The sequence below is a fragment of the Diaphorina citri genome, unplaced genomic scaffold (assembly GCF_000475195.1).
Source record: "Diaphorina citri unplaced genomic scaffold, Diaci psyllid genome assembly version 1.1 scaffold1020, whole genome shotgun sequence".
Lineage (NCBI taxonomy): Eukaryota > Metazoa > Arthropoda > Insecta > Hemiptera > Psyllidae > Diaphorina > Diaphorina citri.
This window is the reverse complement of record NW_007378450.1, coordinates 30132-102220: the sequence shown is the minus strand read 5'-3', so window position 1 is coordinate 102220 and position 72089 is coordinate 30132. Positions and strand designations below refer to the sequence as shown.

The following is a 72089-nucleotide window of genomic DNA, read 5'->3' as shown; positions in this document are numbered from 1 at the left end:
TGATATTTGTTAGCCCTCAGAGCAATTTATGGTTATGTACTCGTACATAAAACATTTTCATCCTCTCTTCCACTCCTCTGTGTCCATTTCGCTATTTTATTAACAAATGCCAGATGAAATACATATTTCAAATGGAGAATATTAATTTCATTATTGTTGTTAGTACTACCCTCCATTTCCATTTACCCTTCACCTCTCCTCAGCTTTTCCTATGTTTCAAATGGAGAATATTAATTTCATTATTGTTGTTAGTACTACCCTCCATTTCCATTTACCCTTCACCTCTCCTCAGCTTTTCCTATATTTTTACAATTCAGTGTCCAATGCTGGGAATGTCATGCTAACAGGCAAAATTAAAATGGTAATAAAATTACATAGGCGCGGAGGGACACAATTTCAATAAGCTCGTCCTGTGTCCTATAGACAGGAGGAAAGGTACCAGTCGACACCATCAAATTAGGTACCTGTCATAAATGATGGCGAAACTAGCCGGAAGGTACGCAAATGTTACACTCATGTTTATCTAAGTATAGGTACCTACCTACCTACCTATTACATACCTATAAATTATATATATACCTAATATGTATTAGGTAGAAATGATACTGATATACCTATGTAATATACCTACTGATATACCTATGTCATTTCAAACTACCTAGTCAAGATGGACCTTCACAAAGTTACAGAATCTTCAATCTATCATAACCTTTGTAATAGGGACCTATATAGGCATGTAACATGAGACTTGCTTGGTCCTAGTATAGGTTCGAGAGATCCTGAAGCAATTTTTGACCATTGAGAACTCGGGGTTTTGGGAGGAGTTAGCATGGAGCCCTTAATATCTATTACCTACGCGTTATGTCCTTTAATCCTTTGTGTTTAACTCTCCTTGAATGTTATCCTAACCCTAAACATGAAAGCATCAATACTGCTCAAAAGGAGGCTGAGAGGGAGAGAGAGAGAGAGAGAGAGAGATAGGGGTGAGATAGATAGATAAGAGATAAATATTCATAGATTCATACCTATCTTAATTCCTTGGCAAAGATAATTTGTCAACAAATAATCAAAACTATGATTTGAAGATCTGCTCCCAAGAGGGATTCAATCACATCACATCACACCCCTCTCTCTCTCTCTCTCTCTCTCTCTCTCTCTCTCTCTCTCTCTCTCTCTCTCTCTCTCTCTCTCTCTCAATGAAATTCCTCTGGAGATATAAAGCTCAAGACTTTCCATGATTGTCTCGGAATAATTTCAAGAAGAGAACAAATCTATTTACCATGACAATTCTGTTGAAGTACTCGTATATTATTTATTCTAATTCTATTGTTATTACGTTGCACAGAGTTGCTATTGACTCGTAAAATATACAGGGTGACCCAGCGTTACCTGACGAATTTGATTTGCCCATAACTTTGTTATAACTTGTCGTAGCTTGTTGAAATGAACATCACTGAGTTCAGAACAAAATAAGGTTTTGTTACAATGTGGTCGTGGATCCCGCAATATCGAGCTTTCGCTGTGGTGGCATTTCTTAAAAGTAGTGAATTTTTCAGTGTGATTTCTCAATTATTTAGTCTTAAGATACCATGTTTTTTACTTACAATTACACGATGCGCATTTCGATCATTGGATCATCATCAGGTGGATATGTCAATATTTTACGAAACACTAACGAAAAAGCACGTATATCGGTAACATTTAACACTAAAACACGGGAAATAAAATAAAAAGCTGGTGATTTGAACCATTGTCAAAGTCGACTCGACTTTGACAATGGTTCGTGTAATTGTAAGTAAAAAACATGGTATCTTAAGGCTAAATAATTGAGAAATCACACTGATTGATCTCAGGTACCATAAGCGTTGTACAAAACAATACAGTGAATTTTTGACTAATGCGCTCAGAGGAAGTTTCGCACCCATTTTGATTTTCCTCCCTCCTCAACCGATCTTAGCTCGTGCGACCTTTTTTATGGAAATACATTAAAAACAAGGTCTATATTTATAAAACAATTCTGGATGAGTTAACGGGTGCTTTTCATCGAGAAATTCGCGCTAAAGTCCAGGAAATGCTAGAGACTATCTACTCTGATCTATACGAGTACAGGTACATTGCAGACTCATGATGATATTTGTTAGCCCTCAGAGCAATTTATGGTTATGTACTCGTACATAAAACATTTTCATCCTCTCTTCCACTCCTCTGTGTCCATTTCGCTATTTTATTAACAAATGCCAGATGAAATACATATTTCAAATGGAGAATATTAATTTCATTATTGTTGTTAGTACTACCCTCCATTTCCATTTACCCTTCACCTCTCCTCAGCTTTTCCTATATTTTTACAATTCAGTGTCCAATGCTGGGAATGTCATGCTAACAGGCAAAATTAAAATGGTAATAAAATTACATAGGCGCGGAGGGACACAATTTCAATAAGCTCGTCCTGTGTCCTATAGACAGGAGGAAAGGTACCAGTCGACACCATCAAATTAGGTACCTGTCATAAATGATGGCGAAACTAGCCGGAAGGTACGCAAATGTTACACTCATGTTTATCTAAGTATAGGTACCTACCTACCTACCTATTACATACCTATAAATTATATATATACCTAATATGTATTAGGTAGAAATGATACTGATATACCTATGTAATATACCTACTGATATACCTATGTCATTTCAAACTACCTAGTCAAGATGGACCTTCACAAAGTTACAGAATCTTCAATCTATCATAACCTTTGTAATAGGGACCTATATAGGCATGTAACATGAGACTTGCTTGGTCCTAGTATAGGTTCGAGAGATCCTGAAGCAATTTTTGACCATTGAGAACTCGGGGTTTTGGGAGGAGTTAGCATGGAGCCCTTAATATCTATTACCTACGCGTTATGTCCTTTAATCCTTTGTGTTTAACTCTCCTTGAATGTTATCCTAACCCTAAACATAAAGGCATCAATACTGCTCAAAAGGAGGCTGAGAGGGAGAGAGAGAGAGAGAGATAGGGGTGAGATAGATAAGAGATAAATATTCATAGATTCATACCTATCTTAATTCCTTGACAAAGATAATTTGTCAACAAATAATCAAAACTATGATTTGAAGATCTGCTCCCAAGGGATTCAATCACATCTCTCTCTCCCTCCCTCCCTCCCTCCCTCCCTCTCTCTCTCTCTCTCTCTCTCTCTCTCTCTCTCTCTCTCAATCAAATTCCTCTGGAGATATAAAGCTCAAGACTTTCTATGATTGTCTCGGAATAATTTCACGAAGAGAACAAATCTATTTACCATGACAATTTTATACTCTGTTGAAGTACTCGTATATTATTTATTCTAATTCTATTGTTATTACGTCGCACAGAGTTGCTATTGACTCGTAAAATATACAGGGTGACCCAGCGTTACCTGACGAATTTGATTTGCCCATAACTTTGTTATAACGTGTCGTAGCTTGTTGAAATGAACATCACTGAGTTCAGAACAAAATAAGGTTTTGTTACAATGTAGTCGTGGATCCCGCAACATCGAGCTTTCGCTGTGGTGGCATTTCTTAAAAGTAGTGATTTTTTTTTTTTTTTCCTTTAGGCGCTTTAACACTGATAAATGACAGGTCGTTCGCGCCGATTGTAGTGAATTTTTGACTAATGCGCTCAGAGGAAGTTTCGCACCCATTTTGATTTTCCTCCCTCCTCAACCGATCTTAGCTAGTGCGACCTTTTTTTATGGAAATACGTTAAAAACAAGGTCTATATTTATAAAACAAGAATTCTGGATGAGTTAACGGGTGCTTTTCATCGAGAAATTCGCGCTAAAGTCCAGAAAATGCTAGAAACAGTATGTCGAATTTTGCACCAGATTGAACGTTTTCAAAATGAGGGCGAATTTTTGGCTAGCGTTGTCTTCCACACCTGATCACCATCACAAACAAAATGCCCAAAAAAGTAAACCTTATTTTGTTATCTTTCAATTAAAATAAATATCACTCTTTTATCTTGAAAGTTGAACGTGTAGCATCATTTTAAAAACCGTCAGGTAACGCTGGGTCATTCTAAAGAAAATATTGGACTGGAAACGATACTTTCCTACCTTGATTTTATCAAATCTGTTGTAACATTGATCCTAGACTAGACGTGGCCAAATCTTGAACAAATCACAATTGGCTACGCATCGATGGATCCAATTTCTCGCATTGTTTGAAATTCTCTCTCCTCTGTGGTCTGATTTGATGTAATTTAATAGAAATGTTTCAATTTAATAGAAATGTAATGGGCTGTCATCATTCAAAAGATTGTCCTGAAAATAAATTCCACAGCATAATTCTCAATAGAACAGTGAACCTTGCCGAATGTCCTTTGACTTCAATTACACCTGACAAGCTGACCTCTCTTGTTCTGCTATCCTCTCTAAAGTCAGATGTTCTTACCTGAGCTTTCTCCTTCTGATGTTCATATGTTGAAAGTTATTTCCCATATGTAATATTATGTACCTTAATAAAGTGATTACGCAATAATAATAATAATAATAATAATAATACGATTTAAATATTAATGGGGGAAAATAGCCATATGATTAATACGGGGAAACAATAGGAATGAATAAATAATTCAATGAAGCTGTTTAAATAGTTTTACCACATTCAATTTTCAACCGAGGTATAAGTATAATACATCCCCAATAAGGGGAAACAATACCTCAGTATAACTTTTTTTTTTTTTTTTTTCCTTTCTCATTGTATAATATATGTCTGTATCATAAATAATAAAGTATGAAGGTATATTAAAAAAAAAAATCCTTTTTAGAAATATCTAGTCTTCTTCAGATTAAATTGTTTGATTTCTCTTTGCTCTCTCGGACCCTTATATCTTATCTTCGTTTATTTTATCCACTTTAAGTTTTTTTTTTTTTTTTTTTTTCTTTTTTTTTTTCCTTTCTCATTGTATAATATGTATAATGTATATGTACTCGTATGTCTGTATCATAAATAAAGTATGAAGGTATATTAAAAAAAATCCTTTTTAGAAATATCTAGTCCTCTTCAGATTAAATTGTTTGATTTCTCTTTGCTCTCTCGGTACCCTTATACCTTCCTTATCTTCTTTTATTTTATTCACTTTAAGTTTTTGTCTGCTCTTTGCTCTTTTTACCTCGACCTATCTTTCTCCGTTCATTTTCTACGTCCTTTTCCCGTCTTCCTCCAGTTTCGTTCCTATACCTACACTGTTGCAAAGTATTGCATCGAATTATCCTGACCTTCTTCCCCTGAAACAACTCAAACAATACACAAATACATATTATGTATACTGAACCTTGTTTTTTACGTTTTCTTTTCCAATCCTCAGATGTTTTTTCCTTTGCTTCAGCAATCAGCAAACATTTCTTTCAAGTCAGCAATTTCTTCTGAAAAACAGTATGTAAATTTTACCCCTGAAATCACATTCCTGCATCGATGGATCCAATTTCTCGCATTGTTTGAAATTCTCTCTCCTCTGTGGTCTGATTTGATGTAATTTAATAGAAATGTTTCAATTCCCACTGCACGTGAATGAGGGATGTTTTAGTGTGGCAAAGAACCACACGATGAAAATTCCCATGGTAATTCCTCATGAAAATTTCAGGTTAACTTTCATTTTTAAGGTACCCATTTAAACGAAATAAGACCTATACAGACGGGGTCGGCGTTTTTCGTCAGCCTCTAACTAGGGTGGTTGCTTTGGGTGACATATGAAACTTTGAAACACACACGATGAAAATTCCCATGGTAATTCCTCATGAAAATTTCAGGTTAACTTTCATTTTTAAGGTACCCATTTAAACGAAATAAGACCGTATACAGACGGGGTCGGCGTTTTTCGTCAGCCTCTAACTAGGGTGGTTGCTTTGGTGAAATATGAAACTTTGAAACTTAAATAATTTCGACTCAGCCATGCACGAGCTTTATGTACACGTTTCTCAGAAGAAAATGGTTTGTGGCTCCGTGAAAAATTAACATATTTGGACAAAATGGGTATTGTTGGAAAGCTGAGACTTCACGGATATTTTTCCTGTTGCATGCCATCAGATTTGACCTTTTTTTCTTGGTCAAATTTCCTCTTGAAAATTTAAAAGAAAATGCTGATCTGGGAAACTTCTAAATTAAAACTTATTAAAAGGTACCAAAAAGATAACTTTACTGTTGTAAGTTTCATTTATTTTTATGGAAATTTTAAGCAGATTTCAGTTATGAAAATGCTCTTTGCTCTTTTTACCTCGACCTATCTTTCTCCGTTCATTTTCTACGTCCTTTTCCCGTCTTCCTCCAGTTTCGTTCCTATACCGACACTGTTGCAAAGTATTGCATCGAATTATTTTCCTTTCATCCTGGAATGTTCTTTATTGGAAATAACCTCAGGAATCTACCCTAGGCACGTTTTTCGTGTTCACCCTGTGTATATTCCGGAGTTTCTAGAAACTAAATTAGGTAGGTACATAGGTATTCTTTAACCACGATCGAATAAACTACGGGCTAAAAAAATCCCGGAGGGACGGACCCAGCTTGAAAAAGTTCTGACCGGTTTATTAAGGGAAGGTCGTGTATTTTAAAGAAAAAACAAAATGGCGGATATCTCGGAAACTAAGCGAGATACGAAAAAAAGTTAAAGAATGTTCTTTATTGGAAATAACCTCAGGAATCTACCCTAGGCACGTTTTTCGTGTTCACCCTGTGTATATTCCGGAGTTTCTAGAAACGTTTGTATACTTCGTATAGGCGAAAATGTTAATGGCAAGGAAGGGATATAATTATCATAGTCAATGACTTCACGAAATGTAGAAACATTGCTATCTTGCCACACCAGTCATCCAGGCCCCAGAATATAGGTGGTAACTTAATGTGTCTTCCTTTCTTCCTTAATAGAATGTTTTCACCGTATAATTTGATAAGAAGTACTTTTTTCGACTGTCATCCTGTGACTAGCTTTTGCAGTCTTTATACCCAATATTTTGTTTGATTGCCCCAATTTTCGACTGTGGGGTAATAAATTATGCCCGATAGACGTAATATCTAAAATTGTCATTTTTATAATGAAACAGGAAAAGGCATTAACAGTTATTTAGTTGCCTACTAACCTGGGAATAGTGCAGATATTGTGTTTCCATTTAGTTTGACATTCAGTGCAATGGAACATGTTCTCTGGAAGATAGTGTGTCTGAGTCATTCAAAGATATTATACGTATAGGTATTTGTTTTATTTAAAAGCTAATAATAATAATATTCTCTGGAAGATAGTGTGTCTGAGTCATTCAAAGATATTATACGTATAGGTATTTGTTTTATTTAAAAGCTAATAATAATAATAAATAATTTTGAAAGCTTTTTATTATTTTTGTTTAATACTTCACGTGCAATGGTGTCTTTGAGTTTCCTTTGTACTTTACTGGAAAAGCTTGGTTACATAAGATTACACCCAGTTGAAGAGATGTCTATTGCGAGACGTATTTTTATGTTTGTGCAGACCAGTTGCATTGCTTTCTACATCTGCGTTCATTTCTTCAGTACCATCACAAGATCCACAAGATATTTACCCGAGTTTTTCCAAATGATCCTGGAGGATGTGATGATGATAACTGTATTCCTTGCTATATTGTACTTCCAGGCGAAGTCTGAGAGGATCAACTACTTCATAAAATACATAGATAATGACTTCAACAAGTCTGACAAAGATATTATTGACAGAAGTAATTTCCTAGCGAGTCTGATATTTTATATGATACTTTTCGCTGTAGCTTGTGCTGGATTAGGAAGCATTTTCGAATCATTGTTACCGATGTCAGAAATGGATCTAGAAATTCAACGCCTGGTCTACAGAACCAAACACCCAGAACGTCGTCAACAATATAATATTCGCATTCCATTCATTGACGAAACAGAATCCTGGGCTTATGAGATCATCTACTTGTTTGAAACCTATTTGAATGTAATGTTTATCTGTTTATATAGCGTCTATGTCACATTATTTCCGGTAATTATCACACATTTTTGCGCTCAATATGAAATTCTCTGTAAATATCTAGTCATGCTGGGAGAAGAACATAGAGATTCTGATGGGAATGTAATCTTCTATTCGAATATTGAAAGGAATGAATTCAGCATCAAAATGTACAAATCACTCAAACAGAATAGGACTGCACTCAAGAAAGAATTAGTGAAACAAGAAGATTATGAGATAAATTATCTCCGCCAAATTATAAATTTCCATCAGAAGCTATTGGGATTCCAAGATGAGGTTTGTACAATGTATTCATTTTCCCCTTCTAATTTTCATGGAAGAATAATGAAGTCTTCTCATTGATGAGTCATACAAATGCATAACGGGTTATACAAATACGAATGGGCTGTCATCATTCAAAAGATTGTCCTGAAAATAAATTCCACAGCATAATTCTCAATAGAACAGTGAACCTTGCCGAATGTCCTAATGAAATAAGCAATTTGACTTCAATTGTAGGTAACTTCTTTCTCATTCCAGTTGATCAATCTAGTGAGTCCGTTGGCCCTTGGGATTCTCATCGCCAACAATATCTTGTTCTCCCTCTGTTTATATCAAATGGTAGTCAATCCGACAAAACTTTCCCAATACAGATTGTTTAAATTCATCGCTGAGTTTATAGCTGTGACCATAGAACACTTTCTTATTTTGAATACCTCAGAACAAGTGGATGATTGTAATGTTTTGATGCGTCAAGCCATCACAAACAGTGGATGGCATAAGTGTACAAATAGAACAAGGAGAGACATCTGTATGCTTCTCAGACGTGTTCAAATCCCGAATTATTTGAAATGTACAGGCGGTGCTATTGTTGCGAGCAGGATATTTTTCCTGAAACTTGTTAAATTGTCATATTCTTTCGTGAACTTTATGCGTCTGAAAAGTATTGAACAATGATCATCATAGTACCTACCTAAATAATTTTCTAAGTAGTGAAATTTATGTGATTAAATAAAGAAACCAGACGCTAGGCTTGGTCAAAATAGGTTACAGATGGTCATTGTCATATTCTTTCGTGAACTTTATGCGTCTGAAAAGTATTGAACAATGATCATCATAGTACCTACCTAAATAATTTTCTAAGTAGCGAAATTTATGTGATTAAATAAAGAAACCAGACGCTAGGTTTGGTCAAAATAGGTCACAGATGGTTGGAATAGGTAAGTTTTTCAACTAGTGGAAGGAAGGTAATAAATTTCAAGTAGAAAATAAATAATGGAAAAGATTGCAAATATCGCATTTTGTGTCATTAAGAAAATGGAAAGCAAGGAGATTGTTCACTTGGGACTAGGGAACATGATAGAGGAGTAGGAGAAGACAAAGGTGGAAGGTTAAAGGTCAACATCAAAATTTAAAACTAAAAGTCAGGGGCAAAGTTCAGATTTCCGACAGGGTTTAGAAGACTTTATCTGAACGGGCAATAATGTACATACATAGGTACATTTATTTTATTGGATTTCCGACAGGGTTTAGAAGACTTTATCTGAACGGGCAATAATGTACATACATAGGTACATTTATTTTATTGATTGCAAGTCCTACCTACTTATGTATTGCAAGTCCTACTTATGTAGGACTTGCAATAGGAATTATCTAAAAACATTGTTGGTTATAATTCTACAATAAGATATTTCAAAAGCTCCAACATAGTCGGACATCCTGAGGTTCTTAACTAACCGTGTTGGGCGGACAGACTTTCGTTACATTGTCACGCCCCTGTTATTGAAAAGGGAAAATGAATTTCAAAATTGAAGTTGCTAGATGGCGTAGAGGAAAGGAGGGGGTTATCAAATATTTCAAATACACCTGACAAGCTGACCTCTCTTGTTCTGCTATCCTCTCTAAAGTCAGATGTTCTTACCTGAGCTTTCTCCTTCTGATGTTTTATTTCAAACTGAACAGCATTCCTGAGACTCCTAGACAAAGGGACTCTCTTGGGATTTATTTAATTTAATTTTTTGATATTTACTTTTCATTTATTTATCATTCCCGTTTTACATGATTTCTCATTAGCGAGAATTGTGATGTTCTGAGGCGGCAACATGAAAAGTTTTTCTTCCTCTCCCCTATTTATTGGAAGTACTGCACTTGAATTTTCTGATGACACAGAAGCTGCTAATAACAACACTAGCTTTAATAATGACAACCCTCACTTGACACAGTTTAAACATGCTTCTGATGTTTTATTTCAAACTGGACTTACTAACAGAATGTTACACTATGAGAAAGGGGATTAAATGTGTAGGTATGTGAAAATTAGTTGACTTTGTCCATGACTTCCTGTTTAGGGATATAAAATTATTAACACGTAGGTACATAAATTTATGTGGTGTCAGTTTTTAAGGAAAAGCTCAAGTGGGCTGTCTTCCCTTGCTTTAGGATTTTTCCGTTAGAAAGGTACGAGATACCTACTATCATCTAGCTGAAGGCTTTCAGATCCATAAATAGTAACACGAGTAACAGGAATGCAAGATTTTGTGTCGTACCTGTGGCCCTGAATGGGCTAAGCTTTCCCTAAACCCAAGTATAAAGTACCAAGCACAAGTCCTCACGATGGTTGACTGCGGTTCAGGACGAGTCAGCCAACTTAAAATGGCTAGAGCTAGAGATCATCACCCCGGTGTATAGCAGATACAAAAAGACATCTTTTCTTTATTCTGCTATCGCCATTCGGCGAAAGCTAAAGCCGCTACAACAACAACAACAACAACCAAGTATAAACTAGAGCTTAGAAAAATAGAAAGTAAAAAAATACTCGTAGATTGAAAAACTGAAACCTTTGAACAGAAAATATGCAAAGGATTTTCTTGTGGAAATGATTACTTTCATTATTTTACTTTTTGTGATTTCTTCTATACTCTTTCCCAGTTTTTTCCCCCTCAAAGCTCCGTCATTTGGCGTAAACTCAATTCTGAAGGAACTCAATTTCAATCAAGGAACTATCAACTTCAGCATTTTTTACTTTCGTTTCCTTCGGGTTATTTTTATTTTTTTGACCTAAATTTTAAGACATTCGGATTTTCACACCCTTCCTGTATAAGGATATGCCATGTCATACTCGTACCTATAATATAGGTACGAGTATGACATACATCGTACCTATAATATACTCGTACCTATATTATGTAGGTAAGTATAAAGTGTACACCTGTAGGTACTATATCTTCTAGAAATCTAGAATATCTTTCTAAAGAAACATACTGTCCACTAAATAAAGATATACCAAGGAGACAACGGAAACGTGAGATTAATAAGTATACAGTGTACACCTGTAGGTACTATATCTTCTAGAAATCTAGAATATCTTTCTAAAGAAACATACTGTCCACTAAATAAAGATTAAACCAAGGAGACAACGGAAACGTGAGATTAACGGGTTATTTTTATTTTTTTGACCTAAATTTTAAGACATTCGGATTTTCACACCCTTCCTGTATAAGGATATGCCATGTCATACTCGTATATGTAGGTAAGTATACAGTGTACACCTGTAGGTACTATATCTTCTAGAAATCTAGAATATCTTTCTAAAGAAACATCCACTAAATAAAGATATACCAAGGAGACAACGGAAACGTGAGATTAACATTAGGAAGGTAACTAATGAATTGGACTTACCTTTGTGTCATTGGTGTGTAACTCCAGCTGATAGTCGTACAACATATTGGCTTTGTTGACATGTTCCACCGCTAGCTTGGCAGCTTCCAGCTCACTTAATCCTTCTAATCTCAGCTCATTATTACTTTCCGTAAGCTCAAATAATCCCAGTATTGAGATGGTATGTTTTCTTTTATTTCCTCTTGCATTCTTGAACGCCAGGTATGTTTTGTTTTTACTGCTAAGAGAAACTCCAGGTCTAGATTTTGTTTTGGGTCTTCCTTTGGTAATGCGTTGGAGTCCACTAGTAGCTGTGTTATTTGTTTGTGCGCTAGTGTCAGTTCTTGTAATTGTACTAGGTGCATTGTAGTCAATGGTGTGGTTAACTGTATTGTTTGTTGCAGGGGTTTTATGCTCTGTACTGTTTTGTCTTGTAAACTTGATTCTTTTACTTTTTATGTGGCGTGTGATTGTTTTATTTGTAACTTTCGCATCGATGACACTGTGAGTGTTTGTTCCCAAATGTCTTTCTACATTTGAAGATTTATTCAAATCCGATATTGTATGCGCTATGTTTATTTGTTGGTTTGATAAGAGTGGAATTGTTTTATTCTCCAAAGAGTTGTCGATATATTCTTCCAAACTGTCACTTGCTTTGTGAGATGTCTCTTGATATTTTCCCTGAGGTGGTGTTACGTTTTTTGGAGACAGCAGAGCAGAATCAACTTGACTCGAGTGTGAAATTGAAAGGAATTGTATGACGATGTAAAATCTAAGTAAGGCGAAGACAAGGTAAGAGAGAGGAATATGAAATTGTTTGCCAAACAAACAGATCATAACCTCCAATAAATCAATGGTAATGATGAAAGATTTCCACTTCTTTTCTGATGCATAATACAGTGGAGATTCAGAACTGAAAATGGTGAAATTTACAAGCAATGTAATCAAGGTAGTGAAAGTTTTTTTTGTCAATTTGTTGTTGAAATTGAACACGTGTGCTCTGTCTGACAATGGTTTTAGTGGTGTTTGAATTTAAATTAAATTATAACACAAGTCAATCAGGAAACTACATGAATGTCATCATTAGGATTGTTGTTATACTGTTACACTCTGTATTTATAACCAAGCTTCATCGGGTTTTGAAAGCAATCCACATCAGTATGTCGCACTCACTTTATTTATTTATCGGAAAGAATGTTTACTTGTTTGAAAAGTTCGTTAATTTGCTTTCTCTCATGAGTTGGATTCAGGGTTTTTACAGAATATTGACTTTCTTCAGTTCTTCTTCAAACGAACGTGTGTCTCTGTATTTGTTATTTAACATAGGTACGATTCCGTTTTCATATTACACAAACACACAGTTTATTATAGGTAGATAACGTCATGTTTTGAAGACTAGAAAAATAAAATTGAGCATTTAATGATGTACGCGTACCATTCCCTAGATATTAATAATTATTATTAGATATTGAATTAGTTTCAAAATTTACTTTTAAGTAACTCATTCAAGCATTGATTAAATAAATAGTTAATAAAATATCGGCATTAAGATAAATGGAACTTCTTATGGCGTAAGGTAAACAGGTGTTATTCTTAGAGAGAAAGAAGTTTAGGAAAAAATTTTTTTTTTTTTTTTTTTTTTTTTTTTTTTCCGGTAAGGCGCTTTAACACTAGCTACGGGGATTTTGGCGAGATCACTAATGCTGTTTTCTTTTCTGCCTAATAATAAGATGGATTTTTAGCTGTGAGCTTTTAATTATTATTATTATTATTATTATTATAATTTTATTTTTAATTTTTCTCTTGGTACTAGTGCTATCTATACTTTTACCTATCTACACATAGCAGTATCTAATTTGACTTGTTCTTCTTCTGGCACCAAATACCAATTCTTTTTCTTCTTTTCTACTAAAATATTCCGGAAGAAACTTTTCAACGCCACCTCTCTCATTACGATCGTGGTGCATAATGTCGGTGGTTCTACCACTGACGTGCAGTTTTTGTTTCATGAAAATTTTAAATTAATTACTTTCGTTTCAGAAGTAAGTGCTTTAGTTTTCGTCTGACGTACTATAAGGTACTACTAAGTAGCTGATCTGGGTGTATCTTTATCAAGTTTATAAACATAGCGCACATTAAGTAAGACAAAGTTTGTGAAAGCTAGAAAAGAAAGATAATGAATAAACTTTGGAGTACTGCACTTCACTTTTAGAGTGAAAATCAAGTGTGGTGAGTGGTGAGAACTAGTCAAGGGAGAAAGAACTAAAGATCTTTTGCGTTAACTATCCGGAGGAATCATTAAGTAAGACAAAGTTTGTGAAAGCTAGAAAAGAAAGATAATGAATAAACTTTGGAGTACTGCACTTCACTTTCAGAGTGAAACTTAAGTGTGGTGAGAACTAGTCAAGGGAGAAAGAACTAAAGATCTTTTGCGTTAACTATCCGGAGGAATGTACAGCTAGGTTTTGTGAATATGTAGAAGGAGAAGGTGGTATCAATACTATCAACTGACCATTATGACTTTGAAAATGAATCACTTTTACACACAGCCCCTCGAATTTAATCTACTTCCCTGTTTTTTCCTCGCTAGCGAAAAAAAAGCTTCTGAATAATTTAAACCAATTTCTAAACAATGCCATTTCTTTCTAGATATTACATTAAGTAAGACAAAGTTTGTGAAAGCTAGAAAAGAAAGATAATGAATAAACTTTGGAGTACTGCACTTCACTTTCAGAGTGAAACTCAAGTGTGGTGAGTGGTGAGAACTAGTCAAGGGAGAAAGAACTAAAGATCTTTTGCGTTAACTATCCGGAGGAAAGTACAGCTAGGTTTTGTGAATATGTAGAAGGAGAAGGTGGTATCAATACTATCAACTGACCATTATGACTTTGAAAATGAATCACTTTTACACTCAGCCCCTCGAATTTAATCTACTTCCCTGTTTTTTCCTCGCTAGCGAAAAAAAAAAAGCTTCTGAATAATTTAAACCAATTTCTAAACAATGCCATTTCTTTCTAGGTACTCATTTCCAGTTCAAACTCGCTAGGTTTTGTGAATATGTAGAAGGAGAAGGTGGTATCAATACTATCAACTGACCATTATGACTTTGAAAATGAATCACTTTTACACACAGCCCCTCGAATTTAATCTACTTCCCTGTTTTTTCCTCGCTAGCGAAAAAAAGCTTCTGTATAATTTAAACCAATTTCTAAACAATGCCATTTCTTTCTAGGTACTCATTTCCAGTTCAAACTTAACAGCATTCCTGAGACTCCTAGACAAAGGGACTCTCTTGGGATTTATTTAATTTAATTTTTTGATATTTACTTTTCATTTATTTATCATTCCCGTTTTACATGATTTCTCATTAGCGAGAATTGTGATGTTCTGAGGCGGCAACATGAAAAGTTTTTCTTCCTCTCCCCTATTTATTGGAAGTACTGCACTTGAATTTTCTGATGACACAGAAGCTGCTAATAACAACACTAGCTTTAATAATGACAACCCTCACTTGACACAGTTTAAACATGTGAGTAGTAAGGCTACAAGCGTAGATTTTTGATTATGAGAAATGAGTTGAGGAATGAGTTGAGGAATGAGGTGAGCCGTGAGCCAATTTTTTTTTGATTATGAGAAATGAGTTGAGGAATGAGGTGAGGAATGAGGTGAGCCGTGAACCAATTTTTTTTTTTTTGATTTTTGATTATGAGAAATGAGTTGAGGAATGAGGTGAGCCGTGAAAAATTGGCTCACGGCTCACCTCATTCCTCAACTCATTCCTCAACTCATTTCTCATAATCAAAAATCTACGCTTGTAGCCTTACTACTCATGTGGTTTCCTTATTTACGTACACAGCATAATGTAAGGTGTCTTAGCTTTCAGGTGTCACATAATTATGAAATTAATAGAGAAGGTGTTACTTTTCATTTATTTATCATTCCCGTTTTACATGATTTCTCATTAGCGAGAATTGTGATGTTCTGAGGCGGCAACATGAAAAGTTTTCTTCCTCTCCCCTATTTATTGGAAGTACTGCACTTGAATTTTCTGATGACACAGAAGCTGCTAATAACAACACCAGCTTTAATAATGACAACCCTCACTTGACACAGTTTAAACAAGACTTGGTAGTGGTTTCCTTATTTATGTACTCAGCATAATGTAAGGTGTCTTAGCTTTCAGGTGTCACATAATTATGAAATTAATAGAAAAGGTGCACCATACATCTCGGAGATTTTTTGGAGCGAAGTAAAGACTGGAATAGCATTTCAGAAATATTGCACCCATGGAAACATACATTGAACAAGGAACCACTTCTTGATATAAAAATTTCCATTCCTGGTTCCTATTTGTTAGATATGTTAAGTACCCAGGTAGGTACCAACACTACTGATTACTGACAACCTTCCTGCAAATGAAGAATGAACAAACAATGGAAATGGAAATAGGATTATTTCAACGTATTTGGAAATGGGATTATTTCAACGTATTTTGAGTTGGATTCAGGGTTTTTACAGAATATTGACTTTCTTCAGTTCTTCTTCAAACGAACGTGTGTCTCTGTATTTGTTATTTAACATACCTAGGTACGATTCCGTTTTCATATTACACAAACACACAGTTTATTATAGGTAGATAACGTCATGTTTTGATTTGAAGACTAGAAAAATAAAATTGAACATTTTAATGATGTACGCGTACCATTCCCTAGAGCCTAGATATTAATAATTATTATTAGATATTGAATTAGTTTGAAAATTTACTTTTAAGTAACTCATTCAAGCATTGATTAAATGAATAGTTAATAAAATATCGGCATTAAGATAAATGGAACTTCTTATGGCGCCTTTTCTGATGCATAATACAGTGGAGATTCAGAACTGAAAATGGTGAAATTTACAAGCAATGTAATCAAGGTAGTGAAAGTTTTTTTTGTCAATTTGTTGTTGAAATTGAACACGTGTGCTCTGTCTGACAATGGTTTTAGTGGTGTTTGAATTTAAATTAAATTATAACACAAGTCAATCAGGAAACTACATGAATGTCATCATTAGGATTGTTGTTATACTGTTACACTCTGTATTTATAACCAAGCTTCATCGGGTTTTGAAAGCAATCCACATCAGTATGTCGCACTCACTTTATTTATTTATCGGAAAGAATGTTTACTTGTTTGAAAAGTTCGTTAATTTGCTTTCTCTCATGAGTTGGATTTCATGCCGTCCGTTGTTATTAAATAAATATAATTTCACGAAGCGCTAGAGAGAACTCGAACAATAGGGAGCAGAGTTCTGATTGTTATGAAATATACATTTTTATTCCTACGGGGTACGAAAGCATGGTGAGACCGGGGGAAAAAAAATATTCCTGTTCATTAAAACTGCTTTTATTTTCCGCGATGAATTGTAAATGCAGTTCATTTGTCATGAGATTCGTTTATAAACGTACCTATGTACATTTATAAACATTTATTTACCCAACGTACATTTATAAACCTAATGTACTAGATTTTTGTTTATAAATGTACCTAGAGGTATTCGTTTATAAATGCTGGAGTTCACCTTAGGTAGGTCCCCCATAATCAAGCTCATAGTACACCATTGTCAGTTTTGAGTTAATTTGGTCTTCAACCACCAGAGGTAGTTACCATACCATACGTATGAAAAGCAAAGAGTCTTTGTCGGAACTCAATGTTCTGATTAGTGGATTAGCCTTGATTGAGAAGTTGCGGGTTCGATACTTCCCTGTGTCGACAAATTTCCCTTTTATTCGTGAACCGTTACTAAATGAGCACGTGAATAGTCAGCCCATGTGATTTTTCACGCGGAATCGAATGGTGCTACTTTTAGCACTCTCTGACTTACAGTTGAGAAGTTGCGGGTTCGATACTTCCCTGTGTCGACAAATTTCCCTTTTATTCGTGAACCGTTACCAAATAAGCAAGTGAATAGTTAATCCCATGTCTGTCAACAAATTTCTCTTTTATTTGTGAACCGTTACCAAATAAGCAAGTGAATAGTTGATCCCATGTGATTTTTCACGTCGAATCGAATGGTGAAACTTTTAGAACTTCCGACTTACAGTTGAGAAGTTGCGGGTTCGATACTCCCCTGTGTCAACAAATTTCCCTTTTATTACATTTATTTTATTTTCTATTTCTTTTCAAATACCTACGTATTCTGCAAATGTAATAGAAAGTCGTGTGATGTTCACACCAGATTTTTTTATTTGTATTTATTAAAGTGTTCTAACATTGTTTTCGATAATTAAAAATTCCGAAAAATATACCTACCAATTTACCTATTCATCTACCTAGGTATCACAATATAGTCAGATAAGGTGATCGGGAGTAGGGGGAAAATTCACGGAGAAAAACAAATTGTATACAGGGTGATACCATTTGTCAGAATTGCAACATTTTAAAATCAAGTACAGTTTTGAAGGTGGGTTATCGCATGGTTAATTTTGGGGGGCCCCCCCTAAATTAAGGAATGTTTATGGTTCATATCTTCTTGAAAATACCTAAAGCAAAAGCTATCCCAGGAGAAAGAAGTGTGTTTTTACTTTTTTTTCTTCTTATAAAGAAAGATCACAAAAACTGACGAGACAAAGACTGCAGGCTAAATAAAAAGCCGCGGAAAAATTGGAGTCTTCAAGAACCTATATGGCGTCAGCCATAACAACCTGAATCCTCCTGAATTAAGGAATGTTTATGGTTCATATCTTCTTGAAAATACCTAAAGCAAAAGCTATCCCAGGGGAAAGAAGTGTGTTTTTACTTTTTTTTCTTCTTATAAAGAAAGATCGCAAAAACTGACGAGACAAAGACTGCAGGCTAAATAAAAAACCGCGGAAAAATTGGAGTCTTCAAGAACCTATATGGCGTCAGCCATAACAACCTGAATCCCCCTGTAGGTAGCCCAGAATTTATTCTTTCTTCATCTTTCACCATTTTCTTTTCCTCATAATTTCTCTTCTTCATGCCGTCCGTTGTTATTAAATAAATATAATTTCACGAAGCGCTAGAGAGAACTCGAACAATAGGGAGCAGAGTTCTGATTGTTATAAAATATACATTTTTATTCCTACGGGGTACGAAAGCATGGTGAGACCGGGGGAAAAAATATTCCTGTTCATTAAAACTGCTTTTATTTTCCGCGATGAATTGTAAATGGTAATGCAGTTCATTTGTCATGAGATTCGTTCATAAACGTACCTATGTACATTTATAAACATTTATTTACCAAATTTCATTTCTCTACGACAAACCGTTCTTGAGATATTTTGTTCACAACTTTCTACTTTTTCCCATTTAAACCGTACGTTACGTACAGACCAGAAAAAATATTCCTGTTCATTAAAACTGCTTTTATTTTCCGCGATGAATTGTAAATGGTAATGCAGTTCATTTGTCATGAGATTCGTTTATAAACGTACCTATGTACATTTATTTACCCAACGTACATTTATAAACCTAATGTACTAGATTTTCGTTTATAAATGTATCCAGATACACATTTACAAATGTACCTAAATAACTAGATATACGTTTATAAATGTACCTAGAGGTATTCGTTTATAAATGCTGGAGTTCACCTTAGGTAGGTCCCCCACAATCAAGCTCATAGTACACCATTGTCAGTTTTGAGTTAATTTGGTATTCAACCACCAGAGGTAGGTCCTTAGTTACTTACCATACCATACGTATGAAAAGCATAGAGTCTTTGTCGGAACTCAATGTTCTGATTAGTGGACTAGCCTTGAGACCAATGTGTTAACAATGAAAAGGACCAGGTAAACACAGGATAAAGCAGTGAAAGGGTTAATGATTGGAGAAAACGTGGATATTATAGAGAGAAAATGAGAAAAAAGGAGCGAGATAGGAGGAGGAGGAAGAGAGGACTAGTGAAAGAGGACCAGGGGAAAGAGAGATGAAGAGAGGAGGATAATGAGCGGAGAGAGAGAGAGAGAGAGAAAGCTCTAAAAAAGGACCAGGTGAATACAGGATAAAGCAGTGAAAGGGTTAATGATTGGAGAAAACGTGGATATAATAGAGAGAAAATGAGAAAAAAGGAGCGAGATAGAAGGAGGAGGAAGAGAGGACTAGTGAAAGAGGACCAGGGGAAAGAGAGATGAGGAAGAGAGGGGGATAATGAGCGGAGAGAGAGAGAGAGAGAGAGAGAGAGAGAGAAAGCTCTTATTTGTTTTAGGAATTCATATTTTATTCTATTGGGTTCTAAATGTTCTAATCAAATCTGTTGAATATTCTAACGGCCTCTGCAAATTGCTACCTTTTTTCACCCCCCCCATTATTTTTCTCAGACTACCTCGCATCCACTCCATCATTTGCCTGTAGTCCTCTCTCTCTCCCTCTCTCCTCTCTACTTCTCTCTCCCCAGCTTTCTCTTTTTCTCTCCCTTCCTCACACACATAGTTTCTCTCACTCTCTCTCTTTCGCTCTCTCTGTCTCTCTCTCTCTGTCTCCCTGTTCACACACATCAGTTTTCATAGATTGGACCCCGCCTATCCTTCTTGTGGTCAGTAGATCCTTGACTTTCTCAAACGCTATCTTCCCCATTCCTATTCTGCTTCTGATTTCTTCAGTGCAGCTTCCGTTTGATTTTTGATTCCGTTTGATTCCGTTTTATGTATATGTATTGCCCACAAAAAATAAACAAAAATCCATCCCACCCCAAAAAAGATTAGAAATCAATTTTGTACCCCGCCTTTTATTCACTTCATAATTTGTGTGCTCCTCCTTCACGTAGTATTTATTTATTTTATCCTACAAATGCTTTAATAAATGTTTTTTTTTTTCAATAAAGGTAATATATGTACTCACATTATTTCTTTAAATTACAATAATTATTAATGGGCAAAATAAAATTATTGCAGTACTACCCTTGCTTCGGGGTATTCAAAATTGAATACCAGAGGTATTCAATTAAATGAGGACAAGTAAACTAAGTCAAAGGCAGGAGCTAAGTCGTTAGAACTCCCTATAATGACTGAACTGATTTAAAATGCCTCTAATAGCTTATAGATCTCTTATATTAATTTGTTATAAACTTATCACTGAAACTTAAATAGGGAATCGAACCCCCTGATCCCTGGCTAACGGACCTGTTTGTAAAAATTGTGTCTGCTTTTATTTTTTATTTTATTTTTTTATTATTATTTTTTTTTAATACGAATTTATTTTAGCACACATCAGTTTGGCAATGAGTTACATGAGTAGGAGTTTTCTAATTTATTTATATGGTGTAGTTTTAATTAATTAACTAATTATTTTAATTAATCGTATAGATTAGTTTAATTTATTGTTAATTTTGTTCGTACTCGTCAACAAGAATGAAGGGTTGATGTGATTGTTGAATCTGAAACAGAGAACATGAAATCACATGTAATTAGGTATGCATTTATCTAATATTGGAGCTTTTAAATTTTACTATTCAGCTTTGATTGCCTTTTTTACAGCGATAGATCGATAGATATTTGTTGGGAAACTGAAAAGTTAGGTCAGAAAATTTTCACCTGGCTGGGTTTTGAACCCAGGGCTTCCAAATCGTGTACCCAATAAAAATCTTTGTGAGAAGATCCACAACTGATAAATCATGGATTGAAAATCCGAATTTCCCTTGAAGTTGAAAATTCCAAACTTCTCAAGCTTTTGAAAATTTTCCAATTGAAAGCCCATTAAAAAATTCTCTAAACTTTTCAAATTGGCAGGAAACCATTTTGTTTGCTGAAATCTTGGGAAAATTACTTTGATTAAAAGCAAGAGTTTATCATGTTTTGAGTGAGAGTTTTAATTGCTCATTATTACTCTGATAGGTACTGAAAATTTGAGAGAAGGGAAAAATCTTACCTCAGGCTCATCTTTCCTTTAATACTTTTACCCTCTCAAACTCCCTCTTTCCCCCTATCTTACACCCTCTTTCCCTCCTACTTCATATTTCCCTTTCTCTCTCCCTCCCTCGTCTCATCCAGCTCATCCTATAAAATAAAGAGATAATGGGTACGTTTATTAGGCAATTAAATTCTAGCATCACATATTACATTATCTTCAATTACCTACATAGTAGGAAGGGGGATACCTACAATCTACATTACCATGTTATAGTTTGAACATAATACTTAAGTGTTTAAATATACCATTTCCCTTTCTCTCTCCCTCCCTCGTCTCATCCAGCTCATCCTATAAAATAAAGAGATAATGGGTACGTTTATTAGGCAATTAAATTTTAGCATCACATATTACATTATCTTCAATTACCTACATAGTAGGAAGGGGGATACCTACATTACCATGTTATAGTTTGAGCATAATACTTAAATGTTTAAATATACTAGTACCTATTTAAGAGTATAATCTTGTAAGTACCCACTCATAGCAAGTACCTAATTGCTATCTAAAGTTTATCGCCTTAAAGCTACACATTACCTAATACCCTAATAGCAATCTCTAATTTCCCAAGTACTTAACACGTTTTACGATATTAACTACCTATCGATTATAATGTGATGGGCTTACCACTGATAGAGAAAGCTCGATGCTTAATTTGTCGGCAAAACACCAGTTATTTTAGTTGGCAAAACATTGGGGTAGGTCTTAAAAATACCTACATAGGTTGATTAGGTACCTAGATATGAATGAAGAAAAATCCTGAAGCATGTGCTGTCTAATGCCTATACTGCTTATGTGCCTTTGCCTATATTGCCTAGCAATCTCTAATTTCCCAAGTACTTAACACGTTTTACGATATGAACTATCGATTTTAATGTGATGGGCTTACCACTGATAGAGAAACCTCGATGCTTAATTTGTCGGCAAAACACCAGTTATTTTAGTTGGCAAAACATTGGGGTAGGTCTTAAAAATACCTACATAGGTTGATTAGGTACCTAGATATGAATGAAGAAAAATCCTAAAGCATGTGCTGTCTAATGCCTATACTGCTCATGTGCCTTTGCCTATATTGTTGGTTATGAAAATTGCTTTGCACATTGCATACTTAGAAGGTACTTACATACTTTCCGGCGTTCACACAAATTGGTATATTTTTTCGATATATTTATTTTTTTATTTGTATTTATTAAAGTGTTCTAACATTGTTTTCGATAATTAAAAATTCCGAAAAATATACCTACCTATTTACCTATTCATCTACCTAGGTATCACAATATAGTCAGATAAGGTGATCGGGAGTAGGTGGAAAATTCACGGAGAAAAACAAATTGTATACAGGGTGATACCATTTGTCAGAATTGCAACATTTTAAAATCAAGTACAGTTTTGAAGGTGGGTTATCGCATGGTTAATTTTGGGGGGCCCCCCCCCTAAATTAAGGAATGTTTATGGTTCATATCTTCTTGAAAATACCTAAAGCAAAAGCTATCCCAGGGGAAAGAAGTGTGTTTTTACTGAGTTGGATTCAGGGTTTTTACAGAATATTGACTTTCTTCAGTTCTTCTTCAAACGAACGTGTGTCTCTGTATTTGTTATTTAACATAGGTACGATTCCGTTTTCATATTACACAAACACACAGTTTATTATAGGTAGATAACGTCATGTTTTGAAGACTAGAAAAATAAAATTGAACATTTAATGATGTACGCGTACCATTCCCTAGATATTAATAATTATTATTAGATATTGAATTAGTTTCAAAATTTACTTTTAAGTAACTCATTCAAGCATTGATTAAATAAATAGTTAATAAAATATCGGCATTAAGATAAATGGAACTTCTTATGGCGTCTGCACTTGAATTTTCTGATGACACAGAAGCTGCTAATAACAACACTAGCTTTAATAATGACAACCCTCACTTGACACAGTTTAAACAAGACTTGTTAGTGGTTTCCTTATTTACGTACACAGCATAATGTAAGGTGTCTTAGCTTTCAGGTGTCACATAATTATGAAATTAATAGAAAAGGTGTACCATACATCTCGGAGATTTTTTGGAGCGAAGTAAAGACTGGAATAGCTTTTCAGAAATATTGCACCCATGGAAACAAAGGTTGAACAAGGAACCACCTCTTGATATAAAATTTCCATTCCTGGTTCCTAGTTGTTAGATATGTACGAGTATGTTAAGTACCCAGGTAGGTACCAACACTACTGATTACTGACAACCTTCCTGCAAATGAACAAACAATAGAAATGGAAATAGGATTATTTCAACGTATTTGGAAATGGGATTATTTCAACGTATTTCAAACAAAAAGAAATAAAGCGAACGAGAAGAGATAGAGAGAGCTCTCAAGTATTTCAACAATGTGGAAAATACAAATAATTACATTAGTGATTGTTTTATTTGTAACTTTCGCATCGATGACACTGTGAGTGTTTGTTCCCAAATGTCTTTCTACATTTGAAGATTTATTCAAATCTGATATTGTATCTCTCTCTCTCTCTCTCTCTCTCTCTCTCTCTCTCTCTCTCTCTCTCTCTCTCTCTCTCTCTCTATCTCTCTCTCCCTGTTCACACACAGTTTTCATAGATTGGATTAGGAATATCATTATGTACAGCATTGCGGTTTAACGCTCCCCGGACCCTGAGGGAGTAGGAGAAAGGGTTGATGATATATTTATCAGAGAAACCCAGCAAAAGCCCAACTCTGAATCCCGGAAGGGCTTCACATTCCCTGTCGCGTATAATATCTCTAGTAGCGCGGTCAAACTTTCTTGACTTGGCGGGGCGGAGCGCTACCGCGCTCCTTAATTAGGAATATCATTATGTACAGCATTGCGGTTTAACGCTCCCCGGACCCTGAGGGAGTAGGAGAAAGGGTGATGATATATTTATCAGAGAAACCCAGCAAAAGCCCAACTCTGAATCCCGGAAGGGCTTCACAAAAAAACGAGAAATTTTGGGTTGAAAATGGAGCTCTGGATGATCGAATTCGCTGCGATTTTGGAGAGGGGTTCCTATTTGGAGGAATATCAGAAAAACGAGTATCAGTGGATAGATAGGCTATTTATCAGGAACTTAGTTTTCGGACAAATTGGAATCTGACCCCAATGTTGCCCGAAAAAGCGATGTGAGTGTCTTTCGACCTGATAGCCATTGATTTTTCAAAGAGGTTTGATAGAGGGACTTGTAACTGCTATTATCGTCCCAAAAGCGAAGAGAGAAGACTGGATAGGAGAAAGCCAACCGTTTCGGAAAAGAACCTTATCTACACTTTTAAGGGACCTCATCCTCTTACAAAATTTTGGCCAACTTTACCGAAAGCTAGAAGTCTTTCTAGCAGTTTTCAAGAGGTTTGATAGAGGGACTTGTAACTGCTAAGGTATTATCGTCCCAAAAGCGAAGAGAGAAGACTGGATAGGAGAAAGCCAACCGTTTCGGAAAAGAACCTTATCTACATATAACGAAAGCCTAGGGCCTTGTTGACTCCTGCCACGGATAGTCTTGGGAGAACATTAGGCTGACCTTTGGGCCATCCGAGTGTTGCCCGAAAAAGCGATGTGAGCGTCTTTTGACCTGATAGCCATTGATTTTTCAAAGAGGTTTGATAGAGGGACTTGTAACTGCTAAGGTATTATCGTCCCAAAAGCGAAGAGAGAAGACTGGATAGGAGAAAGCCAGCCGTTTCGGAAAAGAACCTTATCTACACTTTTAAGGGACCTCATCCTCTTACAAAATTTTGGCCAACTTTACCGAAGCTAGAAGTCTTTCTAACAGGGTTCTGAGAACCACGCGCAAAAGATGAAGACGGAGTTGTTAGCAAGAGTCGTATGAAGAGCTCGAGATTAGGAGGAAAAGGTATGGATTAGGAGAGGAAGAAAGGGTGGGACGATGGACGAGATAAGGGGTGGAATGAAGGGAAACTTGGGAGTAAAATGGAAGGAAATGAGGTTGTTTTCTTATTTGAGCATTTAAATTATATTTATTTTCTTTTCCCCCTGAAGGCGACGATCATTATAACTCTTAGCACGTGTTCAAGTGCTTTTTGTGAAGTGAATCCTTTTTTTTTTTTTTTTTTTTACAAAATTCAGAACTGCTATTTTTCCGTGAGCTTTGTTTGTATATTTCATAAGCTATGATTCTTATTAGAGTATTGTTCTTTACCTTCTCTTGTTAGATGGTGCTAAAGGGAGCTAGGGGGATGTCACTAAACTCCCCCCTGAAAAAAAAATCACTCCCAAATTGGAAATTAGGGAGCACACAAAAAGTGCTCTCCAAAATATATAGTAACATTTTTGTTATACTTGCATGTACAATGTACGTAGCTATCTACTAACCATAACCACATAAACTTGCAACATATAATGGTTTGGACTTGAAAAAATTACACAATATATTTCAAAGATCAACTCGCACATGTTACTCCACATGTAAGATAAATAAATAATTGAAACAAAAAAAAAAAAAAAAAAAAAAAAATGAAAAAATAAAGATAAATAAATATAAACTGTTCAATAAAATCTGGAACTCAGTTTATTTATTTTTTTTTTTAGTTCAATCATTATTATTCCATAGAAGACCTTGTAGTTACCTATGCTTCTTTTGTAAATTTGAGTTTGAAAATTCCAATTAAGTAGTTAAACTTTCAACATATAATGGTTTGGACTTGAAAAAATTACACAATATAGTTCAAAGATCAACTCGCACATGTTACTCCACATGTAAGGTAAATAATTGAAATTCTCTTCTGTTTTTGCTTTTTCCACGAAAGGTTTGCAATTTCGAAAGCTCAAAGTAAAAGGTTGCTCTAATGAAAACAAATTATTAGAATGTAAAATGTAGCTTTTTTTCCTGCAGCATATTATAATATTCCGCACAAAATAATCCAGCAGAGAACGGTGGAAAAAGTCTTAATAGAGAAAGGCAAAATGGGGATTTTTTTTTTTTTTTTTTTTTTTTTTTTTTGTAAAGTCGGTAGGTAAGTATAACATGTTAGGTAAAACATCTGTATTTAAAATGTAAACTCCATTATGTATGTATTTACCTATGTTGGTTGCTCAGATGTGCGAGCATATTATGTTGTATTTATATGTCTCTACAGGTATACATACATGTGTGTTCTATTTATATGTATCATTATGTTGAAATCTGTTCATGGCCAGTGGTCATTTTAAACTCTTCATACCTACTATCAGATTTTCAACCCTCCAATCACATCGACTTCATTTGATGTGGATCCATTTTTGGACGGTTTTCCATCTTGAGGATTGCCTTTCAACTTGGGACTATGGCTCTTTCAAGCATCAAGTTTGCATCTGAGTTCATGTTGTATTTATATGTCTCTACAGGTATACATACATGTATTGTGTGTTCTATTTATATGTATCATTATGTTGAAGTCTGTTCATGGCCAGTGGTCATTTTAAACTCTTCATACCTACTATCAGATTTCCAACCCTCCAAGTCACATCGACTTCATTTGATGTGGATTCATTTTTTGACGGTTTTCCATCTTGAGGATTGCCTTTCAACTTGAGACTATGGCTCTTTCAAGCATCAACTTTGTATCTGAGATTTAGACAAAAATAGAAAGTTTTTATTTTTTATTTATTTACACGCTAAGCAACAAGGCCATGTGTGAAAAATAGAAAAGATGGAAAAGGATTTTTTTTTCTTCTTATTTTCGATGTCATTGTCTACAGGGACAATGTCATTTCTCCCTATGGGATTTCTGCGAGGAAATTATAAGACCATGAAAAGACCCCATTACACGCTAAGCAACAAGGCCATGTGTGAAAAATAGAAAAGATGGAAAAGAATTTTTTTCTTCTTATTTTCGATGTCATTGTCTACAGTACTCTACAGGGACAATGTCATTTCTCCCTATGGGATTTCTGCGAGGAAATTATAAGACTATGAAAAGACCCCATTCAAACTTTTCGGAAGTGTCAAACGGACATGTCCTACATCTAAGACCCCATTCAAACTTTTCGGAAGTGTCAAACGGACATGTCCTACATCGGAATACGGGGAAGAAGAATGAGAAAGATAGGATAGTGAAGGAGAGAGTGCAGAATACTCGTATGTAAATGGGTAAGAAAGAATACGGGGAAGAAGAATGAGAAAGATAGGATAGTGGAGGAGAGAGTTAGACATATAGAAGATGGAGGTGGATAGGGAGAGGAAATGTGCAGAATACTCGTATGTAAAGGGGTAAGAAAGAGTACAGAAGAGGATGCTGATAATAATGCCCACTGGAAATGTTTGGGGGAAAAAACCACATAGTCGAATGAAAGGGAATGGGAGAAACCGAAGGAAATTTGCTTACTAAGCAGAATAGCATTTGAGATATTTTGTTTACAGACAGACAGACACAGAGACACACACACGGACCAATGGCTGAAACTTTGGATTTAGGCTCTAGGGACCTCAAAACGTGTTTTGGCACTAAAATCTGACCATCGAAAATTTGACCCGATTACATTACTTCACCGCATTCATACCAGTAATGTAAAAAATATGAGGCAAAATAATTATACGGGGTGGGATTAGTTTAGAAGTCACAGTAATGTAAAAAATATGAGGCAAAATAATTATACGGGGTGGGATTAGTTTAGAAGTCAAATAAAAAGTTCTAATATCGTGTAAACTCTTTGGGGGACGTTAAACAGAGAGTAGACTAGTGTCTAGCTGTGGGACTATAAACAGGGAGGAGAATAGCTAACCCTAACCTGTCTAGCTAGCTGGCAGTTTTTCAAAGGGTTCTCTCTGCTTTAGAATCATGTAACCATCCATGGGAACATAATTGAAAGAAATAGAAGAAGAAAAACTCTGGTCTGAACATCACACGACTTTCTATTACATTACGGAACTTGAAAACATGTCAGTCTTGGAAAATTTTCGAGAAGACGCATCGCATAGGGGACTATAAACAGGGAGGAGAATAGCTAACCCTAACCTGTCTAGCTAGCTGGCAGTTCTTCAAAGGGTTCTCTCTGCTTTAGAATCAGCTTAAATAATGTAACCATCCATGGCTAGATGTACGGGTATATTCAGAAGGGAGGATGTTACAGTTGTCCATCCTGTATGTGATCATACACAAAGTAAGGGTCCCCTCTGGTAATCTCATGGTGAAAGTTATTTTTCCATCAGCTCCTATTGTAGTCTTTGTGTAGAGGAAGATAGAGAGAGAAAGAGACTGAAATAAGGAGGTAGACAGAGACAGAGGGAGAAAGATATTAGGGAGGTAGAGAAAGAGGGAGGGAGGAGATAATAAGAAAAGGAGGAAATGTAAAAAAAAATAATAATAATAACTCGTAGATAGGATTTTGCCTCACTCTATGGCTATGTGTAGTTCCCTATGAATATTGAAACACCAAAGAATAACAGGAAAATTGGTGCAGAAAAAAATGAGAAAAAAAGGCCTACCTGCCCTACATAACATGTAGGAAGACGGAAAGGCGAAACATAACGGAATACAATCCTAAATAGGTAAGGAAATACATAGGCAGCTTATTATGCAGGTGTTACGTTCAGGGTGTACCAACAACAAAAGCCGTATAACGTATTTTCTTTTCCCAATTTTTCCTCTTTGGATATGGATATGATTGGAATTTTTCCTCTTTGGACGTAATGCAATTCTCAGAGCTTTGAAAATACATTTCTTCTTGGTTGCGTTGAAGAGCTCACTCAGAATTACAATTTCGAAAGCTCAAAGTAAAAGGTTGCTCTAATGAAAACAAATTATTAGAATGTAAAATGTAGCTTTTTTTCCTGCAGCATATAATATTCCGCACAAAATAATCCAGGAGAGAACGGTGGAAAAAGTCTTAATAGAGAAAGGCAAAATGGGGATTTTTTACTGATTCTCCCTTGGGAGGTCTCTGAACGGCGAAAATTCAACATTACCTACCCTTGGATTATGATACCTGCCCCACATGTAGGTATAGGGTAGATTTTATGTTGGGCTTTTATGTACCTACTGTGTACTATAAATTTTGGAGGGGTTTATTCTAGGAATATAAATTTGTAGGAGCATGCCAAGACTTACATGTTAGGTAAAACATCTGTATTTAAAATGTAAACTCCATTATGTATGTATTTATGTTGGTTGCTCAGATGTGCGAGCATATGTTGTATTTACGACACCCGAAACTTTATGGTGAAAAAATAATATTGAATTTATTTTCCAATCAAGAAACAAAAAATTTCCTCTGCTGAAAGTACCTACCTACAGGATGTTAAAAGAGTTTGTCACAAAAATGAAAATTCAATTTATATTTTCCGTTCTAATGAAAGAGTTCAAAGATGTGTGACGTCAGATTTTACGCAGTTATTTTTTTCGTCCGCTAGGTAGCGCCAGTATGCAAGCGCGCTTGCGGAGGAGCAGAAAGAAATGCGCAGAAACGTATGCGCACAAACAAATTAATGTGTTGCCTGCGAGGGAGCTTTGCTAGGGACATTTGATGTGACGTCATCGTGTACGGGAGCGTATGCCGTGACGTCAAAGCTCACGATTTACCGGTATTTTTTTAATCGACTTATCTCGGGATCTAGAAGTCGTAGAAGAAAAAGAGAAATTCCGTTGGTCCTCATTTTTCCTGCTCTATGACTTTCACCCACGTAAGTGCAACTCTTCAATTATGTAGGTATAGGCACCTATCTCAGTTCAAATAAGTACATAGGTTCAGAGCCTACTTCTTTTCTGGTTCGGCCAGTGACGTCAAAGTTCACGATTTACCGGTATTTTTTTAATCGATTTATCTCGGGATCTAGAAGTCGTAGAAGAAAAAGAGAAATTCCGTTGGTCCTCATTTTTCCTGCTCTATGACTTTGAAACATCACCCAAGTAAGCGCAACTGATCTATTATTAGTACACCGCTTGAATGAGGAAAAAGAGATCCGGTTAAACCTCTTAAAAGGGTAAAGGAACACATCTTTCTACATTGGGGTGTGTTACGGGTTGCCACAAGTTTGGCCATGCCTCGGGATGAACTAGCGGGATTCCGGAGCGAAGCGACGGAATTCAGCTAGTAAGTACATAGGTTCAGAGCCTACTTCTTTTCTGGTACATGTTACTGAAACATCACCCACGTAAGTGCAACTCTTCAATTATGTAGGTATAGGCACCTATCTCAGTTCAAATAAGTACATAGGTTCAGAGCCTGCTTCTTTTCTGGTACATGTTACGAGAGAAGGTATCATGATTAATGACAAAGATTGACTTAAGTTCAATCATCAGCCAATCAGGTAGGCATTCTCCAACGTTTCAAATCTGTTGTTCTAGGTATTTACACTCAAGACCTCATACACCTACACATAATTACAGTCCAGACCTCATATTACCTAGTATCTACTCATAGGTAATTAATTATAAGCTCTTTGGAAAGCAAAAGGACTATCTATTTTTCGTCATCTCCCTCCCTTTCCCCTTCCCTATCTCTCTCTTTCTCCTTCCTTTTCCCTCTCTTTCCCATTCTTTTCTTTCTCTTACTCATGTGATGATGAGATAGAAAGGGATGGCAGACAAACGCTCCATTTTGCTTCTGTGATATTGCACGGCATCGGCAAGGTGTGTTGACATAATGTGATTGATTATAATATGAAAACTTCCATGCCTGTCCCCGTTAATACTTCGATACCGGGATGAAAACCTAATCTCTGTACCCACACCTCTCCATTTTGCTTCTGTGATATTGCACGGCATCGGCAAGGTGTGTTGACATAATGTGATTGATTAATATGAAAACTTCCATGCCTGTCGCCGTTAATACTTCGATACCGGGATGAAAACCTAATCTCTGTACCCACAACTCCATTTTGCTTCTGTGATATTGCACGGCATCGGCAAGGTGTGTTGACATAATGTGATTGATTAATATGAAAACTTCCATGCCTGTCCCCGTTAATACTTCGATACCGGGATGAAAACCTAATCTCTGTACCCACACCCGAAGTTTATACCAGGGTCGGAATCGGTGAATCACGCATTTGTATTCTGCATATACGCGAATTTTTCTTTAAAATCTAATCCGATTTCTGAAGCATATTTCCCTCTTTCAAAGGACAATACGGAATCTGAATTTTAATAGGACTAAAAAGAATGGCTTGGTTTGAACGGCCGTTTTTTTCGGGAGGTTTGATAGAGAGAACTGCTAAGTTCTTGTCGATGTCGTCTCGAAATCGAAGAAAGAAGGAAGACAGGATAGGAGGAAGCCAGCCGTTCCTAAAACGAACCTTATCCGTTTCCATCCATGGCTAGATGTACGGGTATGTTCAGAAGGGAGGATGTTACAGTTGTCCATCCTGTATGTGATCATACACAAAGTAAGGTACCTACATATTTATAATCTCTATACCTACATCATTCTATATCGATAGATAGTAAGTATAAAATAAATAGTAACATTATTGACATTTTTGTTCTTCTACGTCAAATAGGTATTTACATCGTCACATAGGTATCTACATCATAGGTACCTATCTACATATGAACGACGTTTTTTGCGGAAAACCAAGTTGTATTAAATTTAAATGTACTAGGTACCTACTATCGATAGATAGTAAGTATAAAATAAATAGTAACATTATTGACATTTTTGTTCTTCTACGTCAAATAGGTATTTACATCGTCACATAATTATGTAGGTATCTACATACGAACGACGTTTTTTGCTGAAAAACCAAGTTGGTATTAAATGTAGGTACTAGTTACCTATACAGAAATAAAACATTCCAAACATTATGTACCTACATATTGTGTTAATTTCCCTATGCAGATTATTAAGTTCGTGCATGTTAATTTTAAAAAGTATTTATTAAAATAACATTCCAAATATTATGTACCTACATATTGTGTTAATTTCCCTATGCAGATTATTAAGTTCGTGCATGTTAATTATAAAAAGTATTTGTTAAAATAAAACATAATCAAATTAGGTAACATAGTTGAAAGCAAACAACACCTTTACATTCAGAGGGAAACTCCATAATTTTAATTTTTGGCGACCAACTTTTTCCATAATAGTCACATATCTCTACTTTGTGTTTACCAACTTTCTCTATAATAGTCACATTTATGTTTTTAATGTCTCATAACTTTCTGTGGTTTTAACACCTGACAAGGTAATACACTGCTCGGCTAATTTAATATCTTGGAAAAATGACACTATTTACTTTGGTTACTTGTGAGTCGCAAGTTGTGACATTGTATGGTTTAGCAGAAAAAAGTTCTCACTTTGAAAAATGTAATTGAAATTTCAAGAAAATCCGTTCTTAACCCTTGCTTGCCAACTTTTTGTTCGTCCAGATTATCAAAGTTTCAAAGTCCTGCGCGCATTAGTGACTCAAGGATGAAATCAGATAATTAACTCGTTCCCAGGAAAAAGGGCTTATGTTATTTTTTTGGGCCCTATTCACATAGGCCCTTCTTTCTGGGAACGATTGCATTGACGTTATTATTACAATGCGTGTGCCCCAATAGTAAACATAGGGGCGAAAAATCCTACGTAAACACACAGTTTAGCAGAAAAAAGTTCTCACTTTGAAAAATGTAATTGAAATTTCAAGAAAATCCGTTCTTAACCCTTGCTTACCAACTTTTTGTTAGTCCAGATTCTCAAAGTTTCAAAGTCCTGCGCGCTTTAGTGACTCAAGCATGAAATCCGATAATTAACTCGTTCCCAGGAAAAAGGGCTTATGTTATATATTTTGGGCCCTATTCACGTAGGCCCTTCTTTCTGGGAACGATTGCATTGATGTTATTATTACAATGCGTGTGCCCAATAGTAAATATAGAGGCGAAAAATCCTAACCACACTGCCTTTTCTTTTGAATTTTCCGACCCCACCAGGTACTAAACCCAAACCTTCTACATTCCAGGCTAATACCCAATTCTTGTTCTGGATTACTCAAAAGGCCTCCTCTCTCTCTTTCTCTTGATCTCTCCCTTTTTCCTCTCTTTCTCCCACTCTCCCTCTCTTCTCGTTCTCTTTCCTCCCTTCCCTCTCTCCTTTACAGCTCCCTCTTTCCTTTTCTCATTCATTTCCTCGTCCTATCTTTTGACGTAGATTCCTAGGTAGGTATCTTTACTAGGATATTTATCCTACAGGTCCCTCTCCCCATCCCTATGATACTCTTAAAGCAGGGGCTAAAGGTCTTCATAATTTGTTAGTTTTACCTCACACCAACCCCAGCTTTGTATTCTCATAAAACCCAGCTCAGGGTTCTAACAGTCTCACAGGCCTCTAAGGAAATGACATACAACCTTAACGTGTCTCAGGAGATGAAGTGTAATGGGAACATTTTTCTAATAACTCCTTTTATGACATTTTTTCCAAGTCTTTTTAGATAAATCATTATTTCTTCGCCATTTAAAAAAAGCTCGAAATAGGTACCTATGAAACAAAACACGAGTTCCCCATTAAAGTCCCATTACTTTTCTTATCCTTACACTTATACTACTTATACCTATATCAAGTAGATATCTAGATATAAACGTAATTGCTTTAATATTTTTTTCTTTTTGCAATAGGTATTACTCAGATGCTTTGTGCTCTGATGTGATACAAGGTTTCCTATGCAGCGAATTGTAGCTCTTTGTGTTTTCCAGATGAAAATAGGAGAAAGGCAAAATGTTATGAATATACATAGATGCGGTGTATGAACTGTTTGAGAGCACCTATTTGCATTTTGTTCGCTTCATGCGATGCTGAAAATGTAGCCCAGTAGAGTGCGTCAAATGTAGGGTCACATGGAATAAACTGAAGTGGTCCTTAAGTTTCCAATTTAAAGCCATTTCTATGAAGATTTCGGATACAATGATTGGGGGAAGAGAAATAAAATTAGGTTAAGTGAGAGAGAGAGAGAGAGAGAGAGAGAGAGGCAGGCATACATATTAGTGGATGTGCCTAAAATACCAGAAAACCCATTAAGGAAATTTATTTTTTTTTTTTTTTTTTTTTTTTGTGATATGTGTGAAGACGGTGGTTTTGAATTCCAAGCCTAAACTTTATCATCTTGTGCTGTGTAGGTGTATTTCTTTGTTTTCCTTGAGAAGAACCCATCAATTACGCAATGGAAAATTAATTTGGTTTACAAATTAATTTGGTGTCCAATTTGGTTTACAAAGAGATGGACATGTTTTTATATGGTGATAATTTTTTTGAAGGTTTTGATAGAGGGAACTGTAACTTCCAAGGTCCTATCGTCCCGAAAGCAAAGAGAGAAGGAAGACAGGGTAGGAGAAAGTCAACCGTTCGGAGATCGAACTTTATCTGTTTAGGGTGAAATCCGCCCCGCGCGGGAATCGAACCTAAGGCTTACAAGGCATACGCGCTACCCTCCAAGCTACCTAGGCTGACTGGGGCTCAATTTACTACACTTGGTAAAACAGACCCATTAAGGAAATACTCTACTTCCTTGAATCTTTCTGTGAGAAAGGGATTGAAAACAAGATATTAGAGGGGAAGCATTTTCTACTTCATTGTGCTACAAGTTTCCCAAATATCTGTCTGAACACCACTCCCTCTCCTTTAAGACATCAGGTTTTAATTGCCAATGGGAATATTCAATAGGGAAGAAAGGCAGAAAGGAGATAAAGAGGAGAGAGCAGGAGGAAAGGACACCCATTAAGGAAATACTCTACTTCCTTGAATCTTTCTGTGAGAAAGGGATTGAAAACAAGATATTAGAGGGGAAGCATTTTCTACTTCTTTGTGCTAGTTTCCCAAATATCAGTCTGCACACCACTCCCTCTCCTTATTTTGAGACATCAGGTTTTAATTGCCAATGGGAATATTCAATAGGGAAGAAAGGCAGAAAGGAGATAAAGAGGAGAGAGCAGGAGGAAAAAGGATGAGAGAAAATGAAGAATTAATAGAGGCGTTTATATCGAGATAAAACAACTCTTTGAGTCGAGGCTTATCTGTATAGTCTTTGTGAAAAATGAAAACTGAGACACAGAAAATCAAGGAGAAAGAGAAAGCAGGAACGTGGAGGAGAAGAAGAAACCCAGAAGGACGGGAAGGGATAGAAAAGGGATAAAGAAAGTAAAAAGACGAAGGAAAAGGAGTAAAGAAGGAATTTATACAATTCTCAGGTACTCGTATTTCTCTTTTGCTTTCAGGAGGTCTTAAGAATAATTTTTTTAGAGGTTTTGATAGAGGGAACTGTAACTTCCAAGGTCTTATCGTCCCGAAAGCAAAGAGAGAAGGAAGACAGGGTAGGAGAAAGCCAACCGTTCCGAGATCGAACTTTATCTGTTTAGGGTGAAATCCGCCCCGCGCGGGAATCGAACCTAAGGCTTACAAGGCATACGCGTTACCCTCCAAGCTAACTAGGCGGACTGGGGCTCAATTTACTACACTTGGTAAAACGGTAGCTGAGTTTCCATAGGCAGAATACAATGGTAATAAAAGACCTGAAGGATAGATAATAAAACAAAGGTGCTATACATGTACGTGTTCTTTTGTGCAATATAAATGAGAAAACGTTACAACCACTATTGGAAAATAAAATGGTAGGTATACGAGTATCAGCACCTCAAGAAAACTTAATAAAAATTCAATCTCCTAAATAGAAATGTTACGACACCCGAAACTTTATGGTGAAAAAATAATATTGAATTTATTTTCCAATCAAGAAACAAAAAATTTCCTCTGCTGAAAGTACCTGCCTACAGGATGTTAAAAGAGTTTGTCACAAAAATTGAAAAGTAAAAATAAGCAAATATAGAATATAGAAGGGTTGGAATTTTATCGGGATAGCCTTCTATCTTTTATTAGGATAGGGATAAAGATCCCAAGATGATCTTGAATTTCAGGAGAACAATACTGCCGTGCTAAGCGAAAACGCCGTATGTCAAAAAACCCTACTTTCGGGAAATCGAGTTTAAAGATTTCAATCTATACGGCAAACATACGTTTTTGACATACGGCAACACGTTTTAGTGGTTTTTAGGGGTTTAGGATAAAGAAGAAAAAATTTAGGCTCATAGGAACCATTTGGCACCAAAAACCAAAAATCGATTTTTTTGACATACGGCGTTTTCGCTTAGCACGGCAGAATAGGTAGTACCCTACTTTCGGGAAATCGAGTTTAAAGATTTCAATCTATACGGCAAACATACGTTTTTGACATACGGCAATACGTTTTAGTGGTTTTTAGAGGTTTAGGATAAAGAAGAAAAAATTTAGGATCATAGAAACCATTTGGCACCAAAAACCAAAAATCAATTTTTTTGACATACGGCGTTTTCGCTTAGCACGGCAGAATAGGTAGTAACTAGTAAGAATGTTAAAATGTCACTTTGAAAGAAAAGAAATAGATGTTGGGACGAGGAAGTATTTAGTGTGTTGCACATTGCATATTTAAGCATTACAAGGCGTTCATACAAATGGTTCCTAGTTTTTCAACTCAGAACATGTTTTGATAGTTTCAAACTTCATTTAACCGCCTTTGATTTTGGTACCTACATAATAACGATACTGTTGCTACATCACCTAGGTACCTATCAATATTTATTTAATAAATCCGTATTAATGTCTTAAGAAATTCCCTGGTGCTTCATCGCCAGAACCATTACACAACATAGAACTTAGAGCCGTTCTATCCTGAGTACAACATTGATAATATCGGGGGATCAGACTCTCGATTTGGAACTTTTCAGTCCTGTTCGGAAAGGATAAAGAGGTATCTAATCTAGGTATGTATATTCTATTTTAGATTTCGGTACAAACACACCAGGTTCAAAATTGAAGTGTTAAATAGGGATTTTTTCAGATACAAGAGTCCATTGTTTTGCGTTCAATAGAACAACAATAGCTCCATTGGGAAGGGTAGGGATACTCCTAATTTTATTTGCCGCATCCCAACTACTAATAATTAAGTAGGTACAAACTTCCAAGTACTAATCCCATTGTCGTTTTCGCGAGCAATTAAAAGTTTTGATTTAAAACTGATCCAAATGAGACTGATCCAAATTGGAACAAACCACGTCCTCATTCTTCTTCGAAAGTAATAAATAGGTTTCAGCTTTACAAAAGTGACCAGTTCTTTTGGGGTGAAATTTCTACTTAATACCCGAAGCAAAAGGGTTTTACGGGAAGAAAATGTTGCACTTTCCCTGAAAAGAAGGTAAGAGGCAACGTACAAGATACCTCTTTGCATCTGGGTTCAAAATTGAAGTGTTAAATAGGGATTTTTTCAGATACAAGAGTCCATTGTTTTGCGTTCAATAGAACAACAATAGCTCCATTGGAAAGGGTAGGGATAGGTACTCCTAATTTTATTTGCCGCATCCCAACTACTAATAATTAAGTAGGTACAAACTTCTAAGTACTAATCCCATTGTCGTTTTCGCGAGCAATTAAAAGTTTTGATTTAAAACTGATCCAAATTGGAACAAACCACGTATTTAGGAATGTATCAATCAACAATGTGATATTTTTTCTCTCATCTAGTTTCTCAATTCTCATGTTAGCTGTGACAGGAGTTATTATGATTAATTGATTACCTATATTAGGACGGTACCTACCTTAGTAAGTATGTAGGTAGGTATCTAAAATTTATAAAGGTAGGCAAGTTTTTGGGAATGAACGGTTGAAAGTTATCTATTTTATTTGAATTTAATTTAGGATCATATCGTTTGTTCCAAGAAATCTCAACAAAGAAAGCCTTAATCCAATAAAAACTTACCTTCTCGAAATTTTTCGAAAGAAACTTTCTGATCACGGGCGAAGTTTTTTTACCTCGAAAAAACTGACGACGTAACGCGAATGTAACGGAAAATTTGCAACGTAACCGTCATCATGTTAGAAGCTACACTGATGACTAAGGTTGGGGGATGGCGCATGTATGCCCTGAAACCTAGAGCTTTCTCACCGTTTTCAAATTAAGAGAAATACAAAATGTTGGGTGTTTTTCTTTTTTCTCTCGTGAATGCCGTATTTATCTTTCTCTACTCCAGTATCGTTTGTCTTACAATAAGTACCCTTTCCCTTACATGTTACGAGAGAAGGTATCATGATTAATGACAAAGATCATCAGCCAATCAGCCATTCTCCAACGTTTCAAATCTGTTGTTCTAGAATCTAGGTATTTACACTCAAGACCTCATACACCTACACATAATTACAGTCCAGACCTCATATTATTACCTAGTACCTACTCATAGGTAATTAATTATAAGCTCTTTGGAAAACAAAAGTACTGGACCTCATACACCTACACATAATTACAGTCCAGACCTCATATTACCTAGTACCTACTCATAGGTAATTAATTATAAGCTCTTTGGAAAACAAAAGTACTACCCCTTTTCTAGGCAGTCGTTCAAAGGAATCAACGCTGATGATGCACAATGCAATTTAAAAAGTTTTTTTCGTATTCAAAAGGCATATGTATGACAGTTGGACCGATTATTAGTGAACATTGATGATGAAAATTTCCAATCCGAACCCGAAGTCTTGACCTAAAAGTTAGTTTTCCTAGACACTGAACTAGCCCTCAAATCAACAAAATGAACGATTTAAAAAGCTCCAAAGTTATTGATGAAACAAGACGGAAAACTTTTCTATCCCAAGGACAGGATAGAACGTGGGTACAAGTAGGTAGGTAGGTAGTTAACGTACACACCTAATAATTATGTCATATCTATACGTACATTAGCTAATTATAATTCAATTGTTAGTATAGTTAACGAATAACGAATGAAAAGACATTTCTCTTAAGGGTAAAGAATATCATCGGAGTCGCAGTTTTCAAAATTATCTAAATTTTGAATGCGAATTTTCTCCTCAAAGTGTCACCCTGTCAAGTTACAATTTTGGAGGAACCGAAGTGATGTTGCTAGTGCTAGCTTTATAGTACCTAAGATTTCTAACTCGAAAGCACATTTCCTTAGTTTTACGATGACGGTGTAGTGCACAGGGGCGTATATACTTTTTTGGGACCCCCAAGGTTGACCGGGGGTGGATGCACCAAAATTTGGCATTTGGGAGCCCCTAAATTGCCCTCCCTCTCCAAGTCATGGGTGCTAAGGGGTTGCTAGCTTGCTTGTAGTCGTGCAACATCATGTGTCATTCATTGAAAGGAAATTGTCTCCAGTGATTCGTCAGAACCGGGATTATAATATACAAAAAGTCCATTCTGAGGCTTAGGTGTAGGGGCAAACAGCCCTAAAGGATGGGTTAATCTTCTACGAATATGGTACATTGAACCAATGTTATGGGACTTTTCTTTCCTCCCCGCTAAAGGGGGAAGGAAACCAGCCGTGTTGTATTCAGGAAGGTTAAGTATACCTAGGTAAATATGGTATATTTTGGATGACTTTGTGCATAGTTGGGGGTGAAACGAAAGTTTTCCTGGAAAAAGTTTTACAGAAATAGAACTATACCTAGGTAAATATGGTATATTTTGGATGACTTTGTGCATAGTTGGGGGTGAAACGAAAGTTTTCCTCGAAAAAGTTTTACAGAAATGCTCGTTTATTATGGTGAAGGTGTGTTATTACTACATAATTTTTATTCTCCCTCCCCTCCCTTCATACAAATAATTTTCCCACCTACACACCAGGTTCAAAATTGAAGTGTTAAATAGGGATTTTTTCAGATACAAGAGTCCATTGTTTTGCGTTCAATAGAACAACAATAGCAATAGCTCCATTGGAAAGGGTAGGGATACTCCTAATTTTATTTGCCGCATCCCAACTACTAATAATTAAGTAGGTACAAACTTCCAAGTACTAATCCCATTGTCGTTTTCGCGAGCAATTAAAAGTTTTGATTTAAAACTGATCCAAATGAGACTGATCCAAATTGGAACAAACCACGTTTAGGAATGTATATCAATCAACAATGTGATATTTTTTCTCTCATCTAGTTTCTCAATTCTCATGTTAGCTGTGACAGGAGTTATTATGATTAATTGATTACCTATATTAGGACGGTACCTACCTTAGTAAGTATGTAGGTAGGTATCTAAAATTTATAAAGGTAGGCAAGTTTTTGGGAATGAACGGTTGAAAGTTATCTATTTTATTTGAATTTAATTTAGGACCATATCGTTTGTACCAAGAAATCTCAACAAAGAAAGCCTTAATCCAATAAAAACTTACCTTCTCGAAATTTTTCGAAAGGGTAGGTATCTAAAATTTATAAAGGTAGGCAAGTTTTTGGGAATGAACGGTTGAAAGTTATCTATTTTATTTGAATTTAATTTAGGACGATATCGTTTGTACCAAGAAATCTCAACAAAGAAAGCCTTAATCCAATACAAACTTACCTTCTCGAAATTTTTCGAAAAAAACTTTCCGATCACGGGCGAAGTTTTTTTACCTCGAAAAAACTGACGACGTAACGCGAATGTAACGGAAAATTTGCAACGTAATCGTCATCATGTTAGAAGCTACACTGATGAGACACACCATTTACTACTTTGTTGGATCTCTTTGTTGCACTCAAAGGACCTTAAAATTGATTTTTTCACCCATTTCCTTGATTTTGACAATTCGAACTTTTTCCAATAGTTATTGTCTACCTTTCTCATTATATTGTATTAGGTTCCGTGTACATAGTTTAATAAAAAGTAATAAATGGGTGCGTAATTATTATGATTGAATTGAAGAAATAAACGAACACAGTAAAGTTAATTGATTGCAAAAACAGCACAATAGAAAGCTGAATACAGGGGAGTTAATGGGAGAGATGGGATATCTATAGGAGTACTGTTCAAATATTGCTACTGGCAATTGAATGATGACGAACGACGAAGAATGCTTTTGGAGAAGATATTACACAATTTTTGAGAAAAAATAAGAAAAGATTGTGCTGTAGATTGTACGTACTCACAGAAAATGTACCAAACTTGACAAACTCATCACAGAAAATGTACCTACGTTTATGCACCATGCCATCTCTCTTATAAACAGGATAGGTAGGTACTTATCACCCACAAATCCATTCCAAAATATACATATATCATTTTTGCTACACGTAACATTTGAAAGTTAATTGATTGCAAAAACAGCACAATAGAAAGCTGAATACAGGGGAGTTAATGGGAGAGATGGGATATCTATAGGAGTTCTGTTTAAATATTGCTACTGGCAATTGAATGATGACGAACGACGAAGAATGCTTTTGGAGAAGACATTACACAAATTTTGAGAAAAAATAAGAAAAGATTGTGCTGTAGATTGTACTTACTCACAGGAAATGTACCAAACTTGACAAACTCACAGAAAATGTACCTACGTTTATGCACCATGTCATCTCTCTTATAAACACGATAGGTAGGTACTTATCACCCACAAATCCATTCCAAAATATACATATATCATTTTTGATATACACGTAACATTTATTCCTCATTCTTCTTCGAAAGTAATAAATAGGTTTCAGCTTTACAAAAGTGACCAGTTCTTTTGGGGTGAAATTTCTACTTAATACCCAAGGCAAAAGGGTTTACGGGAAGAAAATGTTGCACTTTCCCTGAAAAGAAGGTAAGAGGCAACGTACAAAATACCTCTTTGCATCTTATTCTCCCTTGGGAGGTCTCTGAACGGCGAAAATTCAACATTACCTACCCTTGGATTATGATACCTGCCCCACATGTAGGTATAGTGTAGATTTTATCTTTATCTTGGGCTTTTATGTACCTACTGTGTACTATAAATTTTGGAGGGGTTTATTCTAGGAATATAAATTTGTAGGAGCATGCTAAGACTTACATATGTGAATTACTTTTACATAATGGAGCAGTTGCAAATGGGTAAAAAATATAAATAAATGGTCGATTCATATGTAAAAAGTCGTGAAAATCCAAACCTGAGGTCAAAACTCCGAAAAAATAACTGTAGAAGGTCGAAAATTCAATTTATATTTTCCGTTCTAATGAAAGAGTTCAAAGATGTGTGACGTCAGATTTTACGCAGTTATTTTTTTCGTCCGCTAGTTAGCGCCAGTATGCAAGCGCGCTTGCGGAGGAGCAGAAAGAAATGCACAGAAACGTATGCGCACAAACACATTAATGTGTAGCCTGCGAGGGAGCTTTGCTAGGGACATTTGATGTGACGTCATCGTGTACGGGAGCGTATGCCGTGACGTCAAAGTTCACGATTTACCGGTATTTTTAAATCGATTTATCTCGGGATATAGAAGTTGTTGAAGTTTTACAATGATTGATGACAAAGATTGACTTAAGTTCAATCATCAGCCAATCAGGTAGGCATTCTCCAACGGTTCAAATCTGTTGTTCTAGGTATTTACACTCAAGACCTCATACACCTACACATAATTACAGTCCAGACCTCATATTACCTAGTACCTACTCATAGGTAATTAATTATAAGCTCTTTGGAAAGCAAAAGGACTATCTATTTTTCGTCCATCTCCCTCCCTTTCCCCTTCCCTCTCTCTCCCTTTCTCCTTCCTTTTCCCTCTCTTTCCCATTCTTTTCTTTCTCTCACTCATGTGATGATGAGATAGAGCCCTTTCCCTGCAGTAGGGATCCCCTGTATTAGAACATCACGTCTGTGCCGTGTATTTCGTAAACTTTATAACTTACTTATAGCCCCTCTTCTAGGCAGTCGTTCAAAGGAATCAACGCTGATGATGCACAATGTAATTTAAAAAGTTTTTTTTCGTATTCAAAAGGCATATATGACAGTTGGACCGATTATTAGTGAACATTGATGATGAAGATTTCCAATCCGAACCCGAAGTCTTGACCTAAAAGTTAGTTTTCCTAGACACTGAACTAGCCCTCAAATCAACAAAACGAACGATTTAAAAAGCTCGAAAGTATTTGATGAAACAAGACCGAAAATGGACCGATTATTAGTGAACATTGATGATGAAGATTTCCAATCCGAACCCGAAGTCTTGACCTAAAAGTTAGTTTTCCTAGACACTGAAGTAGCCCTCAAATCAACAAAACGGACGATTTAAAAAGCTCGAAAGTTATTGATGAAACAAGACCGAAAACTTTTCTACCCCAACGACAGGATACAACGTGGGTACAAGTAGGTAGGTAGGTATAGTTAACGTACACACCTAATAATGGAGGAGTTGCAAATGGGTAAAAATTATTAATAAATGGTCAATTCCTACGTAAAAAGTAGTGAAAAATCCAAATCTGAGGTCGAAACTCCGAAAAAGTAACTTTAAAAGGTTGAAAATTCCATTTTGTAATTGCCGTTCTAATGAAAAAGTTCAAAGAGTTGTGACGTCAGATTTCACGTCAAACTGCGCAGAAACGCTTGCGCACAAACAAACGAAGCGGGAGTCTTGAATTATGACGTCATTGCCTACGGGAGCGTATGCCGTGACGTCAAACTTCACGATATACGTATACCTAGGTAAATATGGTATATTTTGGATGACTTTGTGCATAGTTGGGGGTGAAACGAAAGTTTTCCTCGAAAAAGTTTTACAGAACTTGTTGTGAAATTTTCATGGTAAGACGTCAGAAGGTATGAATAGGTAGGTACTAGGTGTGGGTTAGGTTACACCAACTACTATACCCTGTCATCTATAGAAATCACAACACACTTTTTTCCCTTTTATTTTTAATGTAATGTAACGTAAAAGCGGCACTAATGACACTTTGAGAAGTTTCCACTTTTTTCTGTTCAGAAAAGTTTTTTTCCTCTCCTGAAAGTTTTTTAATTAGCCAACAACTGACAACACTAGAAGTTTCCACTTTTTTCTGTTCAGAAAAGTTTTTTTCCTCTCCTGAAAGTTTTTTAATTAGCCAACAACTGACAACACAATAACGGAGGAGTTGCAAATGGGTAAAAATTATTAATAAATGGTCAATTCCTACGTAAAAAGTAGTGAAAAATCCAAATCTGAGGTCCAAACTCCGAAAAAGTAACTTTAAAAGGTTGAAAATTCCATTTTGTAATTGCCGTCCTAATGAAAAAGTTCAAAGAGTTGTGACGTCAGATTTCACGTCGAACTGACAACACTTTTTTTTTCTTTTAATTAATATCTCCATTACAATTATCATCAAAGCTGTCTAATAAAAGGAAATTCGAAAAACTCAGCCAAAAAGTTTCATGCTTATTCTCAAAGTTTCTGAAATCTTCCAGATCTGAGATATTAATCTGATGAAGTTTGGAAAACAATTGAGCTGGTATACACATTAGCAATATCTTATAATTGAGGGCAAACAAATAGAACAATCCAGATTAAAATGAATTTAGAATGAGAAAGAAAAGCAGTGAGATCGAAAGACCCAAGAACTCCAAAAAAACTTACAAAGTACATTACTTCCTTCCTACATCCCTTCTTTAGGTATATTCCACTTTATAATGGCATTATTAGATTATCTTTAAAGTACATCCATCAGTATTAAGTATAACTTATCAATCTTGTCTACCTACCTACATATTGCTTCAGTTGAAGAAAAAGAAAAATTCCGTTGGTCCTCATTTTTCCTGCTCTATGACTTTGAAACATCACCCATGTAAGCGCAACTGATCTATTATGTCATATCTATACGTACATTAGCTAATTATAATTCAATTGTTAGTAGTTAACGAATAACGAATGAAAATACATTTCTCTTAAGGGTAAAGAATATCATCGGAGTCGTAGTTTTCAAAATTATCTAAATTTTGAATGCGAATTTTCTCCTCAAAGTGTCACCCTGTCAAGTTACAATGTTGGAGGAACCGAGGTGATGTTGCTAGTGCTAGCTATATATATAGAGTATGTACCTATAGTGTATACCTACCTTTATAGTACCTAAGATTTCTAACTCGAAAGCATATTTCCTTAGTTTTACGATAACGGTGTTGTGCACAGGGACGTACATATATATTTTTTTGGGACCCCCAAGGTTGACCGGGGGTGGTTGCACCAAAATTTGGCATTTGGGAGCCCCTACATTGCCCTCCCCCTCCAAGACATGTGTCATTCATTGAAAGGAAATTGTCTCCAGTGATTCGTCAGAACCGGGAACATAATATACAAAAAGTCCATTCTGAGGCTTAGTTATTTACATCGTCACATAGGTATCTACATCATAGGTACCTATCTACATATGAACGACGTTTTTTGCGGAAAACCAAGTTGTATTAAATGTACTAGGTACCTATACAGAAATAAAACATTCCAAATATTATGTACCTACATATTGTGTTAATTTCCCTATGCAGATTATTAAGTTCGTGCATGTTAATTATAAAAAGTATTTATCAAAATAGAACATAATCAAATTAGGTAACATAGTTGAAAGCAAACAACACCTGTAAAGTTAATTGATTGCAAAAACAGCACAATAGAAAGCTGAATACAGGGGAGTTAATGGGAGAGATGGGATATCTATAGGAGTTCTGTTCAAATATTGCTACTGGCAATTGAATGATGACGAACGACGAAGAATGCTTTTGGAGAAGACATTATACACAAATTTTGAGAAAAAATAAGAAAAGATTGTGCTGTAGATTGTACGTACTCACAGAAAATGTACCAAACTTGACAAACTCACAGAAAATGTACCTACGTTTATGCACCATGTCATCTCTCTTATAAACACTATAGGTAGGTAGGTACTTATCACCCTCAAATCCATTCCAAAATATACATATATCATTTTTGCTACACGTAACATTTAGCGTAGTTCAGTACCAAGTTACCAACCAACAAAGCCAATATAAAAAGAAACCCGGACTGTGTTCGAACCTCAGGTCCACCGTTCTAAAAACTAAAATCCTATTGGAACCCAATGCAGCTGAAGACTGAAATCTTGCCAAGTTATAATAATTGAGCAGAGGAGATTCAATTATGAACAAAATATTGCAAGTCTGAAAAATTAAAATAGAAAGGGAACGTTGAAAATCCTCTTGCAACATCTGTTATTCGCTGACTAATCAAATTTAATTAATGAATTCAATTATCTTTTCACTTTTTCTCAGAACAGGAGGCCCTACACGATGTTATTCGCTGACTAATCAAATTTAATTAATGAATTCAATTATCTTTTCACTTTTTCTCAGAACAGGAGGAATTTTGAATGCGAATTTTCTCCTCAAAGTGTCACCCTGTCAAGTTACAATGTTGGAGGAACCGAGGTGATGTTGCTAGTGCTAGCTATTGCTACGAGTATGTACCTATAGTGTATACCTACCTACCTTTATAGTACCTAAGATTTCTAACTCGAAAGCATATTTCCTTAAGTTTTACGATAACGGTGTAGTGCACAGGGACGTACATATATACTTTTTTGGGACCCCCAAGGTTGACCGGGGGTGCATGCTCCAAAATTTGGCATTTGGGAGCCCCTAAATTGCCCTCCTCTCCAAGTCACGGGTGCTAAGGGGTTGCTAGCTTGCTAGTAGTCGTGCAACATCTCTACATGTGTCATTCATCGAAAGGAAATTGTCTCCAGTGATTCGTCAGAACCGGGAACATAATATACAAAAAGTCCAGTCTGAGGCTTAGTTGTAGGGGCAAACAGCCCTAAAGAATCGGTTAATCTTCTACGAATATAATACATTGAACGAATGTTATGGGACTTTTCTTTCCTCCCCGCCAAAGGGGAAAGAAAAACAAGCCGTGTATGAGGCTTAGGTGTAGGGGCAAACAGCCCTAAAGGATGGGTTAATCTTCTACGAATATGGTACATTGAACCAATGTTATGGGACTTTTCTTTCCTCCCCGCTAAAGGGGACACATCAGTTACCTGTGGGACACACGAAATTGATGATGTTCTCCCACAACAAATTTAATACAATAGGTACATGACTTCATTCTACCTCAGAAGAAAAATAACCCACACATACCTACTCCGAAGCCTTTTTATGTTCTCCTCACATTAATCTCGGTAAATTTCTTCCTCGTGAACTTCAATTGCAACGTACTATTTTTCCTGTGCCAGAGGTTTTTCCCCGTACTTCCCCTTTTCCCGGGAACGTAATTTATCTTAGTCATTTTGCCCAAGAAAAAAAAAAGAAGAAAAATGGAAAGTAAAGACATAAAGGAAATTCTTTTGTTTAATTTAGGTGGCTCGTTTATCCTACTCCGAAGCCTTTTTATGTTCTCCTCACATTAATCTCGGTAAATTTCTTCCTCGTGAACTTCAATTGCAACGTACTATTTTTCCAGAGGTTTTTCCCCGTACTTCCCCTTTCCCCGGGAACGTAATTTATCTTAGTCATTTTGCCCAAGAAAAAAAAAGAAGAAAAATGGAAAGTAAAAACATAAAGGAAATTCTTTTGTTTAATTTAGGTGGCTCGTTTATTATGGTGGAAGTGTGTTATTATTACATAATTTTTATTCTCCCTCCCCTCCCTTCATAGTTCATACAAATAATTTTCCCCCTACCGACCCTCTTAAAGCAGGAGCTAAAGGTCTTCATAATTTATTTTTACCTCACACCAACCAGCTTTGTATTCTCATAAAACCCAGCTCAGGGTTCTAACAGTCTCACAGGCACAGGCCTCTAAGGAAATGACAGACAACCTTAACGTGTCTCAAGAGATGAAGTGTAATGGGAACATTTTTCTAATAACTCTTTTATGACATTTTTTTTCCAAGTCTTTTTAGATAAATCATTATTTCTTCGCCATTAAAAAAAGCTCGAAATAGGTAACTATGAAACAAAACACGAGTTCCCCATTAAAGTCCCATTACTTTTCTTATCCTTACACCTACAGTACCTATATCAAGTAGATATCTAGATATAAACGTAATTATTGCTTTAATATTTTTTTTCTTTTTGCAATATTACTCAGATGCTTTGTGCTCTGATTTGATACAAGGTTTCCTATGCAGCGAATTGTAGCTCTTTGTGTTTTCCAGATGAAAATAGGAGAAAGGCAAAATGTTATGAATTGTATTCAATTTTCCTTAGTTTTCCATGCTGCCACTGCTCTCATGAATTATAATTCAAGATCAAGAACATCATAATAAAATTGACAAGTTATCACAGAGAGACAATGTGTGTCGTTTGTTGATGAACAGACTTGTATTCAATTTTCCTTAGTTTTCCATGCTGCCACTGCTCTCATGAATTATAATTCAAGATCAAGAACATCATAATAAAATTGACAAGGTATCACAGAGAGACAATGTGTGTTGTTTGTTGATGAACAGACTTTTTTTAAGGCGAACAAAACCCTAAAACGAAACAAGTAGTGCCCCCTGCGTGTCAAAGTTAGAACTAGCGACCAAAGTTCATTCATTGATAAGGCCAAACACTGATAACGAAGGTTCAGGTGAAAGTTACGTAGAGCGCGTTGGCATCAGACTCCAAGGGCTTTAGGCAATTTATCATGAGCAGAGAGCTAACACCGTTCTGTGTTCTCAGCTCACTTGGGCTCAGTCAACAGCTGTAGCTGGGATGGAGCACAGACTTAACTCTCGTCATGAGCTTGCTGTGCTTGAGATATTGTTCATACGCGTGTAAATCTGTTTATATCTGGTTCTAGTTGTAGGTACTCTTCACTATTTTCACTGTGTAGAATTAAATTAAAGTTTTCTTAACTTTCATTTCAAGTTAAAATTTTAACACATTTTCCTCCCTCTTAGTTAAGTACCGTGTTTAAATTTCATATTTACCTATTAGTCATTAACCCTGTGTAGGTAATTTAAATAGTTTATTAATTAAATTTATAATATTATAATATCCTAAAAGTTTATTAGTCCTTCTGGAACAGTGTTGTTGATAACAAGATTGAAGTGTCATCTTCTACTTCTGTAACTAAAATGACTACAAAGGCGAGCTCAACTGTTGATCGGAAAGTTGTCGAAATTCCTAAATGCATGCTGGATGGGGAGAAGTTTATGAAATGGGATGAGGTAAGTCAGACTATCACTATCACTGAAATGATGTTGATAACATTTTGCAAAGTGGCGTGATGGTCAGTTCCCACTAAAGACCTGTTTTATCAAGATCCGCCCTATGTGGGTATCCTTATTTCTCCTTAATATTGTCTGGAGCCCTAGTTACCACCCTTGTAAATCTTGAGAAGCTCAGCGCGGCCTCCGTCAAAATTTGTTACAATTAAGTTACGTCTATTTTGATTGTCATAACAAAGAAAGTAGAGCAACCTCCGTGGCCGTGAATGAGTGGGCATCACCCTAGACTTGTACCGGAAGTCCCGTGGTTCAATTCCTGGTCGGGTCGAAGTTCAGGAGGCTTTCAGCTTCACCACAAATAGATATTAGCTATTTGATAATAATGAAGAAAGTAAAAATTGTTGGGAATCGTTCACGATCGATGTTTCAAGAGCATGTCAAAAGCTTTACTCTAATCAAGTTCAATAATAATTGTATCTCTGTTGTTCTTAGATTTCTATTTGCATTTAAATAACACATCAAATTAACCATAGCCACATATGAGGGGTATTTATGACTAAAAGTACCATACAGTATACATTGTGTTTACCTCACCCATGTTAAGCTTTCCTTCCACACGACCTTCAGGTTTTCTGGAAATTCTCAACAGAAAAAGTTCCGTTATGACTAAGTATATCTCCCACAGTAATATTTTTACATTACCTAACCTAGTTGCAGTTCTTGTTATAAGTATTATCATGTGATTTAGCAATGGGGGAATTCCATCACGATGAGACATACTACACTAGACTACGTTTGTGACTTACGCACTGCATGGGGAACATACTACATGGAACTACCATTATATCATAGATACATAGATGATAGTGACATAATAGTGGAGGCTCACAGGAGGTATAAACCTAGGTTTTTTTTTACCAATATTTTTTTGGTCCCTATGAAACCTGTTAAGCTAATAGCTTGTTAAGTTCCACTTGAGCTGTCTGGACTTAACAGGGCTGTTAAGATCTCACGTTTGTTAAGCTAACAGGTTGTACTAGAAGGTTGTGCAATCCACCCTTCGATTGTTTTATGTATAGTAAATGAGGAAAATTTGAGTGGTGCCCTTTTAAGTGGAGTGGAGTATTTTAAGCTCAGCTTTTGTCTATAGTACTTAGCCATTCCCTATCAATGAAAATTAATTCAATAGAACTTCAAAAACTAGGAAAACAGACTTGAGGGTTTCAAGTCTTCTAACTTTCTTTAGGTGTACCTATTCTGGATAATGAAGGTACCTCGGTATTCAGGAAGGTTAAGTATACCTAGGTAAATATGGTATATTTTGGATGACTTTGTGCATAGTTGGGGGTGAAACGAAAGTTTTCCTGGAAAAAGTTTTACAGAAATAGAACTTGTGAAATTTTCATGGTAAGACGTCAGAAGGTATGAATAGGTAGGTACTAGGTGTGGGTTAGGTTACACCAACTACTATACCCTGTCATCTATAGAAATCACAACACACTTTTTTCCCTTTTATTTTTAATGTAATGTAACGTAAAAGCGGCACTAATGACACTTTGAGAAGTTTCCACTTTTTTCTGTTCAGAAAAGTTTTTTTCCTCTCCTGAAAGTTTTTTAATTAGCCAACAACTGACAACACTTTTTTTTTCTTTTAATTAATATCTCCATTACAATTATCATCAAAGCTGTCTAATAAAAGGAAATTCGAAAAACTCAGCCAAAAAGTTTCATGCTTATTCTCAAAGTTTCTGAAATCTTCCAGATCTGAGATATTAATCTGATGAAGTTTGGAAAACAATTGAGCTGGTATACACATTAGCAATATCTTATAATTGAGGGCAAACAAATAGAACAATCCAGATTAAAATGAATTTAGAATGAGAAAGAAAAGCAGTGAGATCGAAAGACCCAAGAACTCCAAAAAAACTTACAAAGTACATTACTTCCTTCCTACATCCCTTCTTTAGGTATATTCCACTTTATAATGGCATTATTAGATTATCTTTAAAGTAGATCCATCAGTATTAAGTATAACTTATCAATCTTGTCTACCTACCTACATATTGCTTCCTCTGTACCCTTTTCAACCATATACTGTATGCTGATTGACCACCAGGATTGGCACTTCTTGAAGAAAAATATCGGGGTGAGAAAAAGCAGTGCTTCCCTATCTTCCATATAGACCACGCCACTGGTTCCTGTTGGACCAGGAGCCAAATAAATGACGAGGGCTATTAGCATGCAGTGTTCGATATCTCAAGGATTCTACACACTGCATCACTCTGCACTGAATGCATCCACTTCTGTGTGGATAACTTTAATCCAAACAACAAGGCCATGTCTCTTGAAATTAAAATTAATTGACCCCATCAAATGTTATTCAGGGTGGGTCAATGAAACTGTAGACTTTTCTACCTCGCACGATCAGGCAAAAATGAACATGAATGGCCGCCCAAGAGGCATTGTTTTGTATTCCAAATTCTTAATAACGAACTCGTAACTCATGTTCACCCTGTTAATAAAATTTTAATTCCCTGTCTACTTTTAGGTTCAACTGGTATATGTACTTATTAATTGTGCAGACTGTAGATCAAAATGGCTAGATAGGAGCGTTCGATATTTATTTATGTTTTATACTTTTCTAACAGTACTAACACATTTATTACCTAGTTACACAGGTTGAGTACGTTAGAGATTATGTTAAAAATCTTTGAACAAGTAATCCAATAATAGCTGCTTGGGTGGTAGAAAAGGGTACCTACCTACCTAATAATCTACGGATATACTGGTAATTATATTTGTGTGTTGTAATTTTTTCATTATTATTACAGAAGTAAAAGTTCTATTTTTCAAGACCTTGCTATCCAACTATTCAATTGGTTAGTTACAACAAAAGGTAACTAGCTTACTAGCTAACCACAGATGATAACTTACAAAGTACATTACTTCCTTCCTACATCCCTTCTTTAGGTATATTCCACTTTATAATGGCATTATTAGATTATCTTTAAAGTAGATCCATCAGTATTAAGTATAACTTATCAATCTTGTCTACCTACCTACATATTGCTTCCTCTGTACCCTTTTCAACCATATACTGTATGCTGATTGACCACCAGGATTGGCACTTCTTGAAGAAAAATATCGGGGTGAGAAAAAGCAGTGCTTCCCTATCTTCCATATAGACCACGCCACTGGTTCCTGTTGGACCAGGAGCCAAATAAATGACGAGGGCTATTAGCATGCAGTGTTCGATATCTCAAGGATTCTACACACTGCATCACTCTGCACTGAATGCATCCACTTCTGTGTGGATAACTTTAATCCAAACAACAAGGCCATGTCTCTTGAAATTAAAATTAATTGACCCCATCAAATGTTATTCAGGGTGGGTCAATGAAACTGTAGACTTTTCTACCTCGCACGATCAGGCAAAAATGAACATGAATGGCCGCCCAAGAGGCATTGTTTTGTATTCCAAATTCTTAATAACGAACTCGTAACTCATGTTCACCCTGTTAATAAAATTTTAATTCCCTGTCTACTTTTAGGTTCAACTGGTATATGTACTTATCAATTGTCCAGACTGTAGATCAAAATGGCTAGATAGGAGTGTTCGATATTTATTTATGTTTTACAGTACTAACACATTTATTACCTAGTTGCACAGGTTGAGTACGTTAGAGATTATGTTAAAAATCTTGAAACAAGTAATCCAATAATACCTGCTTGGGTGGTAGAAAAGGGCTATCTACCTAATAATCTACGGATATACTGGTAATTACATTTGTGTGTTGTAATTTTTTCATTATTATTACAGGAGTAAAAGTTCTATTTTTCAAAACCTTGCTATCCAACTATTCAATTGGTTAGTTACAACAATAGGTAACTAGCTAACCACAGATGATACAATGCATATCGGCGATTTTTCAAAATACCTACCGACCAAAATTTTCTCATGCCGAGAAATCTTGAGGTGTGACCACACATAATCGATGGGCCGAGGGACACACTTTTAGAGGGCGAGACATTAACTAACTACCGCGGGGCATCGCGAAACGTATTAGGTAACCCTTCCCTTGCCTAGACAAAGATATTAATTTTTTATTTCCGCTCTAATCATGTCCTGCTTCACCTGAGGCCGTCCATCTCAAATGTGGTCTTCCTTTGGGTCTTTTTTTCTTCCACCTCGTCTTCCACGACGACATTTCCCATATTTACTCATTGTAGCGAAAAACAACTACATCAACAACAATATGATTAGTTAATCCTATCAGACTAATGAGTAATCAAGTAATCATTCAATCAAATCAAAACAACAACACAATCTAGAATCAGCTTACCTTGATATACCTAATTACAAGCTAACTAACACGTGTTTGAGCGATATGGCATCCACGCCACCACTAAAAGACCTTGATGTTCTCAAAGTAGTAGATAAGACGGATACGGATAGGTAGCATTTGTGTGTTGTAATTTTTTCATTATTATTACAGGAGTAAAAGTTCTATTTTTCAAAACCTTGCTATCCAACTATTCAATTGGTTAATAGTTACAACAAAAGGTAACTAGCTAACCACAGATGACACAATGCATATCGGCGATTTTACAAAATATACCTATCTGTATGCTTCGAGATCATAATATACGTTCTACAGCTATAGTACCTATTGAATAGAAGGACAATGTAAAATTCAAACAATTTCTATGTTCCTGAAAACTGTGGAAAGTGAACTAATTTTCATGGAATATTTCATGAAAGTTCGCTATCTTGTTGAAAGTTTGTGTTTTGAAAAAGATGAGAAAAGAGAAAAACAGGTAAAACTTTTAGCTTTTCAGGTACCGATATACTCTGAGTCTGTGTTAATTAGCCTAATTGGCAAAGGTATACCTTTATGTATTGTAAAGGTACGTCATGTTCTAACTTTATTGTGGTCTCAGCTCATATTCCTATTTCAAAATATATCTGTATGCTTCGAGATCATAATATACGTTCTACAGCTATAGTACCTATTGAATAGAAGGACAATGTAAAATTCAAACAATTTCTATGTTCCTGAAAACTGTGGAAAGTGAACTAATTTTCATGGAATATTTCATGAAAGTTCGCTATCTTGTTGAAAGTTTGTGTTTTGAAAAAGATGAGAAAAGAGAAAAACAGGTAAAACTTTTAGCTTTTCAGGTACCGATATACTCTGAGTCTGTGTTAATTAGCCTAATTGGCAAAGGTATACCTTTATGTATTGTTCCCTACACGACGCTCTTCCGATCTGTGTTTGAGCGATATGGCATCCACGCCACCACTAAAAGACCTTGATGTTCTCAAAGTAGTAGATAAGACGGATACGGATAGGTAGCTATTGATACATATTCCTATATCCATTTTAGAGAGTTTGAATTATGTGTACGTCCAAAGCGGTTAGCAGGTGTGCTAAAACAAGAGTATTTGTTTTAGGCGTTACCCTCCTTCTGAATTGTGTCTTTTCCTTTAGCTCTCTGCTTTGTTAATTAACTTTATCTTCACCCGCTAGTTCATTATATTCTCAAGTCCAGGACTGCTGTCTAATATTCCCACCATTCTCTGCTTTGTTAATTAACTTTATCTTCACCCGCTAGTTCATTATATTCTCAAGTCCAGGACTGCTGTCTAATATTCCCACCATTCCCAAGTCATAATTATTATTTCTTGTGCTCTCAATTTTCTGTTTGTTCTGGGGGATGCAAATCCTTTTCTGAAGAAGTTTGTTATGCAAATCTTCTTTGTTTGAGAATTAGAGAAATAATTTGGAGAAATGCCATAGCTACTGCTCATACTTAGTAAGACGTAGCAATGAATTAAGTAGCAGGAGGGAAGCTGAATGGGATTGATAGTGTTTTCAATGAAAATCTTTGAAAAAACTTTGGTAACAAACTGATTTCCCCTCCCCCTAGCTCTAGACTGTTGAAATCTGTTAAATTCATTTTGTATTGCAACAGCTAAGTATAACATTAAACATTTCACATTTACAATATACATTATTTACTGATTGCAAACAATGTAAGTTCAATTTATGTATAAAAACTAGAAACACATACATACAATATAGAAAGCAACTGTGATATGGATTAAAACCACAGTTAAAGTCTAATCAAGAAGAATTGGCAATCCTTTTATAATACCTACAAAATAATTCGCGATGGGTGCCAATTTCTTTCCAGTCACCAGTATATGTAGGTATAGTTATTCATGGAGATTATATCAATTTCTCTACTTGGTACTTAGCACTGATACCAAGGCGATCACAACCAATTGGCTGTAATGTTGTCTATAAACATATTTACGGGAAACATCATGGGATGTGTTCATCATGGAGAGGAGAGATCACGTTCCAATACATCACAATCTGTAATGTTGTCTATAAACATATTTACGGGAAACATCATGGGATGTGTTCATCATGGAGAGGAGAGATCACGTTCCAATACATCACATCATCTTATTGCCGCCACATTCCTCTGTCTAGTGCTTCCAACACTTCTCAAGACAACTTTATCCACACAACAACACTACGTGGAGATATTTCTACAGTACGACCAGCAAGTCGGATTTGCGGGTTTGATTTTAACCAATTTATGGAAACTAGACAGCTAGACACTATACTCTTCGGAATACATTGCAAGTCGGATTTGCGGGTTTGATTTTAACCAATTTATGGAAACTAGACACTATACTCTTCGGACTACATCATGCATGGTGATAAATTTCACAACTCTTCTAATAGAAAACATATAGTAGTCCCCAGTCTACTAGTCATAACGCCTACATGGCGATGGCGGGTGAAACATGGCCCATAACTCATAACCCGGTGTGTTGTGATTCTGATTTTAATTTAGATCTCCTATGCTATCTTATGAATTATTTGATCCTGCGTGCTTGTAAATCTGTTTTGAATTATGACCGTCGATAAAATGTTATGAGCACTTAAGGATTTATTGAAATTCAGTAGGAGTTATTCACCTGCGAATAATAAGTGGATACGTTGTTTTAAAACCATAACACTTCTACCTATATCCGAAGTATGACGAAGGACTGGTTTGTTTTGTACATATATTCGAGTAAAATAATTGGTGTAATAACTTGAAAAGTGTCTAAATTCGAGAAGTGTAGGTAAAGTTGGAATACATGGACTGGTTTGTTTTGTACATATATTCGAGTAAAATAATTGGTGTAATAACTTGAAAAGTGTCTAAATTCGAGAAGTGTAGGTAAAGTAAATCAAGTTGGAATACATATCACAAGCACGTCATACATGGAAAGTATTTCGTCATATTGAATTCTCCAATGTAAGCTTTACCATCGTGTTGTATTCTTGTTTCAGGACAATGGAGTCGGTATTCCTGTCACGTTGAGGGTGGATCCCAAGGGATTCTATCTGCACTGGGAAGATCAAAATAAGGTAAGAATATTTCATCGTTAAGTAGCTATCTTACTTAAGCAATAGGTACGTAGATTGAGGGTGGATCCCAAGGGATTCTATCTGCACTGGGAAGATCAAAATAAGGTAAGAATCTTTCATCGTTAAGTAGATAATATCTTACTGCAATAGGTACGTAACTTTATTATTATCACTATTATTTGGCAACTTTAAGTCGGAGCAGTTTGCTAAATGAAATTTGATTGCTTCTCTGTAAACATCATCACCATTATCATCTTGAACTTAACTCGGACATTTCATTTGCCGTCCTTTCAAAACGGCAAATAATGATAATGTTCGGGTCATTTAGCTATCTAAACATGGCTAAACATTTATGTTCCCCATTTGCGAAGGAAAACTCCTACACTCCAATCTCCCTCCTGGCGCTGTTTACCCCCACACAAAGGTTAATGGTCGAGTCCAAATGAAATTGAAGCTCTGTAAACATCATCACCATTATCATCTTGAACTTAACTCGGACATTTCATTTGCCGTCCTTTCAAAACGGCAAATAATGATAATGTTGGGGTCATTTAGCTATTTGCCGTCCTTTCAAAACGGCAAATAATGATAATGTTCGGGTCATTTAGCTATCTAAACATGGCTAAACATTTATGTTCCCCATTTGCGAAGGAAAACTCCTACACTCCAATCTCCCTCCTGGCGCTGTTTACCCCCACACAAAGGTTAATGGTCGAGTCCAAATGAAATTGAAGCTCATAAAAAACTCACATAATCACCTACAAAGTTTTGTTTCTAACATGACATGCCAGTGGGCCCAGTGAGAGATTCCTTTCTTACCCATCAGACAGATAATTATATTTGGTCACTAAAGAGGGAGATCAACGAGTTTTGGTTAGTAGGATCAGCAACAAAGTCTCGGCCTGTTAGATAACTTATCACGAATATAGGCATGTAGGTAATTATTTTTCTAGTAGTACTCTTAGCTCTCTAAACTTTGGAATCGAAAATCCACACAAACGGTTAAAGTCTCGGGATAGAAACTCTATAGTGAAGCCTCAAGCTTGAAATTTGAAAAGAAATCAATAGGTAAAACTCGTTATTCTCCATAGATTTAGGTGGATAGAATGAAAGCTTCTTGAAGACTTCCTGCTGGTACAATCAGCATGACTGCTCCAATATAATTTTATAAAGAAGCCATGAATTTTACGATTTCGGAACCACGGGTACTTACTCCAGAAACAGGAAGGTAATGACGTGCGTTACTGTGTAAATTACTATGGGTAATTTGCGTAGCAAACCACTTGAAGTTATTGACAGGAGGTAATGATTTACTTGAATTAGTGTCGAAACGCCATGTGTCAGAAATTGTCAGATGTCAGCAAACAAAACCCTTGGAAACATTTACACAATGTACCTGCAAGAAAAAACTCCCTTTACGAACATGAGTTCATTGACATCAGCAAGTTTGACAGCAGATGTTGCAGGAAAGTCCATTAGGACGGTTTGAAATAACAACTGTACTGATGTAGGTAATTATTTTTCTAGTAGTACTCTTAGCTCTCTAAGCTTTGGAATCGAAAATCCACACAAACGGTTAAAGTCTCGGGATAGAAACTCTATAGTGAAGCCTCAAGCTTGAAATTTGAAAAGAAATCAATAGGTAAAACTCGTTATTCTCCATAGATTTAGGTGGATAGAAATTGAAGCTCATAAAAAACTCACATAATCACCTACAAAGTTTTGTTTCTAACATGACATGCCAGTGGGCCCAGTGAGAGATTCCTTACTTACCCAGAGAGATAATTATATTTGGTCACTAAAGAGGGAGATCAACGAGTTTTGGTTAGTAGGATCAGCAACAAAGTCTCGGCCTGTTAGCTAACTTATCACGAATATAGGCATGTAGGTAATTATTTTTCTAGTAGTACTCTTAGCTCTCTAAGCTTTGGAATCGAAAATCCACACAAACGGTTAAAGTCTCGGGATAGATACTCTATAGTGAAGCCCCAAGTTTGAAATTTGAAAAGAAATCAATAGGTAAAACTCGTTATTCTCCATAGATTTAGGTGGATAGAATGAAAGCTTGTTGAATACTTCCTGCTGGTACAATCAGCATGACTGCTCCAATATAATTTTATAAAGAAGCCATGAAATTTACGATTTCGGAACCACGGGTACTTACTCCACACAAAAGAAGGTAATGACGTGCGTTACTGTGTAAATTACTATGAGTAATTTGCGGAGCAAACCACTTGAAGTTATTGACAGGAGGTAATGATTTACTTGAATTAGTGTCGAAACGCCATGTGTCAGAAATTGTCAGATGTCAGCAAACAAAACCCCTGGAAACATTTACACAGTGTACCTGCAAGAAAAAACTCCCTTTATGAACATGAGTTCATTGACATCAGCAAGTTTGACAGCAGATGTTGCAGGAAAGTCCATTAGATGGTTTGAAATAACAACTGTACTGATTTGTTTCTTTCTAGCCAGCCTAGTTAGCTTGGTTGGTGGCGCGTCTGCCTTGTAAGCGCTAGACCGCGGGTTCGATTCCCGCCCGGGGCGGATTTTATCCTGATGGGATAATCTTCGCTTCTCGGAACAGGCTGGCTTTCTCCTATCCTGTCTTCCTTCTCTCTTCGATTTCGGGACGATAAGACCCTAGCAGTTACAGTTCCCTCTGTCAAACCTCTTAAAAAAATGTTTCTTTCTAGATATTGTTACATCATAAGATTCATAAGTAAGAAAATTTAGCGGGAAAATGATGGAATATGAACAAACGAACCCTATAATAATATCATAAAAAAAAATTTACTTAGGTACAATAGATGAGTAGAGCTACCCTAGACTCTTCGATTCTCGACTGAATAGTATGCTAACACTACAGTTCCCTCTGTCAAACCTCTTAAAAAAAAATGTTTCTTTCTAGATATATTGTTACATCATAAGATTCATAAGTAAGAAAATTTAGCGGTAAAATGATGGAATATGAACAAACGAACCCTATAATAATATCATAAAAAATGTTTACTAGGTACAATAGATGAGTAGAGATACCCTAGTTTGATTACGAACTTGCAAACCTTATTCAAATTTTGTATGAACAAATATGATATTCCTTATACTCATCCCTTTTATGAATTTCCAATACAAGAATATAGGAAATCTAATAGTGAGTTCTAAGGAAAATAAATCACGAGATAAGATATAGCAAATATGAATTTTTCAGAATCTACAATTCTGCATGATTTCAAATAGGGATAAATTGGAATGAGAAAAAACTGCGGAGCTCTGGGAAAACAAAGGATTTCCAGAATAATTCCTTTGCCTTGTGCGTATATCACTGGGATACAAAATTTTTTTCCTCGGATTATCTAGAAGAAAAATATCTTTATGACTAGGAAAATCTCGGGGGAATTTTATGAGTTGTGAAATTATTATTTTGAATAAGTGTGCGTTATTATGCTCGTATACAGTTTTGTTGACAGCAAAGACTTTTTCTAATTCCTATATAATTATACTCGTAGTATTGTCTCTTATTTGAAGTGGAGTGTTGATTAAATTTGATAAAGGGTAAGTAAGATCTCTATAACCGGTAGGTATTTACAAAAAGAAAATCTCTGTCAATTTAAAATGTACCTACTTCCCAATGCAGACACTTTTTACCCCCCCCCCCCACCACCCCCCCACAACCCCCCACCCCCACCCCCCACCCCCCCATTTCTATGGTGTGAGGGATGATACCAAGCGACTGCTCTTAAGATCTGGCCCAAAACAACAACAACCAACAAGACTGATGAATGCTCAAATAATGCGTGTCTGATGATCATATGAACCTCTAAGAGGTTGAGCAAAATGAAAATAATCCCACAAGCACCATTTTCCCCCATATTGCTTGAACGCACGAACCACCATACACCCCATCTCAGCATACGGTTTGCAAAACATATAGGAACTCCCACTACTAACGTGAATATATGATTGTATCCATAGAGCACGTAATACGCAGGAAGTATGTTAGGAAGGAGACAAAGTATGCATCCTATACCGATGTTGACGCCAGTAACACATCCTCGGAATTGATAGAAACAAATGCGACAACGTAAATATTAAGGTAATGTGCGCAGCCATAAAATCTCTACATCATAGTATCGTCTCTATGAATAAATTACAGACATATTTCGTACGGGAAAGGAAGGCTTATGAAGTACGGACACGACAGTCTGCATCTCAGCATCACAATACTCAAGACATCAAAACGTCAGGACACTCTGCATGAGCTAGTACCGCGTCAGGAAGAATATATCAACTCCTACCACACACAAGAACACATCACTAAGAGGAATCAAATCTCATCAAGGCTCGTACTGAGCCGTCTAAAAATGTCATAAACATCCAGCAACTGCAAGACAGACTTTACCCCCAACACAACAACACACATATAGACTGATAATAACCGGAAATATACTCATGTTATGCACATGTATCTGTACGAGTATAAGGAATGAGCAGTGAAATACACCAATTCCAGACAGGCTATAGGATGATCACAAAGTCAGAGAATACAACCCATATGCGCAGGATACAACGATCTCAAGCGATTCTATTGAGAAAGACTAAAAAAAACCACAAAGTGAAAGAATCATATTGGTTTCCAAGACCAGACCTGATAGCCATAGCTAGGCAGACACCTATATCATCACAAGACACTTGAAAATACGCCATAAAACAATCACACATGTGAAGACTGGTAAATACATGTTGACGCCTGAAACCTCGGTTTAGAAGATGTGCACCATAGCAAATAGCCAATACCATCATCTACATCTATGAGTGTCGCTTCTATGAATAAAACAATTACAAGACATATTTCGTCGGAAGAGAAAGAAGCATTATGAAGACGACATCGACAGTTGAAAAATGGTGTATAATATCAAGGGAAGAGGAATCATACAGATAGTGAGTCGTTAGTATAGGTTATCTAACCTAATACCAGATAACACTACTGAGAAAATAAAGGATTAATCAAGGCTCACGTCTTACCGTTCTACTTTACTTTTCACAAATCCACAAATAAGAAGATTAGGGCTTTACTCGTAAGTATACTTATAATAAAAATAATAATAGATAGTATACTTATGTACAAATTATTTATAGTTATGTGTGTATGTACAATTATCGGCAAGTAGGTTCTTCCTAATAATATACACATTCACATAGGACTCGTATAAAGATGAAAGGAATACTTCTAAAGTTACGGTAAAAGAAATTAGGTGAGAGGGAAAAAATGCACCAACCTACCTCCCGAAGAACAGTTGAAGTAGACAACAATTAAATAGTATATTTAGTAGATTATTCTTAAGTTTGTATACCCGGTTAGTAGATACCTAAAATCCTACCTATTAGGTCTATTATCTAGAAATGCAAAACTGGCACAAATACAAATTACAAAACCGGCTAGTCTAGTCTAGATTTCATTATGACGACAATATCAGAATCATTTAATTAATGAAACAATAAAACATGAAGAGATAGATAACAGGGAAAAAATCTGATATAAACATCACACAACTTTCTAATTAGGGAAGTAAAATAAGGAAAGTAAAAGGCAAATTGGTGAATTCGGAGCCTCAGGAGACTGGAAAATGATTCCAAATAAAAACTTTTATGGAAGTACCTACAGTACAAACTCCTAACTCCTTTTATCGACAAACGCGCTTCTATAATGTAGCATTATTATGACGTCATGAATTCTCCTAACGTGATGTGTGATTTATGGTGCAAGAGAATTAATTAATTAACTTGAATCCAAGTCATATAGCTGTGTGTAGGTACTGAACGTCGCAATCACAACTCATTACTCACTCAGCTAGTAGTAAATGTGACTCGACTGAATAGTATACGTTAATCATATAGCTGTGTGTAGGTACTGAACGTCGCAATCACAACTCATTACTCACTCAGCTAGTAGTAAATGTGACTCGACTGAATAGTATGCTAACACTATATCAAATAGTTCATTGAAGAGTTCAAACTCTACGTCCCATGTTGCCAAGTTTTACGTCGGTCACCTTTTATCATTGCAATCAGGAGCACGGGTACCAAATTAAAACCGGGACTGCAATGTTGTGTGACAAATTGTTTGGACTAAACCTGTCAACGGAGAAACCGATGTAAAAAGTTAACTTGATAAATTTCCTGGAATCACAGTTACCTATTAGCTATTAGAATGTCGTCTACCTCTCAGAAGAGCAGACTGTTTGGCAAGTTCGGTCAATACCAATGGGGTTATTGCACATATATGAGGCACATGCTTGGATGATTTTCCCTCTCATATAAAGTTATCGAGTGCAATTTATGTTCCCAACAACCATATAGTTTTATTCTGCTTCAATGAACCTGCTTCAATAGGTACTAGTTTGCTATTATTAGTTTTTGAAAATGTTTTGATAAAAGAAGTAGAGTGGAAGAGAAATTCCTTGGTAGATATTCTGTGTATAGCGCAATGGTATCTATCCACCTCAGAAAAAATGGGCGACAAGGAAAATAAAATGTCAAAAGGAAAATATTCTCTCAAGGGGTTTTTAATCCTTGTTATTTCAGATGTGAAAATTCGAGAGAAATAAATACAGAGCTCCTCATTGATATAGTGAAGGAGCCTCATGTGATAACAATAGGTATAATATCAACTTTGTTTATTCAGTAGAGAGATAGATAGATAGATGGTGTGGGTACATGATTTTTGTGTTGGACATTCTATTTCTATTATAACAAGAATTTCCTTTCAACTAACTTTGATTTGATCTCAGTCTTCTATTTCTTCTGATAACATATGGCGCAGTATGAGCTGAAGCCTTCGATAGGTACTAGTTTGCTATTATTAGTTTTTGAAAATGTTTTGATAAAAGAAGTAGAGTGGAAGAGAAATTCCTTGGTAGATATTCTGTATATAGCGCAATGGTATCTATCCACCTCAGAAAAAATGGGCTACAAGGAAAATAAAATGTCAAAAGGAAAATATTCTCTCAAGGGGTTTTTAATCCTTGTTATTTCAGATGTGAAAATTCGAGAGAAATAAATACAGAGCTCCTCATTGATATAGTGAAGGAGCCTCATGTGATAACAATAGGTATATAATATCAACTTTGTTTATTCAGTAGATAGATAGATAGATAGATAGATAGATGGTGTGGGTCTGTGGGTACATGATTTTTGTGTTGGACATTCTATTTCTACTATAACAAGAATTTCCTTTCAACTAACTTTGATTTGATCTCATTCTTCTATTTCTTCTGATAACATATATGGCGCAGTATGATCTGAAGCCTTCAGTATTTCGTCATATTGAATTCTCCAATGTAAGCTTTACCATCGTGTTGTATTCTTGTTTCAGGACAATGGAGTCGGTATTCCTGTCACATTGAGGGTGGATCCCAAGGGATTCTATCTGCACTGGGAAGATCAAAATAAGGTAAGAATCTTTCATCGTTAAGTAGATAATATCTTAATACTTAATTTATTAAGGAGCGCGGTAGCACTCCGCCCCACCTAGTCTGACCGTGCTACCAGAGATGTTATTTCATTATATTCAAAACACCCCTTCCCTGCAACAAAACATTCCTTCCATCACTGAAAGTTGTTCAAAATGAAATATATCCTTGGACCTCAACAACCTTCTGGGTCTTCATATTTGTAGCCATGTGAAAAACTGCAATGATATTGTTAATCCCCATAATGACCACTTTTTCTGATGACCACAAAGCTCATCCTGTCACATTGAGGGTGGATCCCAAGGGATTCTATCTGCACTGGGAAGATCAAAATAAGGTAAGAATCTTTCATCGTTAAGTAGATTATATCTTACTCAAGCAATAGGCCCTTCTGGGTCTTCATATTTGTAGCCATGTGAAAAACTGCAATGATATTGTTAATCCCCATAATGACCACTTTTCCTGATGACCACAAAGCTCAAAGCTTACGTTGGGAATCCTAGAAAAACTCTTCCCCAAAAGCTGGATCTTTAAATTTAAACACATTTACTGCCAAATTTAAAGCAAGTCAATTTTATTTAGTTACCTACTTGTTTAATCTTTTACGAATTTTATTATAATTTTTCTCAGGTCTGTAATGCCTCAAGTAATGGCTTTAGTAATGCCTCAAGTCTATCATTCTCCATTTATCCAGTACTTATTACTTATACATTTAAGATCCAGTATTTATTATTTATACCTTTGAAACATTGATCCAAATTTGCATAAATCGTCTTCTCAATATCGAGTTTAAGAAGCATTTATAGATTTTTAGCATAAACCTACCTAGATAGTGGACACTGTAAGACAGGATAGACACACTTGACATGGCCGCTAAGGTTATCTCGGTCTTTGGAGAGAACAATTCATTTCTGAACAGGAAACTATTTATGTCAACGGACAGACAAGTGGAACGATCAGTTTGTATCGTATTCTGGTCACTGGTGGTCGCAGGAATTCAGCAATAACATTAATTCCATGCGGTTTAGAATGGTTAGACTTAAGATCCTAGCTTGCGATAAGATATTGTCTCGATATTCCTCGTATTGAGCACATTAAATTTGATTTTAATGTTTCTCAGATAATGTTTCCAATATTGGAATGTGCTTGAATTCATGTATGTTTTCAACATTAATAAGTAACCATTAAATGTACCTAGTTTTTTTTTTGACCTAACTGTGTTTCTGTTCAATTTCTTTGAATCTGATACTGTAAGAAGTTTTTTTCTGCCAAGATGAAATACTTTTATCATTTACCTATGGACATCCAAGTATAACGTATTAATTATGTAGGTACTCAGGTATGTAGTCAGGTACTCTCTCTTGCTAGTTTTAAGTGTCGAAAAATGCAACAAGTTTGCCTTTATAATTTTCGATACTTTCGACAAAAATACTATTATGTTCGGAATTTCTATCGACAGTACTGTCTGAGTCGTGTCTGACTCACATTGTTCTACATTTATGTATAACAGAAAACAGACACATAGTGCAATATGTGCATGCTTGATGAAATTACTTTGATTGAGGTTGATATAGTACAGATTGATCACTGAACATTTTGCTGGATAAGAATTCCATCACTTTGTTCCTGAATCACGAAGCAAAATCTTCTGCCAATTTGTAACATGCTCCTCCTGACGGCGGCTTCGAATGCTTCAAGATATAATCACGGAATCACCAATAAGATGGTGTGGGTACATGATTTTTGTGTTGGACATTCTATTTCTATTATAACAAGAATTTCCTTTCAACTAACTTTGATTTGATCTCATTCTTCTATTTCTTCTGATAACATATGGCGCAGTATGACCTGAAGCCTTCATTATTAGACATTTATTAAGGAGCGCGGTAGCACTCCGCCCCACCTAGTCTGACCGTGCTACCAGAGATGTTATTTCATTATATTCAAAACATCCCTTCCCTGCAACAAAACATTCCTTCCATCACTGAAAGTTGTTCAAAATGAAATATATCCTTGGACCTCAACAACCTTCTGGGTCTTCATATTTGTAGCCATGTGAAAAACTGCAATGATATTGTTAATCCCCATAATGACCACTTTTCCTGATGACCACAAAGCTCAAAGCTTACGTTGGGAATCCTAGAAAAACTCTTCCCCAAAAGCTGGATCTTTAAATTTAAACACATTTACTGCCAAATTAAAGCAAGTCAATTTTATTTAGTTACCTACTTGTTTAATCTTTTAAGAATTTTATTATAATTTTTCTCAGGTCTGTAATGCCTCAAGTAATGGCTTTAGTAATGCCTCAAGTCTATCATTCTCCATTTATCCAGTACTTATTACTAATACATTTAAGATCCAGTATTTATTATTTATACCTTTGAAACATTGATCCAAATTTGCATAAACCGTTTTCTCAATATCGAGTTTAAGAAGCATTTATAGATTTTTAGCATAAACCTACCTAGATAGTGGACACTGTAAGACAGGATAGACACACTTGACATGGCCGCTAAGGTTATCTCGGTCTTTGGAGAGAACAATTCATTTCTGAACAGGAAACTATTTATGTCAACGGACAGACAAGTGGAACGATCAGTTTGTATCGTATTCTGGTCACTGGTGGTCGCAGGAATTCAGCAATAACATTAATTCCATGCGGTTTAGAATGGTTAGACTTAAGATCCTAGCTTGCGATAAGATATTGTCTCGATATTCCTCGTATTGAGCACATTAAATTTGATTTTAATGTTTCTCAGATAATGTTTCCAATATTGGAATGTGCTTGAATTCATGTATGTTTTCAACATTAATAAGTAACCATTAAATGTACCTAGTTTTTTTCGACCTAACTGTGTTTCTGTTCAATTTCTTTGAATCTAATACTGTAAGAAGTTTTTTTTTCTGTAATGTATGTTTTCAACATTAATAAGTAACCATTAAATGTACCTAGTTTTTTTCGACCTAACTGTGTTTCTGTTCAATTTCTTTGAATCTGATACTGTAAGAAGTTTTTTTCTGCCAAGATGAAATACTTTTATCATTTACCTATGGACATCCAAGTATAACGTATTAATTATGTAGGTACTCAGGTATGTAGTCAGGTACTCTCTCTTGCTAGTTTTAAGTGTCGAAAAATGCAACAAGTTTGCCTTTATAATTTTCGGTACTTTCGACAAAAAAGTATGTTCGGAATTTCTATTGACAGTACTGTCTGAGTCGTGTCTGACTCACATTGTTCTACATTTATGTATAACAGAAAACAGACACATTGTGCAATATGTGCATGCTTGATGAAATTACTTTGATTGAGGTTGATATATAGTACAGAGTGATCACTGAACATTTTGCTGGATAAGAATTCCATCACTTTGTTCCTGAATCACGAAGCAAAATCTTCTGCCAATTTGTAACATGCTCCTCCTGACGGCGGCTTCGAATGCTTCAAGATATAATCTCCAATGGAGTGATCACTGAACATTTTGCTGGATAAGAATTCCATCACTTTGTTCCTGAATCACGAAGCAAAATCTTCTGCCAATTTGTAACATGTTCCTCCTGACGGCGGCTTCGAATGCTTCAAGATATAATCACCAATGTTCTCTTGCATTCAAACTGGATAGTGGATATTGGATATAATATCCCCATTTGTATAGTTGTGTCTTACTTTTGTGTGTGTGTCTTATAGTTAGTTGTATAGATAGTTCTATGGAGGATATTAGCTGGAGGTGAGAAACTTTGCATCCAAAACGCTCCAAGTCCAATAACAATAAAGTGGTTCCAGGTACCGATATTGTATCATGCTAATGTATGCATATGCATATTATACCCATGTACCGGAGGTGAGAAACTTTGCATTCAAAACGCTCCAATAACAATAAAGTGGTTCCAGGTACCGATATTGTATCATGCTAATGTATGCAGGAGGTGAGAAACTTTGCATTCAAAACGCTCCAATAACAATAAAGTGGTTCCAGGTACCGATATTGTATCATGCTAATGTATGCATATTATACCCATGTATTCATTATTTCAGATCATAGAGGTACAATCTATTTTACCTTTCAAACATGAAAACATGATTAATTAACTTGACCAAAACATTTCTGTTCTCTCAAAGATAAAGCCATATTGACATCCAGAGCCTAACTTAACAAATGCCCCAATCAATCTTATAGGGTTTAATTACTGACGGACGTTGCATTCACTTACTGACTTTGTCTTGTCTACTTAGTCAAACTGTTCTATATACATAGGCAGGTACTTCGAAAATATAATTTGAAGAACAATTATTGATCAACTAAATAACTGAATAAGCTCAATTAATGTACTGATATGTCACCTGAAAGGTAGGATAGTTATTTATTCAAAGAATTTTGTTGTTTCTCAAGACTTTCAGTATGTCTTTTTTGATGTCACCTAGCAATCCCATCATCTACTGTACACTTTGTGGAAGATACCTCAAATTATACTCATTCTATTCTCTGTAGGATAGTTATTTATTCAAAGAATTTTGTTGTTTCTCAAGACTTTCAGTATGTCTTTTTTGATGTCACCTAGCAATCCCATCATCTAATACGGTACACTTTGTGGAAAGATAAAGCCATAATGACATCCAGAACCTAACTTAACAAATGCCCCAATCAATCTTATAGGGTTTAATTACTGACGGACATTGCATCCACTTACTGACTTTGTCTTGTCTACCTAGTCAAACTGTTCTATACTGAATAAGCTCAATTAATGTACTGATATGTCACCTGAAAGGTAGGATAGTTATTTATTCAAAGAATTTTGTTGTTTCTCAAGACTTTCAGTATGTCTTTTTTGATGTCACCTAGCAATCCCATCATCTACTGTACACTTTGTGGAAGATACCTCAAATTATACTCATTCTATTCTCTGTTTTGTACCCTGTATCCTTCATGGCTCCTGATAGACTATACGTTTTTATCTAAGGTCTCCTCCAATCAATAAGGTCTCTTAGGATAAACAAAATATTTTGACATCTCTTCCTTTCACCAAAACCTGAGGGCTTGTTAGATTCAATTTACATCATATTAATATCAAAAGCCACCAACAGAATACGTCTGAAACTATTTTATATGGTCTGCGTCTAGTTTACCCGAAGTGCCGATGTTATTCATTATCCAATGTAGATACGAGTAGGTACACCAAAAGTACCTATTCTAAGAATTGTGTCAGCTCATATTAGCGTCTCTTCTATATGAATGATTAGTAGATAACGTTGAGCGTTGTAGGTAGATAAGGTTAGCATCAACAGGTAGAGTGGTATAGGTAGGTAATTATAGGTACAAGGTAAGGTTAGATACTTACCTCAGAAGAATAATATTAGTAAAAAAAAAAATAATGATAATAATAAAAAAAATTGTGTTAAGCATAAATGCTTATCACAAATGTCGTTCCCTGCTTAATGCACTACGCTAAATTTTACGACTTGACTTCAACTTGAACCACCAACCTCCAGATCCGAAGTCCACCGCGCTAACGACTACTCCACTGAGGTTGGTAAATAATATTAGTTTTCTTATTTCCTGTCTTCTTGTTGGAATTGTCTAAGGAACTGATTTCCTATGTATAATTAGTTTCATTTCTATTAACTAGCCCCCTATAGATATTTAATCTAGGAACCCCCCCCCCCCTGTATGGGTTCCTGTAGAGGTATAGGTATCATCATCAGCACCCCGTATTATCCCGTTTCAGACCAAGAGCTTAGGTACAACCCTGTATAATTATCGACTTTCAAACTCAGGTACTTGTTGATAAATTAATTTCTCATTAGAAATGCCCGGGGCAGATTAGCATAATGTTAGACTCACCTGGTACCTGGTACTAATTACTGCATTGTTTTCGCAATAATAGTCATAACACAAATATTAGTCAATCACAATGGCCTATGTCTAACATATTTAGCAGTTTCTCTCCTATGATAAATTTATGCGAGTGCATGCTCTATAGTTCACTTGTAATGGCCTATGTCTAACATATTTAGCAGTTTCTCTCCTATGATAAATTTATGCGAGTGCATGCTCTATAGTTCACTTGTACGAAACTAAGTGCAACGACGTAAGGGACGTATAGGTACCAACCCATTTGACGGTCGTTATTCCGATGTTATCTTCCTACTAAAAAAACAACATACACAAAAAGACTACTCCGAGGCTTAGGTGTAGGGGCAAACAGCTCTAAAGGAAAGATTCCGCTTCTACAAATCTACTAAAAACAACCTGGATTTGTTACTTCCTATTTTTTGATACAATCCATAAGTGCCTACTTACATATACCGATCGAAAAGGACTACAGAGTCCCTTTACTCCAAGGGTTACGACAATTTTTGTGGCCAAATTCTCAAACAATTTTGAGGTAAAATTTTCATACCTACCTCAGCTGAGCAGCTGGGCGTGGGTTCACCACGCCCTCCTGTTTACCAGGCGTCTTGACGACTTCACCACCATGGCAGATGAATTTTCAGTCAAATATTCTTATGTATTCTTCTTTTCAATTATGGCAGTCAATGTAGGTAGTAGTGTAACGAATCAGAGATTTAAAGTAATAAAGTATTGTGGTAATTACATCTTTATAGTACCTATTCTTCATTTTACTTAACCATGATTTGCAGCCTAGAGCTGACATGAATAAAAATTTACAATGTTATATGGTAGAGGTTATAGGTAAGTAGGTATGTATTCCTTTAGAGCAAATATATACCGTCAAGTAGCAGCATCAGTACGGAGATCTGTTCACGCCTACTGCTAGTCATCATCATAATAACCTGCATAAGTGACCTATCTGTTTTTCCTTTCACCTATTGATTTTAATTTGTTTTACCAAGTGTTGTGTCCACCCTTAAAAGTTCTAACTTTTTAATATTGTTTATAACCTGGATTTGTTACTTCCTATTTTTTGATACAATCCATAAGTGCCTACTTACCTACTTACATATACCGATCGAAAAGGACTACAGAGTCCCTTTACTCCAAGGGTTACGACAATTTTTGTGGCCAAATTCTCAAACAATTTTGAGGTAAAATTTTCATACCTACCTCAGCTGAGACCCACGCCCTCCTGTTTACCAGGCGTCTTGACGACTTCACCACCATGGCAGGTGAATTTTCAGTCAAATATTCTTATGTATTCTTCTTTCTAATCATGGCAGTCAATGTAGGTAGTAGTGTAACGAATCAGAGATTTAAAGTAATAAAGTAGGTACCTATTGTGGTAATTACATCTTTATAGTACCTATTCTTCATTTTACTTAACCATGATTTGTAGCCTAGAGCTGACATTAATAAAATTTTACAATGTTATATGGTAGAGGTAGGTAAGTAGGTATGTATTCCTTTAGGAACACGTGCACGTGCATGCATGCAAGTCAAGCAAGTGATTTTATGCTAGGTAGATAGTGTAGATACCTACCAGGTACCTATAAGGTACCCGTAGAAACCTTCTATTTGGCGGGACGGCTAATTGTTTGGGCCAAAGGGCCAGAAAAATAAAAATAAATAGTAGGTAGGTACAATGCACCGAAAAATTCGAAGCCCAAATTATGTATGGAAATTAAAAAAAAATCTACCTACATATTGAATTTAAAACCTTCTATTTGACGGGACGGCTAATTGTTTGGGCCAAAGGGCCAGAAAAATAAAAATAAATAGTAGGTAGGTACAATGCACCGAATAATTCGAAGCCCAAATTGTGTATGGAAATTTAAAAAAAAAAATCTAACTACATATTGAATTTGTTATTATGCAATGTCATCAAATGGTTTTGTACGCGGCCCGCGGGTTACATTAGCATAACGCCG

General features: G+C 35.9%; 2 protein-coding genes and 1 long non-coding RNA gene across 4 annotated transcripts; 1 reads left to right on the top strand and 2 right to left on the bottom strand.

The window, feature by feature from the left end:
• Positions 1-11615: 11615 nt before the first annotated feature.
• On the bottom strand, positions 11616-16629 carry LOC113469298. Its single transcript, XM_026826871.1, has 2 exons — positions 16477-16629; positions 11616-12508 (listed from the first exon to the last, which is right to left on the bottom strand). The coding sequence occupies exon 2, from the start codon at positions 12464-12466 to the stop codon at positions 11633-11635; it is 834 nt and encodes a 277-aa protein (XP_026682672.1). The 5' UTR covers positions 12467-12508; positions 16477-16629; the 3' UTR covers positions 11616-11632.
• Positions 16630-20579: 3950 nt separating this feature from the next.
• On the bottom strand, positions 20580-38358 carry LOC113469299. Its single transcript, XR_003392760.1, has 2 exons — positions 38246-38358; positions 20580-21007 (listed from the first exon to the last, which is right to left on the bottom strand). It is a non-coding gene; the product is annotated as an uncharacterized LOC113469299 (long non-coding RNA).
• A 10483-nt stretch (positions 38359-48841) lies between these two features.
• LOC103513753 (1-phosphatidylinositol 4,5-bisphosphate phosphodiesterase classes I and II-like) lies at positions 48842-57227 on the top strand. 2 transcript variants are annotated; one of them, XM_026826873.1, is made up of 3 exons: positions 48842-49356; positions 56715-56740; positions 56846-57227. In XM_026826873.1, exons 1-3 carry the CDS (start codon positions 49264-49266, stop codon positions 56916-56918), a joined length of 192 nt encoding a protein of 63 aa, XP_026682674.1. In that variant the 5' UTR covers positions 48842-49263; the 3' UTR covers positions 56919-57227. The 2 variants fall into 2 exon arrangements, with proteins under 2 accessions (XP_026682674.1, XP_026682673.1); XM_026826872.1 differs by lacking the exon at positions 56846-57227 and having other exon boundaries at positions 56715-56844.
• The last annotated feature ends 14862 nt before the right edge of the window (positions 57228-72089 follow it).

What these genes read in the sequence shown, in the direction of transcription:
- LOC113469298 (XM_026826871.1), bottom strand. Translation starts at nt 12,466, where the DNA reads ATGATCTGTTTGTTTGGCAAACAATTTCATATTCCTCTCTCTTACCTT.
- LOC103513753 (XM_026826873.1), top strand. Translation starts at nt 49,264, where the DNA reads ATGACTACAAAGGCGAGCTCAACTGTTGATCGGAAAGTTGTCGAAATT. An exon ending in AGTTTATGAAATGGGATGAG is followed by an intron (nt 49,357 to 56,714) that starts GTAAGTCAGACT and finishes TTCTTGTTTCAG; the next exon opens with GACAATGGAGTCGGTATTCC. An exon ending in GGAGTCGGTATTCCTGTCAC is followed by an intron (nt 56,741 to 56,845) that starts GTTGAGGGTGGA and finishes ATAGGTACGTAG; the next exon opens with ATTGAGGGTGGATCCCAAGG.